This window comes from Rattus rattus, chromosome 1 (assembly GCF_011064425.1).
Source record: "Rattus rattus isolate New Zealand chromosome 1, Rrattus_CSIRO_v1, whole genome shotgun sequence".
Classification (NCBI taxonomy): domain Eukaryota; kingdom Metazoa; phylum Chordata; class Mammalia; order Rodentia; family Muridae; genus Rattus; species Rattus rattus.
This window is the reverse complement of record NC_046154.1, coordinates 31,997,009-32,065,877: the sequence shown is the minus strand read 5'-3', so window position 1 is coordinate 32,065,877 and position 68,869 is coordinate 31,997,009. Positions and strand designations below refer to the sequence as shown.

General features: G+C 50.4%; 2 protein-coding genes across 8 annotated transcripts; one reads left to right on the top strand and one right to left on the bottom strand.

Annotated features, from left to right (window-relative positions):
- Positions 1-8,457: 8,457 nt before the first annotated feature.
- Positions 8,458-33,151, bottom strand: Map7d1 (MAP7 domain containing 1). 6 transcript variants are annotated; one of them, XM_032898009.1, is made up of 18 exons: positions 32,839-33,150; positions 19,041-19,391; positions 18,808-18,876; positions 17,939-18,102; positions 17,166-17,280; positions 15,662-15,772; positions 14,283-14,405; positions 14,023-14,186; positions 13,755-13,894; positions 11,742-12,070; positions 11,260-11,464; positions 11,037-11,175; positions 10,832-10,936; positions 10,550-10,603; positions 10,329-10,371; positions 10,140-10,230; positions 9,833-10,026; positions 8,458-9,726 (listed from the first exon to the last, which is right to left on the bottom strand). In XM_032898009.1, the coding sequence occupies exons 1-18, from the start codon at positions 32,882-32,884 to the stop codon at positions 9,716-9,718; spliced, it is 2,454 nt and encodes an 817-aa protein (XP_032753900.1). In that variant the 5' UTR covers positions 32,885-33,150; the 3' UTR covers positions 8,458-9,715. The 6 variants fall into 6 exon arrangements, with proteins under 6 accessions (XP_032753900.1, XP_032753881.1, XP_032753889.1 ...); XM_032897990.1 differs by having other exon boundaries at positions 14,023-14,405; positions 32,839-33,151; XM_032897998.1 differs by having other exon boundaries at positions 14,023-14,405; positions 17,175-17,280; positions 32,839-33,151.
- A 6,430-nt stretch (positions 33,152-39,581) lies between these two features.
- On the top strand, positions 39,582-53,919 carry Trappc3 (trafficking protein particle complex 3). Of its 2 annotated transcripts, none has more exons than XM_032897969.1 (5): positions 39,582-39,762; positions 51,277-51,374; positions 51,585-51,684; positions 52,452-52,634; positions 53,179-53,919. In XM_032897969.1, the coding sequence occupies exons 1-5, from the start codon at positions 39,721-39,723 to the stop codon at positions 53,296-53,298; spliced, it is 543 nt and encodes a 180-aa protein (XP_032753860.1). In that variant the 5' UTR covers positions 39,582-39,720; the 3' UTR covers positions 53,299-53,919. The 2 variants fall into 2 exon arrangements, with proteins under 2 accessions (XP_032753860.1, XP_032753869.1); XM_032897978.1 differs by lacking the exon at positions 39,582-39,762 and adding an exon at positions 39,781-39,860.
- The last annotated feature ends 14,950 nt before the right edge of the window (positions 53,920-68,869 follow it).

Below are 68,869 nucleotides of genomic sequence, written 5' to 3'. Positions count from 1 at the left end.
ATTTAGCTCAGTGGTAGAGCGCTTGCCTAGCAAGTGCAAGGCCCTGGGTTCTGTCCCCAGTTCCGAAAAAAAGAAAAAAAATATAAATTAAAAAAACCCGTCATAATTAATTAATTAATTCAACAAAGACACTACTGTCCATCTATTTATAGACAAGTTATTCTCTTTTTTTTTCTTGGTCACAGTTGTTTTTAGTTTTGTTTTTTGAGACAGGGTTTCTCTGTGTAGCCCTGGCTATCCTGGAACTTGCTCTGTAGACCAGGCTGGCCTCAAACTCACAGAGATCTGCCTGCCTCTGCCTCCCGAGTGCTGGGACTGAAGGTGTGCACCACCACCACCTGACTCAGACAAGTCTTACTCAGCCCAGGCTGGCCTCGGATTTACTACATGGCAGAGGGTGAGCTCAAGTGCTGAGATTATGGGCTTGTATTAATTACCATGCACCGTTTCTGTGGTAGCAAGGGAGGATCAAACCTAGGGCTTCCCCAGCTCCACCCAATATCAAGACGGTCACACTCTGATGCAGACAATGTAATATACAGAGCTTAATAAATGTTCCAGTTGGGGAATATGGGAAGGTTGGGTGGTGGTGGTGGTGGTGGTTGCACATTCAATGCCACTGAATGTACATTTAAAAATCGTGCAGATGAGACAAACTTGATGGTGCAGACCTTTGATTCCAGCAATTGGGAAGGACAGGCAAACAGACCTCTGTGAGCTTGAAGCCAGCCTGGTATACACGGTGATTTTCAGGACAGCCAGGAGTTCATAAAGAGACCCTATCTTAAAACACAAAAATAAACCCAACCAAACAAAAACCCGAGGGGTAGTGGCACATACATGGTGTTCAGTCATCAGAGGCAGAAGTGAGGAACTCCAGCCAGCCTGAACGCGGCGAACACAGCTCTGGCAGGCCTTACCCTTCTCCCCAGTCCCCTCCGCCTTGCTAAAAACCGTTAGATTACATTCCTAAAGCTGGCCTCCAAGGTCTATTCCCTTATTTAGCCACTTCCTCACCCGAGGCTGACCACCAAGGTCCGGTTATCCAAGTATTGAAGTCCAGCAATCAAAAGCCTCCTTGACTCACCTAATTAACCTGCTAATTAAAATTAAACACCTCGTCCTAACAGGGGCTTTCCCCATTGCCTTTATAAACTGCCATTTTCCTATGTGCCAACATCTGTCTTCTCTCTGTTTAGAGGCAGTCCTTTGTCTGTCAGTTCCCTGCCCGACTCCTCCCCCCAATGTCTTTTCCCTCTTCCCTCAAGATCTCCTGTCTTTATCCTTTATCCCTGTCCTCTGTCCCTCTGGGAACTTGGCCTTAGGGTGCCTTGAGTTGACTTCTGGGTTCCCTACAAGAAGAATCAGAGGTTAGAGGTCATTCCTGGCTGTACAATGAGTTCAAACCTAATCTGGTCTACAGGAGAGCCTTCTGAAACAAACAAAACATCCATAAGTGTTTGCATAACCCCATTTAATAAAACAAAACCAAACGAACTGAGTGTAGTGATTCATGCCTGTAATCCAAGCACTTAGGAGGCAGAGGCAGGAGGATTGTGAGTTTTTTTTTTAAATGAATTTTTTTTAGATTCATTTATTATATATAAGTACACTGTACCTATCTTCAGACACACCAGAAGAGGGCATCAGATCCCATTACAGATGGTTGTGAGCCACCATGTGGTTGCTGGGGTTTGAACTCAGGACCTCTGGAAGAGCAGTCAGTGCTCTTAACCACTGAGCCATCTCTCCAGCCCCTAAAGACATATTAAATTTCTTTTTTTTTCGGGGCTGGGGATCGAACCCAGGACCTTGAGCTTCCTAGGCAAGCACTCTACCACTGAGCCAAATCCCCAACGAGGATTGTGAGTTTGAGGCCAGCCCGGTCTACAGTATATCAAGATTCTATCCTAAAATGGGGGGAGGGGATAAAATGGTAAAATTAATATTATTTACATTTTTTTTTTGCATTTGAAGTGCTAGAAGTGATACCCAGAACCTCATGCTAGGAAAATACAGCTAATCTGCATGCTAGCATGCTAGCCTGGTAACTTAACCTTTTTCCTTTTTTTTTTTTTTTTTTTTTTTTTGGTTTAGGTTTGTAGTCCAGGCTGGCCTTGAACTCACACTTGTGTCTCAAATCCCTGGGTGCTGGGATTACAAATGTGAACCACTGTAGCATAGAACATTATTAAAATGTAAAGACTAAAAGATGGACTGGAGAGATGGTTCAGTGGTTAAGAGCACTGACTGCTCTTCCAGAGGTCCTGAGTTCAATCCCAGCAACAACATGGTGACTCACAACCATCTGTAATGAGATCTAACGTCCTTTTCTGGTGTCTGAAAACTCATATACATAAAATGAGTAAGTAACTCTTTTTTTAAAAAAAGGCCTAAAGAACCTAACTAAGATTTAAAGACTAAAGGATATAGCTAAATTTTAAAGATGTTATATGGGAAAAATAGGTGTTATTCGGCTCAAGACTTGGGAAACAGAGGTAGGACAATTTCAAAATCCCATAGTCATCAGATTCTGTTTCAAACAAAACAGCCAAGGGCTTGGGATGCAGCTCACTTGTAGAACATCTGCCTGCCTGCCTGCCTGCCTGCTGCCTGTCTGCCTGTCTGTCTGTCTGTCTGTCTAGTGTTCACAAGACCCTGGATGCCACTTTGATTCAAGCCAGACATCTGGGATCAGTTCCTGGGACACACATGGTGGCAGGGGAGACCTGACTCTCCAAAGTTGTTCTCTGGCTTCCACTGGAAAACCGTGGGTGATATGCTCACTCTAAAGCATACCTACTTAAAAAGAAATGGGATTTTTGCTTTGCGGGTTTTTTGTTTATTTTTGTTTTTGTTTTGTTTTGTTTTCTTGACACAGGGTCTAACTGTGGATTTAGCTCTGGCTGGCCCAGAACTTGCTGTGTAGACCAGGCTGGCCTCAAACTCACATATGCTTGCCTGCTTCTGCCTCCTTACTGCTGGCATTTAGGGTGTGTACCACCACACTCTGCTTAAATAAGTACTTTTTTTTTTTTTTCCCGGAGCTGGGGACCGAACCCAGTGCCTTGCGGTTGCTAGGCAAGCGCTCTACCGCTGAGCCAAATCCCCAACCCCTTAAATAAGTACTTTTAAAAATGATATTCATCACAGCGTGTGAATGGCGTAGCTCAGTGAGAGAGCTTCTTCATATAAAAAACTCTGAATTTGATCCCTTGCATCAAAAAGAAAATAAGTTTGTACTTCCAAACAAAAAAATATCTCACCTTACACTTCCTACTCTCTCTCTATTTTTATATTTTGACTAAAAATAAATTTATTCTAGTGTATTGGTGTTTTGCATATATATATACACACACATACATTTATTATATATATATATATTGAACTCAGGGCCTCTGGAGGAAGAGCAGCTAAAACTTTTGGTTTTGATTTATTTTTGAGTTAGGACTTGAGACAGGATTTCTCTTTGTATCCCTGGTTCTTCTAGAACTTGCTAGGCTGGCCTCATACTCGGAGACCTATGTGCCTCTGCCTCCTGCATGCTGGGATTAACGGCATGAGCCACCACACCTGGCCTGAAACTTTTATAGAAAATACGTTACTGTCGAACTGCAGTCCACAGAAGTAAGTTGCAAACTAATGCGAGTGTTACCTAGACATGTAGAATGAAAACAGGCTGGCTCATGCTGCCCCTTGTTCACTCCGAACGGAACTTATCTTGTCACAGAGGTGGAAAGGTTAGGTGATCTCACAGAGCTCGGATGACTCGGAACTACCATGGAATTATGTTTAAAGCCTAGCGATAGGCTGGGGAAGATGACTCAAGTAGCTATGGGTGTTTGCTGTATGAGCCTGGGGGCCTGCGTTCATCTCAGCTCCCTGCAAAAAGCCAGGTATAGCAGTGCTTACTAGTTACTCCAGCGCGGAGAGGCGGGGAAGCAGAGATTCAGAGAGACTTCTGACCACTCACTTTAGCCAAAGGCAAGCTCCACATTTAAGAGACCCAGTTCCTGGGGCTGGGGATTTAGCTCAGTGGTTAGAGCGCTTGCCTAGGGAAGCGCAAGGCCCTGGGTTCGGTCCCCAGCTCCGAAAAAAAAAAGAACCAAAAAAAAAAAAAAAAAAAAAAAAAAAAGAGACCCAGTTCCTGGCTTTGAACTCACTAGAGCAGCAAAGGCTCATCTTGCATCCTCGGTCCTACCGCCTTTACTTCCCAAATTTCGAGGTTGTAGGCGTGTACCATCGCACCCAGACTGACTGCCAAGATTTCTGTATGTTAGCTTAGGGATGGCTTCACTCCATCACAAGCCCCAATCTGCAGGTGAGGAAATAGAAGCTGACATCAGGGTACCAGTCTAAAATATCCCGGCAGAAAGCCGGGTGGCCAAAATGCCAATTCTTCCATCTGCACACGCTCATCTGACCACCAGGGGGAGCCAGATGCCCGTTAATAGAGAGACCAGAGTCTCTGCCAAGGGGTTAGTTACAGTGAATGTTCTTTTGAGAATGTCCCAGGGGACTAGCGAGCCTGGGATATCTTGGTACAAAAAGAGTGTGTAGGGGTTGAGGGAGGTGTTGTAAGAGAGACAGGGTTCAGGAACGTGGGTGGCTGGAGGAGGAGCCAAGAACGTTTTGTGGCCCTGTTGAGAAAAGCACAGTATTAGCGAAAAGGAGGTTTCTCTGAAGGGGTGGGCCCCTGCCTTCGCCTCCCATCTCCTCAGTGACTCTCCGAGCCTGGAATAGACCGGACATTCCTAAGTTTTTTGGTAAGGAAACCAGGAAATCAGATCCCGAGCCAGCCTCCTTTCAGGTCCAGCCAGTTCATTCGAAGCAGTCTTTGCCCCAGGACTTCCCGGAAAAGGCCCGCTGTGCCAGGGGAGCCACCCTCAGGCTCCTGCCGCAGCTCCCTCTAAGATGTACCGCTGCGCTGTCCTTTCTCCCTGGCTATGGGTCAGACCCATCTCCTGAGCTTGGGTCCTGGGCAGCGAAGGAATGGTTCTCCGTGCGACACTTCTGTGGGTCTCCTTAAGTCTTCTTCCAGATGAATGCCAGTGTCTGTGGGGTTGGACCTGGAATGTTTGGAATTGTCGTTGATCCTTTATTTCCCATGACCAATGAGCTTTTCCACTTCCTCTGTCCATCTCTTGGTTTCCACCATGCACTGGGCCGTGTCCAGCATCTTTTCACTAGGACCCATTTTTACTCAAAGCTCCACTGTCACAAACTCCACTGCTCCTCTTTCTTCAATACCTTTTCCAGGTGACAGTCTTGATAACCTGCTTATGTCCCCTACCTGCTGAACCTGCCCCAGGAGCTCCCCTACTGCTCTTTTTATTAAAGAATAAGTTATTGTTATTTGTGTTGGGGGTGGGGGACATGGCGAGGTCAGTGGCGATTTTGTAGAGTGTTATTTCCTTATACCTTTAGATGGGTTCCTGGGATCAAACTCATTAAGCTTACATAGCAAGTGGTTCACCAATGAGTCATCCTGCTGTCCTCACCCCCTGGGGTTTTGTTTATTACTCTTTTTGGTTCTTTGAAACAGAGTCTCACTAAGTAGCCAGGGTTGGACTCAAGTTCGTGATTCTTATGCCTGACTGCCCAGTGCGGGGATTGTGTGCTGGGACTGTGGGATCATGGATATGAACCACTGCACGGTGCTTCCGGTGTGCTTGCAATAAACATTAGACTCCTCCATGGCAGGTTTCCTGAAATGAGCTGGTCCTTCCCATCTCTGTGAGGCTGGATTCCCCTTATTTTCCACGGTTCATCTACCCTGGCCTTTGCGGGGTTGCCTCTACCTGGAACCCCAAACCTTTGCACTGGGAACCCTTGGGGGATCTCAGCTCCAGGACCCCTTTCTCAGCGACGCCCTGCTTCATCTCCATGACTGGGGTCAGATCCCTCACTTGGTTTTCTAATGCCACATACTTAGCTGTTTATGGGCTATCAGGACTGTAATTACGGATCTGTTTGTAACATTCTTAGTTATTAATGGACCTCTGTTAAGCTAAGGACTACATCAAGTTTTGCCCACTTCAAAACAATCTCCAGGGCATGTGAGGTGACTGGGTAGGTAAAATGCTGGGGCACAAACTTGGGGCCTTATCAACATGTTCCCAGTTTAGTGTATCTGGTTTGTTTGGTTTGGTTTTTCCAGACAGGGTTTCTCTGTGCCTTGGCTGTCCTAGAACCCGATCTGTAGACCATGCTGGCCTGAACTCCCTATGTAGCCCAGGCTAGTCCTGAACTCAGAGGACCACCTGCCTCTGCCTCTTTGTGCTGGGATTAAAGGTGTGCACCACACCGGTCCAATAACTTGTTCCTTTGACAACTGACTACATTGGTTGCCCACTTTCTCCTTATCTCCAGGGTACGCCTGTGGCACTTTTTTTGTCTGAACCTTGATGACCCCTTCTTGCCTCCTGGTATATAATTCACCCGTTGATCAGTTCCCTCCTCAGAAGTCAAGAGTATTTTAATGAATCTCTAATTTTATGTCACCATTCTTACTCAACAGTGGGTCCTTGGGGTCCTGGGTATAAAACCTAAGGCCTTCCAAGGCCTGACCTGTATGGTTCCCCTCACAGCAGCTCCTTCTTTTTTTAATTTACTTATTTACTATATATAAGTACACTGTAGCTGTCTTCAGCCACACCAGAAGAGGGCATTGGATCCAATTACAGATGGTTGTGAGCCACCATGTGTTTGCTGGGATTTGAACTCAGGACCTCTGGAAGAGCAGTCAGTGCTCTTAACCACTGAGCCCACAGCAGCTCCTTCTTAAGGATCTTGTCTAACTCAACAAATAGAGTGCCTGCTCTGCTGGGCACTGGGTACTGCTTTCATGGGAAAACCCCTGACCCCACTATCATATTTATCCCCAGTCACATGGATACAGGCATGCAGCCACTTCCCACCCAGCCCTTATGCTTGCCTTGCCTAGAAAGCTCATCTTTCTCCTTTCTACCTCCCTGGCCTTGCCAGTCAACACCCAGTCCCCCAGGTGAAATCCACCAGGCTTACTGGCCTGCTGGACCCCTGGGACACACCCTGCTGCTCTGAGTTCTCACAGCACTGACCACACACTTTACTCTTTCATTTGTGTGTGTGCTTGTCTGATTAATGTCTGCCTCCCCTTTCAGGAAGCTTAGGAGCGTCTGGGCCTGGTTTCTGCTTAACCACCGTATCTCTCTGGCACTTACCAGGTGCTCTGCCATTTACTGACTGAACAAATGAATAAATGCTTTCCTAAGAGTACTCAGAGGGCACTGCCTTTCAGGGAGATGTGAGCTGCTCTGCCTCGGCTGGGAAGAACTTCCATTGTGGCCCAGAATGGCTAACCGCTTCCTGGTGTCCGTGTCCCCCCCATCCCCCCATGTCATGCCTGTGACTTGCACCTTGCAGCCTGCCCATCTCCTCAGCACTTTGTAGCTACTCTCTGGAGCATTGTTCACAGCTCTCACCGAGCCAGCTCCTGCAGGCACCCGCGGAGCATCCCACATGCTGACTCCTGCTTCCTAGGCAGGCTGTGCCAGCTCTGACCTTTGAAGCCTCCTTCCTCAGCTTCCTAAGTGCTAGGATTAAGGCCAGGCCAACATGCCCGCAATTCCTTAGTTTCTTAAAAGGGAAGGAAACTCACATATTTGTTTATTTTATGTGTCCCCAGATGAGTTAGAAGCTGAACCACATAGAAATTCACTTTGCATTGGCTTAAACGGTGAGGGAAATCATTTAGAGATAGGTGTGCTTTAACAGCAATTTTTGGCTTTGAATTTATTATTGTGTGCATGATGTATGTGTGGGCACAGGGAGGTTAGAGGACAACTCCGTGGAGAGAGGCCCCCTTTACCTGTTGTGGTTGGTTAATTCAGTGGTTGGTGTTCAAAGACTTAGGTTTCTGGGGCTGCAGCTCAGCGTTAGATTTGCCTGACATGTATGCAAGACACCCCAGATCCAGTCCCCAGCACTAAACACAAAGGAATAGAAAGAACGCCCTCCCAGCACTCATCGGCTTCGGCTCTGAACACCGTCGTCTTTGCTATGGGCTAAATCTTTGCTATGGGCTGATTTCAGGCTGGTTAGTGGGGTGTGAACCACTCTTCAGCCTCACAGCGAGATTTTACATCACAGAAGCAGGGCGTCTCTCCTTATGGTGCTACTGTACCATGGCAAACAACCACAGAACAGCAGTTTAAATCGCCTCACGTATTGAGGTGGCTGAACTAGCTGTTTCCAGCTGTGGTGTTCTATAAGGAGATGGTCACACTGTCGTTGGCCAGGCCTAAGGTCATCTGAAGGCTGGACTGAGGTTGAAGCATCCGTTTCCAAGTGCAGTCTCATAATCACTGGCAGGGGCTTCAGTTTCTGGGTGTACAGGGCTCTTAGAAGGGCTCTTACTTTAACCCAGCCTAAGTGACCCGAGAGCAGGAAGGCAACCGAGACAGAGGCCTGGGCTGAGCAAAACACCATGCTTGCTGCTGTATTCCATTGGCTACGTAGGCCAACCCAGTTACAGCTCGGGAGGAGACTACAAGAGTGTGAACACGGGGGATGCTGGGAGGTCACCTCAAAACTATCTGCCACACAGGGTTCCTTTACAAGTCTTCAGGAGACAGACTTCCCTTTATGCCTGCTTGCCAGAACTGTCACATGCATACATGCAAGCTAACCAATTACCCACAGGACCATCATTTTTGGATCACCACACCATGATTCACTGCCCAGAGGTGGGCTGGGGGCCCACCATTGCTGAAGTGAGTTAGTGCTATAGAAGACCCTGGCTACCTGCAGAGTTCAGGGTTGTAGTGGACAAGAAGAAGGGGCAATGGAGGGATACCGAGCAGAAAGCCCACAGTATCTGTGACGCTCACTGTTTGAGTAGAAACTCCACAAACACACAGGCTGTGCCTTTTCCTACTACTGTACATCCAGGTTATGTATAGCAATTAATATCTATGGAGAAATAAATGAAGGAATTCATAACTAAACTAGAAAAACATAGGGCAAGGGAGGCTAAAACTGCTACCACCAATTAAGGGTAGACAGCCCCAAGCCCTAGGCCCCTAAGGTCTCAGAACTTAGGTCACCTACCTGTTCCTTCCCCCTGACTCCCCGTCCCCCGGACACACAGGTTTGGCAGAATTATTCTCACTTTATTTCTGGAGACGCTTGATCAGATGTAGTAACACTGATTCCAGGCCAGGACAGAGGGTATTGCCCCTGAAGCAACCAGTATTCTGTGGCCCGAGGTGCCCCTCCGTTCCCAGACCTGAGTTCCCGTCGTTTAGTTAAATAGAGGAGGATCTTCCCAGGGAGTCTTGGGAGGAGGGTCCGCGTCCTGTACCCGCCTCGTCCACGTAGAGGTGTCTGAGCACAAGCTATTTACAGTATTCACATCCACTGTACCCCACCAAACCAAGGCAAATACTACAAGTGGTCCTTCCCCGTGGGGGGAGGCCAGCGAGGCTATGAGTGTATGTGTGTACGGGGAAGGTGGGTGTCCGAGCGTGTGAGCACATGAATGTGCTGAGGGACAGGACCTGCTTTCAGCCAAAGACATCATCAGTCTGTAAGGTGCAGATTGAAAACAAAGAGGAGCTCTGCCTCCAGGAGCCCAGGCTGCGTCCATCTTTGTTCTGTCTCTTTCTCTTCTAGACACCCATGAGCCGACATGGAGGAACCTTCACAGCTGCACCCGGGTCCAAGGCAATGCTTAAAGAACTTCTACAGAAAAGAAAGGAGAGGTGGTAGAAGTCAAGGCTGGGGAGTCCCAGGTAGGGATGGGTGGGATGCAGCTGGGTCCAAGAGCCAGGGTCCCTACAGTCCCCACCTGTGACTTGTGGAGGCTGCACCACCGCTTTCTTGAGAAACGCATCTGCCTCTGCGAATGGGAGGAGTCCCTCGGCTGCTCGACCCAGACTCTTGTCCCCAGCAGTTCCCTTTGGGGGGAAGCCGTTCTCCTGGTGCGCTGGGAGAGGCTGCAGGCCATTTACCAGGGACCCTGGCATCTCCTTGCTTGGCAGGCTGTAGATGTAGGGGTTCAGGGTTAGCACCTCACCTCCCTGAGAAGCCCCGAGGGGTCCAAAGCTCCAGGCTGCAGCTGCCTGCCTGGAGTCCCTGGGGTTGGGAGCTGGTACCTCCACTGTGGCTCCTGGGGGGCCAGCTCCTCTTTCTGCATAGAATCCTTCTGTAGCCCAGAGGGCCGAGTTTCTACAGCTTTCACAGGGTCTATCACAGCAAAGAAATGACCATCAGTTAGGGGCTGGTGAAGGGTGGGACTGGAGCGCAGGGGTGACCAGGGAACAGGACGTGAGTGGTGGCTTTACCTGGGCCAGAATTGTTAGCCGTGGTCTCCTTTCCATCCTGCTTCTGCTTTGAAAAGGAAGAGCCATCAGGTGCCAGCTATGTGGACCGGTTTACCTCGGTACTGAATTCCCTCTTGGCCCAGACACAGAAAAGCCCCCGCACTGCATTCTTCCTCGGCTCTGGAGGCTTTTCTTCAGCCTTTCTTCCCCCATCTCCCCCTCCCCAACCTGAGAATCCTGACCTTGGTTTCTGCGGCTTCTGACTTCCGAGTCCTCTTCATTATCTCCTCCAGCCGCTGTGTGGAGGAGGCCCCACGTCAGTTAGGCCCAAACCCAGCCCTAATTCTCAACTTCCCACCCGCTGGCCCTATTCTCGAGCTCAGTTCCCGACCCACACCAGTCCTTCCTTATCTTATCTTCTACAAATCCAAGCCTGGGCCCACTGGTTCACTGATACGATCTGCAGGAACTTGAACTGGAGCCAGGGCCAGGCCCCGCCCCCTGGCCCCGTCTGCCCTGCACACCTTTCTTCGCTCTTGTCTCTCCTGTTCCTCCTTCTGAAAGTGCTTTTCCCGCTCCAGGCGCTGGCGCTCAGCTTCTTCCCGGGACCGAGCTTCGGCTTCCTCTTTCTGTCAAAGACCTCCATGAGTTTTGGGCTCTCTGCTTCAGCCTTCCCTCCCTGCCGAACCCACCTAGAGCCAGTCAAGCTCTGCCCGCCTGCCCCGGCACCTGCTTCTGCAGCCGCTCCTGCTCCTCCTGCTCAGCCTGCGCCTTCTCTCGAGCCTCTTGCTCCTCCCTTCTCCGGGCCTCAGCCTCACGTTCAGCCCGGGCTTCTGCCTCCCGGGCCAGCTGCTCCTCCCGCATTCGCCTGGAGGACCCAGGAAACTCAAGTTTGATCTGTGTCTCTTCTTCAGGCACTGCAGGGGCCCTCGGTTCCTGAGGTCACACTTACTTGTCCCTTTCAGCCTGCAGCTTCCGCTCCTGTTCTTCCCGTTCCCTCTGTTCCCGAGCCTGGCGCCGCTTCTCTGCCAGGAGCCGAGTGGCTTCTTCTCGGTCTGTGGTGCCGGCCATGGGTTTGCTAGGGGTCACCGAGGGAGCAGCGGTAGGAGGGGCAGTCGGGACAGTAGGGACAGTGGGGACAGCTGGGACAGCGGTGTCTGGAGAAAGATCCAAGACCAGGAGTTAGCGCATACCAGTCCGGGCCCTTCCATCAGCCCTGCACCCCCCCCCCCGCCCCCCACCCCCGCCCCCTGCCCCCCCCCCCCCCCCCCCCACCCCGTCACGCTTTCAGGACTTCCGCGATCCACTCATTCATTCAATTGTTGCCATTCCGGCCTCGGGAGACTTGGGCAGGAGATCCCTCTTCTATTGCTCCACTTCCCAGACACAGGAAAAGACGGCCCTTCTGCCTGCCCACTCTCACTTTCTGTGTACCTGGAGGGATCTGTGTGGAGGACTGCTCCTTCTGAGGCTGGGCTGGGGTGGGTGAGGGCACTGGGGAGGGCGCCGGTGAAGCTGGGGCAGCTGGCTCCTTCTCCTCAGCGGTTCTGCTCTTGCTATGGTTCTTGTCCTCTGGTCCCGATGGGCTGGGGCTCTCTTTTGCCTCCTCCTTCCTCCGAATCCGCCCCTTGGGTGATGCAGTGGTGCCTCGGGGAGATGGTGGTTTTGGAGGAAGGGTATGGCCTGGTCCTGGGCTGGGGCAGGGGGAGGCAGGTCTGTGCCAGGTTGTAGAGGGAGAGGATGGCCGGGCCTTGGACTTAGGGCTAAGAGAGAAGAAAAGGGTTAGAATGGAAGGCAGAGCACCTGGGCAGGCACTCCCCTCACCCAACATGTTACTCCTTTGGGGAAGTGTTCCCTAGGGGGGAAAAAAAGGCTATCTGTTATTTTATTTTTTTTTCTTTCTTTCTTTCTTTTTTTTTTTTTTTTTTTTTTTTTGGAGCTGGGGACCGAACCCAGGCCTCTACCACTGAGCTAAATCCCCAACCCGCTATCTGTTATTGTGTGGTGTGTACATGTGTGAGCGTGCATGTGGAAGCAACTTTGTGGAAGTGGTTCTTTCTTTCCATCTTTCCATGGACTCCAGGGACCTAACTCAGGCCGTACTGTGTGCAACGCATGGCGAGCACAGCCAAGGCCTTTCTTTGCTCACTGAGCCTCTCACCAGCCTCAGCATCCCTCCACACGCTGCCTTCTGCAGGCTGGGTGGGAGCCCACCTGCTCACTCAGTGTTACCACTTCCTCTTGGTGCATATATCCCGGTTTGCAATTACAAACTCATCACTGAGAGATTCTGATTAACAGCCGCCTCCCCCTCGGCATGTACACTTGGTAGAGCAAACACCAGGCCTGCTTTGGCCCACCAAAGTATTCGCAGCACCTAGCAGACCACCCGGTGAGTTGTTCACTTATGTACTGAGTCTTAGGTGTTACTGTTTCAGGAGCTGGGGGCTTCCATTACCTTTAAAATGAAAGGGAAAGGGGGGGTGGAGGATGAGAAAGAGAAGTAAAAAGAAGTGAAAGCTAGGGGTTTGTGGCTAGCCCAGGCAGTACAATTAGTTCCAGGGCATCCTGGCCTACATAAGGAGATCTTGCTTCCTAATAGCAAAAAACCAACAAAACAGGAGGTTCTGTTGACATGTTTTTGTAGAATGTTTCTCAGTTGGTAGCATGTTTGCTGGGCAGACACACAGGCCCCTAATGCCAGCACTTGGGAGGTCGAGGCAGAAGGATCATAAATTCAAGCTCATCATTGGCTACAGAGCTAATTAAAAGCCAGTCTAGGATGTTAAGATATTCCTACTCAACAAAAAAGGACCAGTGAGATGGCTCAGCGAGGACAGGCGCTTGTTACCAAGCCTGACAACCTAAGTTCAATCTCTGGACCTACACGGCGGAATGAGAGCTGATTCCTCTCACCTATGCATGCACACACACACTCTGAGAAAGAATGGTAGTGTAGGTCTGTTGTAACCCCAGCTACCTTAGGAGAATCACAGATTCAAGGCTGGGCAACTTAGTGAAAAGGGGGGAAGAGAGGGTGGCACAGGACTCTAATACCAGCGCTTGGGAGGCAGGGGCAGTCACATCTCGTGAGTTCCAGGCTAGCCTGGTCCACAGCAGAGTTCAAGGGCAGCCAAGGGTACACAGAAAAACCCTGTCTTGAAAAAACAAACAAACCCAAAATACAAAAGGACTGGGTACATCGCTCAGTGATGTGGGTGCTTGCCTAGCACGCAGGAGACCGCAGAATCTATTTCTAGTACTGAGCTCATGTAAGTAAGAATATGGTGGAGGCTCAAGAGTTGGAGACCATCTCAATGGGAAAAAAAATTTAAAAAATGAGAACCGAGGAGACAAGAAAACAGAAAAACCTGCCCTCCAGTAACTCAAAAATATCCGGGAATGATTGATGAGTGAATGTCGGGTGAAGCGCGAAGCCCCGCCCACCTGAGCTCAGCGCCTGTGGAGATCCGAGGTCTGATGGATGCTGGCAACGACTGGCGCTTCTTGAGGTTCCGTTCACGGGCCAGGGCGCTCTTTTCCTTCTCGTTTTCCCGGTCCTTGTCCTTCTTCTCCTTTTTCTGCACCTAGAGGGAAAGGATGGGAGGAGGGAGGAGGGAGGAGGAGGAGGGAGGAGGAGGAGGAGGAGGAGGTTAGCAGCGCCTGCACTCCAGCCTAGAAGCAACCTCTTCCCATCCGAGCTGTGGTCACTCACCGGCGTGGCTTCCAGCCGGCGGCGCGCCAGTGCGGGGCTGCCACCGGCGCCAGGCTTGCGCCGCTCTGGGCGCTCCCCGGACGGGGTGCAGCGGTGCGCGCTCCGAGGGGCGCTACAAGGCGTCAGGGGGCTGGCAGAGGCCGAGCGGGGGCACACTGGCACGGCTGCAGAGGGATGAGTGCGGTCGGGGTGTGGCCCGGGCGCGAGGCTGGCCCCTGCCCGGGCCCTTGTGGGGCGTCTCCCAGGGCCGCTGCCCCTACCCTGGTCCCGGCCGTTGCGGGGCAGTGTGACCGCGCTGCGACTCCGAGCCAGGAAGGAGAGGGTGGGCGTCATCAGACGATCCACAATGCTGCTCTCCCATGCGCTCAGCTGCAGGCTGCGATCTGGGGGGAGAACACCAGACAGAGCAGGTCAACGCAAGCAGGGGCACAGGTGGAGGAGACTAGGCACTGAACCCCACGATGTGCCCAAGGACTCTCAAGAGGACTGTTACCCCCACCCCAAGTCACGCGGGGTCACGCTTATTTTTTCCTAAGATCTGGTGCTCCTTTTGCAGACACAGGCGACAACACACTGCGCAAGGGACTGGGACTATATCTCAGAGGTAGAGCGCTTGGCTGTCATGCAAGAGGCCCTAGGTTCAATTCCCAATACCAAAAAAATAAAAACCCTAGGCCAACACCCTACTGCATTTACTTTAGGAGTGCCTCCTACCAGTGTCCCCCACCCCGTGAGAGGGCTCAAAATTCTGAGCAAAGGAAAGAGCTGTAATAGGATCTAAGGAAGACCCGACTGCCCTCTCCCAGGTCCCACAGTAGGGCCTGCCTCTCCTGTTTTCATCATGCTGTCCTGGGGGAGGCATGCTTCTTGGATTTGGGGCAGTGAGGTCCTTTTGCTCCTCCAACCAGCCGTTAGGAGTGTGAGACAGAGACAGCTAGAGGGCCTGGCTGCCCGAGGCCACCCTGCTCTGTCCCTTCAGCTGCTGGGTTATTTTTAAGCTTCAGTCAGGTGGGGTTGGTACAGCAGCTGATTTGGTTGCTAGGCAACAGAGCAACCAAATAAAAGCTAGAGAAACTTTATAAATAACTTTAACCATGGTTCTTTCATATGTAAGCACCAGGGCATGGTGGGAACGCAGGAGCTGTGCCACCTTGGTTGGTCCCAACTTCGGACCCAGCCAAGGCCAAAGCAGGTGCTCTAAGGGCAGAGATGGCAGGGTTGCATGGCCCTCCAGGGTGGAGCCAGAATACCCACGCCCTAGGATCCAGGCTTGCCTGACACATGGGGGCACAGCCACCTGTCTAAGGTTGGCTCAAGCCAGCTAGCTGTGGTTGGAGAGAAAGCGGATTGCCTGATGACGCCCCAGCCCCGAGCCTAACCTTCTCTTGAGGTCCCTGCCAGGCTTTCTGTCCTCTAGGCCACTGTCCCTGTCTCTGTTCTGTCCTACAGGACACTACTATGCCCTGGAGGTCCAGACCCAAATGCTGGCTCCCCGAAAGGGCACAGAGCCCTGGGTGGAATAGAGCAGGGCTGGACCTGGAGTACTGTGGAAGGGCTCCACGGATGAGTATTTTTGCTGAGCTCTGGAGGGGGCTGGTTACGAGGGGCTCTGGAGGGGGAAGGCTGAGCCTTCTCTTACTTCTACTGGGGGAGTTCCAGAGCGTGGCAGAGGACTTTGAGAGCCGCTTGTTGATTATAGAGTCCACGTGTTTGGGCAGGTTTACTGCCGACACGGAGCACCTGCTCCCACCTGGAGGGGAAAAGACACGGCATTAGGGCCGGGCCAGACGGGAGCCAGGGGGGGCACTGAGGCCTTCCATGCAGGATGCTCTGAGGGCGGGGTGGGAGAGGAAGGAGCGGGCAGGCTAGGATGGGGAAGAGGCTTGATTTGGCCCTGGGAGAGGGAAGGGGACAAGGGAGATGATCAGAAACAACCTTGATTGAGGGAGCCAATGGAAAAGGAGCAGAGGGAGGAAATGGTGGAAAACTAGAACTACAGCCTTCTTGGCCAGACCAAAGGAAGCCATTGCCTAGAGCTGGGTGCTGCAACCCCTCCCCACAACCACCCAACACTGGCACTTGCTGACACTGCCCAGCCAAGGCGCTATGGATACAACACCTACATACTGGGACAATGCAAAAAAAACGCTCCTAAACAGAAGACCCACACAGTTCACAGTTGCTTGCACAAATCCACATACCCACGTATTTATCCAGACACACAGAGACAAAGACATGCACACACAGGCATTCACAGTGATGGAGACTTATGCATGCACACATGTATGTAGACATGCACAGACAAACAGGTAATATGCACCCAGGCAGGAAACATGAAGTAACCTAACATGACAGTTGATGACAGCTTACCATGGGCCAGGCACTGTGCTGGGCACCACATACATGTCACCTCACTTGATCCTCCAAACATCTACCTACAACCTTGGGGGCAAGCAGTGCTGTGATCCCCATTTTACACATGAAGAAAGTGAGGTTTGAGAAGTTAAAGGTCACACAAGGTCAGAGTTTGAACCTAAGTCTGACTTAGGAGTGAGTCCTCACTGAGGTATGCAAATTCCAAAACACAGCCTCACAGAGGGGACTACGCGACACATCTATGAGCACACACAGCAGGCAAGATACATGAAATACAGAACCTTGTCATTGTAGAAAGACAGCCAAGCACAGTGGTATATACATGCCAGCAAGGAAGCAGACCAAAATCCAGAATGTGCCTATTAAGAAAACTCAGACAAAAAAAAAAACTACCTTCCAAAACAGAGGGCAGCAATTCTCTTTAAGTATCCAGGTCTGCTGGGCATTAAAGTCATATATACAGATATATGACTTTACATATCATATATATTTATATATATATATATATATCATCAACAAACAGTAACCAACAGGAGCAAAGCATTTAGCAATTCCTAAGACAACAGGTTTGAGGAGCAAACCGAGTTGAGAGAAAATCCATTTCTGGTTCGATAGTGGAGGTCCTTAGGACAGGATGAGTTGGCTTACAGACCATTCCAGAAGATACAAGTCACACGAAGCAAGACACACCTGCTGCGAACGCCTTGTGTACAGTGTTCCTTTCCCAGCCCTGCCCGCCCACCCGCCAGCACTGCCAGCCCACTCACTGGTCTTACGTCCAGGGGAGTTGTGGTGCAGGGCCCCTGCCCAGGACCAGCGCTGTTGCCGGATCTCAGCCCATGTCTTCTTCACTGACCGCTGGATTGCTGCTTCATAGCGTTCCTGGGGGCCAATGAGGAAAAGGTCTGGGCTCAGGATCAGCCACCATACCTGGAGAAAGTCCTCCCTAACTAATCCCAAGCTCTTTCTGACTCACTACAGGCAACCAAAGTCACTGACTTGGCTGTGATTCAAGCCCATGTGTGATAGATCCCTATCCACATTTTTGGAGACTTTTTTCCCCCCATGGGTTGAGTCACTTCCTGGGTGTATGAGCTGCTTCTCTGATGACAGATGGGACTCTCCTTGCCTGGGATTCCTGGGCATGGTCATGTCTCCCTAGTACTGATGGTCCTGATCTTGGGGCTTTTTCTTCTTGGCTGAGGCTACCAGACGGGACGAGGCTATCATGTCTTTCAAAGCCTCAACAATGCTCAAGCTAGGGTCTACATGTGATAGATGTAGGGATGCTCACACACACACATCTACACACATAGAACAGACTCTGGGAACTGTCACAGGCACGCGTGGGAGCAAATGCATCTGTACGGACACTGTCACACAGGGACCTCTGTGGAAAATGCAGAGGAAAATGCAGTTGGGGTTGTCTAGAACACGTGGGGACATGTGTGGGCATGGATGTGCACTTCACTGCTGCACAGTCGCTGGGCACAGTGCAGGTGGACCTGTGGGAACTCTGTTGAGATTGCTAGGACCATACCTTGTTTTTCTCAAGCTTCTGTCTCTGCCGCTCCTCCAGGGCAGCCCGGCGCTGTTCCGCTTTAAGCCTCTGCTCCTCCAGCCGTCGGCGACGCTCCTGGAGTTGCTTTTCCCGGAGCGCCTTTGCCTTCTCCTCCTTCTCCAGCCACACTGCTTTCTTGGCGGCTAAGGTGGGGATGAAGGGGCATGACCTGAGAGGTTCTGCGGCAGGCCTGGGCCTGGGCCTGAAGCCACTCCCAGCAGTGGTGTGCTACCTCAGGCCTGGGCCATCCCTCCCCTGCCTGTCTCTGTGAAGCCTCCACTCTCAAGATGCCCCATTCATATTTCAGGGCTTCGGTGGAGATGGGCCTAGGGAAATCTCTCCGCCATTGGCTGGAGGATAAATGAGTTCATCAGCGTGACACCCCACCCCTCCACAGGATTTGGAAGCCAACTGGACAGATTTCAATACATGGTTAAAAGAATAGTGTGGCTTTCAACTTTCCCAAGGCTGCGACACCTCTTGTTGTGGTGACTCCCTGACCATAAAATTATTTCATTGCTACTTCAAAATTATACTTTTGCTACTCTCATGAATCATAACGTGAAATATCTGATATACAGGATATCCAATATGTGACCCCCCCAGGTTGAAAGCCATGAGCACAATGCATGGGTCTGAGGTAAGATACAGGGTCTGGGTCTGAATCTCAGCTGTTCACCAGCTCTTAGGCAAATGATGTCATCTTTTCCAACCCGATTCTTCCTCAAAATGTGCTGAGTGGATTAAGTGAGATCAGCGCACACATGGTATTCCAGAAGGGTCTGTACTATTTACCCACAGGAGGCTGGGGAACGTTGAGCCGATAACATTGCTACACAAACACTCACCCAGGTACTTGGCCCGCTCTTCTCGGCGCTCTTTGGCAAGCTTGTGTCTCTCTCCTGCCTTCTTTACGTCTAAGTAGAGGGTAGAAGAGAGTCAAAAGGTTTCCATGGGGCAACTGGCTTCAGGCTTCCTTTTCAGGCCTCACCCCCACCCCACCTTCTTGTCCTCACCCTTCACGGCAAGGAAGACTCAAAGTGAGCAACCAGCATGGTCTGACCCTGGGGACGTCACCTACCTTGCTTGGCAGAAGGGCTGTCAGAGGCTGGCACTGCTGTTGGGGATGGTTGGCTGCTCCTTTGAGAAGGCTTGGCATCCCGTGGTCCTGTGGCTGTGGGGGTGGGTCCCCTGCTCTTTGCTTCTGAGGATGGGCATTCATCCTGTTGGGGGGCTGGCTGAGGTGAGACCTGCCCAGTGGGACTCACTGGTTCCAGGGGGAGCTGCTGAGGGGTAGAGGCATTCTTCATGGCAGGAGGGGTGTCCGGGGGAGTGTCAGGAACCAAGGCTGACATCGGTGTTGGTGGCGGTGGAGGGGAAGGGTCACCTTCTGGAGAGGGTCTTGGCTCTTGGGGGATCCTGGCTAACACAGCTGAAAGATCAGAACAAGAGAGGAGGGAAGGTCAGAGTTTACACATGCACTATCAGTTTACACAGCAATCTGCCCTGTCAGTGGACTCATTCACTCACTCATTCACTCATTCATTCATTCATTCATTCATTCATTCATTCACGGATATTCTATCCATGTGCCAGGTCTAGTGTATTCCAGATATTAAAGGCGTAATGGTAGGCGGCAGTCAGGATTCCTGCCTCCAGGGAGCTCAGCCTCTAGGAGGGCAGACACAGGGCAGCAGAGAGGCAGAACACACAGCCTCTCACATGGTTAACCCGAACACTGACAAGTTTCAGCTAAGCTATGATCTGAAGGTGAGCTGGGGCTGGCAGAGCAAGGAAGACGCCTGGCAGAGAAGAGCTGTTGCGAAGGGACAGACGGAGCATGGTGTGTTGGAAAAATAGACAGCGAGTTTACAGCACTAAGTGGACCTCTCTTTCTCTTCCCTTTTAAAACAAAATGACATTTATTCATTTATGTGTCTGTGGGTGTGGGTATGTATGAGGAGACATGCCACGGCGTGTGTGGAGGTGGGAGAACTTGGGAGAGTTGGCTCTCTCCTTCCGCTGTGTGGATCCTGGGCACGGAACTCAGGTCACCAGGCTCTGAGACTGGTGCTCTACCCACTGAGCCATCTTGTTGCCCATCCATTCTCTGCCTCCAGTCACACTCTCTGGTTCACATGGGGCCAGTCACAAGGAAAGGCAAAGGCGTGGTCCTGTGGGATATTTGCACTGCCAAAGTCATCGGTGGGGTAGACAGCCAGCTATAAATGTCTGTCTGTCTGCACCCTTCTCTCCCTACTCACCCTTAGATTTAGTCTTTAAAGATAGGAATATTTGAGGCTGGAGAGATGGCTCAGTGGTTAAGAGCACTTGCTGCTCTTGCAGAGGACCTACCAGAACGCACATAGTAGCTCACAGCCGTCTCTAATGCAGCAGTCGCAGGGTATCTGATACTCTGGTCTCCACAGCCACCAGGCACCCATGTAGTATACATTGATAGACAAAATACTCATACACACAAAAAAATAAATCTTAAAAAAAGAGAAATGAATAAGGTATGAATATCGGAGCTGGGCGGTGGGCAGTGGTGGCGAACACCTTTAATCCCAGTACTCAGGAGGCAGAGGCAGGTGGATGTCTGTGAGTTTGAGGCCAGCCTGATTTACAGAGCAATTTCCAGGACAGCCAGGACTACACAGAGAAACCCTGTCTCCAAAACAAAACAAAACAAACAAACAAAAAAAACCCACATATGAATATTGCTAAACAATGCGGTGGCACACACCTTTAATATTAGGAAAGCTAAGACAGGAGGACTGCTGTGAGTTCAAGGCCAGCTTGACTACATAATGAGTTTGAAGTAAGCCTGTGTTAAATTCACACACCCATGCATGGTGGCATAGAATTATAACTCCGGCACTTGGAAGGCTGAGGGAGAAGTGTTGCAAACAGGTCAGCCTAGCTACACAATGAGCTGCAGACCAGCCTGTCACAGGAAGAGGACTTGTTAAACGTTACACCAAGGGATAGGTTAAAAACGTGTTAACCCTGTTCTAATTTTTGCTGTCTCAAGACAGAGGGGTAAGCTATTCACACTCCAAGCCTCTGTTTTCCCATGTGTGAAGTGGGTCCAAGGAAGCCAGGAAGGTCAAGGCTACTTCTGTCTCTTTGTAGGTTATGTCACCTCCAGCCTTCCCAGAGAGAATTCTCTTCAGGTTGAGCCCTTAGGTCATCTGCAGGGACCCTTTGGCTACTTGGGGAGTTAGTGAAGACACAGTACTGACAGATGGGGAACTTTTTTATTCTTCCTGGGGACCCCTGCCACACTAAGTCCTCTGTTCTAGGAACTCTGGCTCTCATAAACTCACACGTAAACTCCTTATCCCTGGGACAAATGTTCACAGGGAGGAGACACCCCAGGGAGCTGCCTTCAGGATTCTAGAGATCCTCATCTAAGAGGCAGGCATTTAACCTTTGGGCTCAAAGCCAGATACAAACAGGGATCCTGGCTCTCCTGAGGACTGAGTGACTGAATTGTTGCAAACCTGCTGTGTGCTACAGCTGCTCTTCCACAAACCAAGGGTACTACATACATCACAGCATTGTGAGATTAGCCACCAAGATTCACACATGCATGAAAATATGTACACACACACACACACACACACTGAGAACAGGTCTCTATGCAGCCTGGCTGTTCTGGAACTTGCTAGCTATGTAGACCAGGCTGGCCCCAAACGTACAGAGATCCTCCTGCCTCTGCCTCCAAAGTGCTAAGACTAAAAACACAGACCATCAAGGATCTTTTTTATTTTTTTTTTAAGATTTATTTATTTTATTTATAAGAGTACACTGTAGCTGTCTTCAGACACACCAGAACCAGAAGAGGGCATCAGCCTCCATTATAGATGGTTGTGAGCCATCACGTAGATGCTGGGATTTGAACTCAGGACCTCTGGAAGAGCAATCAGTGCTCTTAACCACTGAGCCATCTCTCCAGCCCATACACCACCATCAATATTCATTAATATTCCTGTTTTACTGAGTGCTTCCTACATGTAAAGCTGTACTCTCTTTACATGCCCTGGTTCTAACCTCGTTGTTTATGAAGGCATTAACATCTCTTTCACAAAGACAGAGAAAATAAAGCCCAGATTGGGAAGAGTCCTTTTAGTTTCCTTTGAGACAGGGTCTCACTATGAGGTCTAGCCTGGTCTAATGAGAACTGCTGTCCTCTAGCCTCCTGTTTTTCAGTGCTGGGATTCCAAACATATGCTAACACATCCAACTTTGATATCACGTGGCTAGTAAGGGACTCAATATGGATTTGAACCCAGTAGTATCACTGGCAGAGTCTAGGCCAGCAGTTCTCAAACTATGGGTTGTGACGCCCATAGGGGTCACATATCAGATATTTACATTACGATTCATAACTAGCACAATTATAGTTATGAAGTAGCAATGAAATAATCTTATTATTAATAAAATAATTATTAATTATAATGGGGGGTACTACAACATGAAGAACTGTTAAAAGGTCCCAGCGTTAGGAAGGGTGAGAAGTGCTGGTCTTGGCCCTTCTGCACAGACCTCTCGCATCAGTGTAAAACAGTATGAGGAATGGATGTTAGGCACATGCTACCACCCCAGTTTCTACTTTCCTTACTCTTTCCTCTCCCCCTTCCTGGGCTGCAGGCAAGAGCCCTAGCTCAAGCAATGTCTTCCCTCATAACCTTCAATCCTGCCAGCCCCACGGCAGGTGACCCAGCTCTTCGTACCAGCCCGAGATGTGCCTGGTCACTTCCTAGGCAGCTGCAAATCTCTTAACTAACTTCACCACACAGGACTAGTGGCATCCACTCAGGGAAGCCGTGCTGCTCATTCTATGAGGCAAGCAAAGGTCCTCCCATGAAAGGATTTGCTCAGGGCTGTAAAAGTCATATTTGCGGGGAGGAGGGGGAGGAGGATTTGAACCCGGGGCTGTCTGAGGCCAAAGCTTGGGTGGGTGAGTCTAGGCTTAAAGGCCGAGGGTGAGGCTTATGTAGTAGCCTTCCTCAGGCACCTGGATGTGCTAACAGGTGTTGCAAGGACATTGGTAGGCAGGCGTTTTGTCTACACCCAGGCAGATCACATCCACAGGTAGGACTGTGAGGATCAAAGTGGGGCCCAAATCCTGAGAGGCAGAGAAGCCGGGAGGAGCGGGGCATCAGCTGCAGTCAAGGTTTCTGGCTGCAGAGTCGACAGGCTAACTGATCCCTTTGTGTGGGAACTCTGAACCTATCTGAGCCTCTGTGTCCTCACTGAGTTTCTGGTACAAATGCTAACTGCGGACACCATCTCTGCCTCCTCAAGCAGCACCTGTCCTGAAGAACTTCCCCTCTGCCAGCCCTCCTCCAGGTCAGGCTTCACCCAGGGCCTTGACCCTGTTCTCTGAGAGGTCAGCGGCCACCTCCAGGACATTAAGTCACTGGTTACTTGTCTCATTCTTACTTGCCACAGACACAGCAGGGTTGGGCTTTCCTACTGCTTTGCTGGCTGGGACTTGTGTCTCTGTCTGGCCCCTCCCTGACTTCCTAACCTTTCCATGCTGCTGTGTGCCCCAGGGCTGTCAGGAGCTTACCTTTTCTGTCCCCACACTCTGAGGTGATGTCATCCCACATCATCCCTGTGCTGACAGCAACCAAATTTGTTTCTCCAGCCCAGACTTCTCCCCAGAGGACCAGTTTCAGTCCTGTAACTCCCTACCTGACACCCTGGATGTTTCATAGATGCCCCACATTTAACCACGTCAGTTCTTCCCAGCTCAGCTACTGAAGCTTCTCAGATCTGGAAGTCATTTCAGACCGTCTAATCCCAGCAAATCTTTTGGGCTTTTATTTTCAACATGTACCCCAAATTCAATCACTTATCACAGCCTCGTTCCATTCCTTGCCCCACCCCCTTGCTCTTGTCTCAACACAGCAGCAAGAGAGATCGATTAACAGTAAATCAGATCACATCACACCTTCCCTGAAATCCCCGAACACACCCCATCTGGTGAAAATGAGAACCCCACGTAGCCGCTCCAGTTTGTGGCCGCTCCAGTTTATGGCGCTCTAGGACGACACCCCCCCCAGCCTGTTACTTCTTAGCCACCATCCCCTTTCCCCTTTTCCTGAAGTTCAGTCCCTCTGGCCACAGTCCCTTATGCCCCTCTGCCTTGGGGCTGCAACTTGCAAGCCCTCTGTAGCAGAGTCTTTGCCCCCAGATGCAACCAGGCTCATTCCGTACCCATCTCCATGTCTCATGTGTTAGTGAGATATGCCTTGATTTAAAACTACAAATGGAGGGCCAGTGGGATAGCTCAGTGGGTAAATACACTTGCTGAGCAAACCTGGTAGGTAACCTGGGTTTCGTCCCTGGATCCCACAGAATGCTATGTCAGTGCACACACAAGTGAGCGAGCGCATGCGCGCGCACACGCACACAATAGTAATAATAATAATAATAATAATAATAATAATAATAGTGTTCTACGTAAGCATTAAGTGCAGTTTTGTTTGTCTTTCAGTTCTGGGTTTGGACCCAGAGCCTCTGACACACTGAGCAAGTACTCTATTACTGCACTCTCTTCGGATTTTTGTGACTTTATCTTGAGACAGAGTCTCACTAGCTTGCCCAGCCTGACTTTTGAACTCACTCTAGAGCCCAGACGGGCCTTGAGATTTTGAGAGGTCTGCTCCAGACAGATGAGTAACTGGCGTTCCAAGCCTGTGGCATCGAGAGAGAGAGAGAGAGAGAGAGAGAGAGAGAGAGAGAGAGAGAGAGAGAGAGAGAAGGAGAGGAGAGGAGAGGGAGACATATCCACATAGGCCATAAGAACGCACTGGAGCTCCTGGAGCTAGAGTTCCTGGCAGTTGGGTGCCAGCTGACAAGGGTGCTGGGACCAAACTCTGGTCCTCTAGGAGAGCAGCCAGGAGAATTTTCCACTGAGCCATCTCTCCAGTCCTGTTTCCTTTCTTTATATCTGTCTGTTATTTTGTGGTAAAGTCATTTATTCCGAGGCATGAAGGTGGGAAGGAGCAGAGGTCAGTGAGATCTGACGTCCCTGGCAAACAGGATTTTCTAGAACTGGTCACCACAGAAAGACTTTCTTAGATACAGGGCCCTGATGGGTTGCCTGGGCTGGTGTCACCCTTGGCGGTTCCAGCCACCCTCGTGCCTTAGCCTCCTGACCACCTGGGACAACAGGTGAGCGCCAGTGCATTTGACGCACAGACGGCATTTTAACAATATCCCCACTGCCACCTATGAGCCTCAGGGGGACAACTGTCTAATCTCCAGCACCAACAGAGCTGGGGACCTAAATGCTCAATAAACACTTAGGAAGTGAAGGAGACCCACCCTGGCAGACAGCGTCGCCATTTCTTACCTGGAGGAGGAGCTCAGAGTCCCGCTCTACCTCACCCATCCCTGCCCTATTCCCCACTGAACATTTGCAACTTCAGTGGTGTCCTACTGCTCTGAAGACACAGGTGAGATGCTGAGGCTGATCCCCCAAGTCTGAAGTCTGAAAACCAGCTCCCTCTCGGCCATCCCTTTAAATCTCTACCTTCCCCACCCCTGCTTGTCCGCTGAACTCTGCCTACAGCCCTCTCTTTAAAGTCTGGTAACTATCCAAGCTCCTTCTGGCCACAGGCGTTTGAGCCTGTGCTCTTTCCCTTCTTTTCATTGTTAACCCTTCTCTCTCCTCGGGTTGAATCGCCATTCCCTCCGAGAGGCGCTCCCTGGCTTCTCTCATCGGTACAAATTCCTTTATTACGCACAGCTGTGGCTTCATGGCTTCCCTTCGGAGCGCTGTCAGTCAGGCTTTGCTGTGTGGTTCTGCCCTCCTAGCCTGTGAGGAGCCACATCTGCTTTGCATCGGCAGCAGCTACAACAATGCCACGTTCAAGGAGACAGTCACAAGTGTGCTTTGAATGACAATGAAATGCCACACCAGGCAGCCACCCTAGCCTAGAGCAGGTGCACATGAAGGAAACATGTTTCTCTCACAAAGAACAGATCTGCTGGATGTGGTAGCATCTGCCTGCCTTTCCTCTTAGCACTCCGGAGGATCTCTGCGAGTTCAAGGCCAGACTGGTCTACATAGCAAATTCCAGGATAGCCAGGAGAACTACATAGCAAGTTCACGACAGCCAGAGCTATAGAATAGAGAGGCCCAGACAAAAGAAAGAGAAGAAAACAAACAAAAACCAAACAAAAGCCAAACAGACCCGTGGCTATGTATTTTGAAATGATAAACGTTGAAAGGACCCCCACCATAACAGAGTTTGGCCAGCTACCTGGACAGAGGCACTCAGGTAGACTTTTACAAAAATAATGAATGTTTACTCCAGCAGCTGAACAAGAAAAACTTCTCAAGAGGCAAACAGGACACTTGGAACTACTTTCGTGACCTGGCAGGCTACTAACCCTGAATACAAATATTCCCTCAGAATTCTGCCAACTCTGACAAAATGTCACCAGGATGGCATTATCTGGACCGACTTGTGGTAGGCCAAATTAATTCCCGGGTTAATTATCTATACAATATAGTCGATTCTTTTCCGATTATTCACCTCAATCAAATATGATCTTAGGTTACTTAACTTTATCTTGCTTTTGGACCGTGCCAGGCTGGGAGGTTTCAGCCACTGCCAGTTTTCTTCTGCTATGTTGATAGCCACCAGAAGTATTTGCTAAGAACTGGATAAGCAGTAGATAATTTGTATTTATTTCTTGGCACACAGAATATTTGCAGGGCAAAGGTGCAAGACCTGGTTTTGTGGCGATGTCAGAAGGTCCTTCTTTCCAGGAGCCCCTAAGAGACCCTCTGACACCATGGGGGTCGGCTGAGAGGTGGAGGTGGAGTCCCCAGTGGGCCTGCACATGTGTGAGGTGCTACCTACTCACAGCCCTTTCGAAGAGGTTTCTCTCTCACTGGTCCTTCACAGCTCTCGTATCTCAGCTTCATTTGCCTGCCTGCCTGCCCTCTCCACCCTGTCAGTGGAAAAACTCACTCACAGGCTGAGCCTTAGTTCTTTCTGTAGGACATACAGGACATGCCCGACATAGAGTAGGAACCCTGGGTCTGACCAATGAACACCATGGATGGACAGACAGACAGATGGAAGGATGGATGGACACACACATAGGAAACTACATGTACAGTGTATAGTCAAGCCAGGCAGAGTAGCACATGCCTATAGTCCCAGTACTTGGTAGGTGAAGGCAGGTGACTCAAGTGTTCAAAACCAGCCTCAGCTCCAAGAGACCCTGTCTTAAAAAATAAAGCAAATGCAGAGCGGTGGTGGCGCACACCTTTGATCCCAGCACTCAGGAGGCAGAAGCAAGGGGATCTCTGAGTTCAAGGCCAGCCTGGTCTACAGAATGATTTCCAGGACAGCCAGGGCTACACAGAGAACCACTGACTCTAAAAACAAAACAATAACAACAGAAACCCAACCAACCAACATCTCAAGCAGACAGACAAACGAAAAGCAAAAAGGAGAGTAGACAGTAAGACCTCCGAGGTACTTCCAGGCATAGATGTTTCTCTAAATCCTACATGTCATGGTTGTTTCAAGGCCCTGCTGTCCTCTGCCAAGTCCTAAGCCATGTTCTCTTATGTCACTCAATTCTCGTAACTATCCTAAAGGGAAAGTGCGAAATATTCCTCCTTCCTTCACAGGTAAGTTAACTGTTAGTCATACTAAATAGTGTGTCCGTGTCAGGGGCAGGGTTTGAACCCCGTGTTGCCTGATGACAAAATCTTATGTCATGCTGTTCCTGCCCTGTGTCGTGACATCCTTTCCTCGGGCTCCTGTCTATTCCCTAAGAAGGAAGTGACTCTGCTGGCTCCCCCAGGGAGGTTCCCCCACAAAAGTGAAGGGTGCAGGTGGGGCATGCGGGCCCTGAGCTAAGAGCTCAGGAATGCAGGGTAGGCAGGCTCCTGCCCAGGCTGGCCAACAGGAGGCAGGGAGTGAGGCCCCAGACCAAGGAGTGGAAGGGAGGTCCATCTCCATGGCGGAGCAGTTTGTCAGGTGAGAGCTGAGGGAAGCAGCTAGATCCTGGGAGGGGAACAGCAGGGAGGCGGGAGCGTGATGCAGACAAAGGAGACAGGATAGACAGCTAAGTACCTCCAGGTCTTGCAATGGCTTCTGAGGTGTCAGCATGAGACCTGACAGATGAGGACAGGAGGACAGGCAGGGAGAGAGCAAAGACAAACAGGGAAGGACATATATACACATCAGAGAGAGACAGACAGACAGAGAGAGGCAGAGAGACAGAGACAGAGAGAACCCAAGAGAGAAAGTGACAACACAAACAAGGGTACACACAGTGATGGTCAGGACACACTTGTGTCTCCCTCAGGTAAGAGACTTGGGATTCAGAACTTCACACACACAGAAACATACACAAGGCTGTGTCACGTCCAGCTATGTATAGAACTTCATTAGTTCATTCTAGCTTTGTTTCCATCCTGGGGGGAGGGTACACTATTACCCCGCTTTACAAACCAGAAAAGCAGATTATGAGAGTTGAGACACTTGCTAAAGCCACACGGCTGGTGAAGGGTAAAAGGAGGGGTTTGCACAGTCAGATTAACTGTCCCCAGCTACCCTCCCTGCTATGGGGGACAGGAGGGAGAGTGTACCAGGTTTCTACTCCTGGAGAGATCTGGGCTGGGAGAACAGGATGCTAGGAAGTACAAAGCCTGAAGGGTGTCTGGCTGCTGGGCTAGGCCAGGTGTTTAAGAGCAGTATTAGCTTGGACTGGAGGAACTAGGCAGTTGTAAGCAGTACACTGGGAAAGGCCAGCCTCCCCCAGAGGTAGGAGGCAGGGGCCTGAAGCTAGGCTGAAGCTTCTGTAGCTTTAGTGAGACAGGCTCTGAAGGAGCTCTCTGGCAGGACTGGCGGCCATTGTTTTCTAGCCTCCAATCAGGAGCACCCACTTCCTGTTATTTTAGGCGGCAGGAAATGACCCCATCCAGCAGCCCGGGGCTCCACCATGTCCCTTCCTCAGTCCCGGCTCACGGCCTGGAGAACTGAGTCTTTTAGCTCATTCCCCAACTTGAGACCAATTTGCTCAGTCTCCAACCTGACAGGATTCACAGGGAACCCATGAGCTACCAGTGTCTGCAAGAGAAAATGACCAGGGGTGCCGTGGGCCACAAGGCCCACAGAAGTATGTTTTGGAAAAGAAGTGGGCCAGGCCCTCTCACTGGCTTGCTTGGTCCTGATAATTCGGTAGAGATTTGGTGCTGAAACTTCAAATCCTGCGGCTCCAAGTTCCTAGCTATGTGGCTTTGGGCAAGCGACCTTACATATCTGGGTCTCATCTATAAAATGGAAATAAAATTAGTCCCTCCTCACTGGATTTTCGTGAGGAACAAGTGAGAGAGGACACTGCCTGGCACAGAGAAGGTCATGAACAAAAGGTGGGTGATGGGTCAGGAACAAGAAATGGGAGTTTGGAGATCCGAGGAATCACCTCCTTCCCTAGGTCCACGTCTCCCCTGACAACTGGGGAGGAACAGCAATATCATGCTCCCTACTCCGACCTCCCCATCTCCCTTGGGGAAGAGCTGCAGCTGAGCAGTGATGGAGGAAACACTGGAGGCTGTGCCCCGGGGTGCCAAGCAGAGCTACCACCGCCAACAAAGCTACATTATCTAAGCCTGCCTCTCTGACTCCCTCCCTGGCCCAGAGGGGACCCAAGGACATGATTCCTAGCTGCTTATGGCCTCTGCTCAGCTCAGTCGAACTTGAGACCTGCACTAACCACTCTGAGTGCCTCCACTCTGGTCTGGGGCCCTGCTCCCAGCTTCCCGTTCCTCTGCTCACCTCTGCCCCCATTAATAGCCAGTGGCCATCTTTAGGGGGAAAAGGGCTAAGCTGGCCTAGTGCCCTTATTCCTCATTTGCATATGCGTGACTGCACATTAGAGGCTCATTAAAGACCTCATTACCGAGCCCACCAGTCCAGTGAGAGGGACTGTCCGGCAGTGGGAGGTGTCAACCATGGTTGGCTGTCGCATGGAAATCTGTGGTCATTGGGCTGGTCGTCTACCGGGTCTGCTGCAAACAAAGCCCACACTCTGCAGTACTGACTAAGCTGGCAGACAACTGCAGTGTTTGTCCTTCAGAGAACACATCTGCTCCCCTACTAAGTCAGAGTAGGTACCGACTGAGTTCACCACCTCAGCACAACCAGCACCCTGCTGTCACATCGTGGGGCCACAGGGCAGTGTGTGAGACCCGACCAGTTTTCTCGCCTCCTGCCATGGCCCTACATTGGGTACAGCAGCCCCTCTCCTGTCCAGCAGCCTCTCTCCTGTCCAGATGCCCTCCAGCTCCTCACATCAGTCTAGATGTCCCTCCCCTGGTATTCTGCCCTATTTATATTGTCTCTTGCCTCTGATTCTAATGATGGCCCATCTCTGGTGATATCAATAAAACACAACCTAGGCTGGCATTTATTGAGTACTAACTGTGTGTCGGGAGCTAAGTTAAAGAGCCTGGTGCCTCTGAGGGGTCATTTCTAGTATTATTTTTACTTTATACATGGGAAAACTTGAGGCTCGGGTTATGAACACACACACACCACTGCCCCCCAAAATGCACATCATACAGTGGAGGTTAGTATGTGGAACTCATAGATTCTAGCATCTACACTCTAAAAGGATTCCCGGTTCCCACCCTCCCCTCCCCCACAGTTCACGCCTCCCTGCTGGCACCAGTTGTAATGAGTCTAACCACAATAATGGTAATCACACTTTACCGAGGGTGTCTGGTGCCTGCATGCCAGCTTCCCTTAGGTTCATCATCTCCCGCCGCCGACCACAAGAGGCTCATAGCACAAACCCTACTCCCTGTTTTCCCAGGGGCGGAATGCCTGGGTCCGGTGCAGTAGCCAGGAAACAGCTGTCTGGGATTTCCATCCAGGCTTCTGACTCTAAAGTGGGTGCCATCCTTGTCCCCTACCCCATGCTGTCTGTTACAGCTCACTGTACAACTAAGCATCCAAAGAGAGGAGGGTTATGTCACCAACACTCAGAGACTCAGACCATTGCCCCATACTCCCCTGGCACATGCTATGGGCCTGTCCTTTATCCCCAGGAAGCCGTTGCTTCGGTCACTTTCAGATTCTCAATGTGTAGGGACAAGCCGTGATCCTGACCCAGCTTCTCGTGTAACTCCACCTAGATCCCTGTGTACAGAAGAGTCTTCTCATCCCAGGCCTCTGCATCCCACTCAGCTAGGCCCTTAGAGTCAAGCCTCTCATCCCTGCCCTCATACTCAGTCTGGGCCACCCACCCAAGTGCCCTAATTATAATCCAGCCACGGATAAGGCTGTGTCTCTGCCCTCATTCAGGCTCCTGTGCACACCCCAGTGCCAAGGACTCTCAGGTGCAAAGTACCAGTAAGCAGATGGCTAGACCAGGCTGAGCCTCCCTAGGTGTCCCCTCTCAGGCTCCGTAGAGCCAAGACAAACCCAACCACCCTCATTGCCAACACAGTCGCCAAACCTCCAGAAGTCTGCCACGCTTCTGTGTCCTCTTACAAGTCATAGGTCCCCTCCAAGCACCCACACTGGCACAGGGAGGAGCCCACCCACAGCCAAGCAGCCCCACCTCATCCTGGGTGCTCTCCACACCTATAGATACTCTTTTATTCTGGGCCCCACACCCCAGGGGGCAGGGAGGTGACAGGATTAGGCTGGGGACTCTCTGGGGGTGTGGGGATGACTGTGTCAGTGGATCAGGACTTGGGTCCTCATAATCATGCTTTTCCCTCCCCTTCCAGGAAGAAAGAGTCCTCCCTCCAACACCAGGCCCAACCAGAATTCTGTCCCCACCCCCTCATCAGCTGCTCCCAGATCGAATGGGATTTGCAGAAGTCCAGGACACTGGTGGTTGGTGGGGTGAGGGGTAGAAAGGAGAGCTTTGGTGGTCTAGCGCATTGAGACAGTTTGTGTGTGTGTGTGTGTGTGTGTGTGTGTGTGTGTGTGTGTGTGTGTGTGTGTTTGTGTAAGCATCCAAAAACCTCAGTCTGGGGGAATGATGTGGCACGTCGGGGGTGCCATCCTTGAGCGTTCACCTCATTCTACAGACTCCAGCCCGGAAAAGTGACGTGGTGCCGGCAGGACCTCTGTCACTCCTGTCCCAAATCAGACTGGGTGGGCTCTGAAGTAGGCCTGGCTTTTGGGAAGGCGGCCCACTCCCCAGCTCCCGCCCGCGCCCCAAACAATACCGCCTCCCCCTCCCCCTCGCCTTTATCCGGCGGGTTACTTGGCAGCCACCGCTAGAGACCTCCCCCTCGTCTCCCTCCCCTCCGGGTCGGCCCGCAACTGCAACAGGCCCTTTGCGCGGCAGCTGGACGGATGGGGTGGGGGCGAGGTCTGGGCCAGGGCCTGGGCGTGGGGGTACGAGGGCCTAGCTTCGGTATGCATGGTTCTAGACCTGAGAATCTGGTCCCCTAACACACAGTAAGGCTAAGGTCACACGTGCACACGGAGGATGGAGAAGACAGCAGTTCCAGCTCAGTAAAAGAGGATCTTCAGTCTGGGGTGGATCTCGAAGGAGAGTGGGGGTGGGGAAGAGAGGATGGCACTGGGCTGCGGCAGAAGGGTCACCCCATCGATTCCCTAGCCGGTTCCCACGGATCCCGATGGCCCGTGCGTCCCGGCGCGGAGGATGGGGGGAGGAGGCAGCTGTCAGAAGATGCGTCCGTGGCCCCGAGCCTCGGCGGCCGCCGCAGCCTTTATTTTTAAACTTCTAAGTGGTCAGAGGGCGCGGCGGGGGAGGGGTCCCCGCCCAGCCGCCAGCCTCATCCTTGGCCGCCCCGCGGCTACTCGGCCTCCCTCGGGTTCTCTCTTGTGTGGTTCCCGGCTTACCTGCGGGTGCGCCCGGGCCGGGCTCCACACGCGGGCCACTCTCCATGGCTGCGGCGTCACAGGAGGTTTTGGGGGAGGGGGGGTCTCAGCCGCGGCGGCGGCGACGGCCGGAGGCCAGGACCGGGGTCCCGCGGCGCATCCCGCCCGGCCCGCCCTGCGGGCAACGACTCAGAGGCGGCTGCGCTCGGAGTGGGAGAGGTCCAGGCCGGTAGCTAGTAAAGCTCAGAGTAGGCGGCTACCCGGGGTCGGTCCTCCGCGACCGCGATTCTGCTGCTTTGCCCCGCGCCGGCCGAGTCCTCGTCGCGGCCCAACCCTATTGTACCGCCCGGGCTGGGCCTGGCCTCTCCGAATGTACCAAGTGCGCGGGGGACGACCGCCCCCGCAGTTATGGAGTACGGAGCCACCGCGGGCAGCACCAGAGGGCTCCGACTCCGCCCTGCGATGCAGCACGGAGAACCTCCGGACGCTCCTTCTGTGGTCGCCGCAGGGCAGACGCCGAGCTGGGGGCACGCTGCCGGCCACGCTGCCTCCCCCTGCGGCCGCGCGTTGGTACGTGCCGCGCGCCTGAAGACTATGTAGGGAGCTCTCGGGTGACTCACCCGCCGCTGGGACTGGGGGAGTGGGGAGCTGGGTTGGGATCCCCCATTCTCTGGATGCTGGAGGCTTCAGCGTCAAGTCTAAATTCTCTCCCAAGCCTTCCTCAGACAAAATCTTCCTGGGGGACGTTGCAACGCCTGAAGAACGGTCTCATGGAGACCCCTAAATGGGCTATCCTTTCTCTTTATTGGTGATAGCTGCAAAGGCGCTTTTCCTCTTGCACCCTAGGGTTGGTGTCTTCTCTGTTTCTCTGGGAGTAATTACAACCCTGTAAGGCTCTTTTACTCAGGTCTCTAATCTGTTGGGGCCCTCCCTGCTCCAAACTGGGTGGTCCTAGCCTTGAACCTCCCTTACCTTCATCAGAAGACCCCACCCCACCCCCATATCTCCCCAGAAGGATTTTCTTTCCAATGGCACGTCGCGATAAACAGTAGAGAGCCTGTCGCCTTCCTCCCCCAAAATATTACAGCTCTGTGCTCTGGAGTGGGCTCTCCTATCTCCTGGTTCTATGCCCGCTGAGGTGAGGGCCTCGAGCCAAGTCACTGGGACAGGGTGGGGGAGCTTGCTGGGAAAGTGGATCGATAGTGGAGGTGCTGGTGCAGAGAGGACCAGACTGGAGGGAGGGAGGAGGGGCCGCTGGGCTTTGCCTATCCTGGCTCTGCTCTTTGTCCTGACCCGGAGGTCAGTTCTCTCGTTGTCCACAGATTAGGGCCAGTGAGGCACTGTCTTCCTGCCCCTCCTTCCCCTTCCAAACTACTGGACCCGCCTTCCTTAGAGCACCTCCACAGAACAGTCATTCAAAGGGAGAGGGCAGGGAGTAAGATGGGAGAGGTTTCAGGCAACCTAGAAGCGGTCTCTATCCTAAGAAGTGTAGTAGGTAACTGGAGCATTGAACCCTGTGGGAGTTGGGAAGCTTGGACAGGACTGGAGGCCGAGTGACTTTAGAAAAGGGTGGGGCTAAAAGGCCCGCAACAAGCGCTAACGGGTGACAAATCTCCTGAAACGCTAAAGTTGATAAAATAAGAGGAGTGGGGCTGGGGGGTGGAGTTCGGTCCACAGGAGTGGGGCTGGGGGGTGGAGTTCGGTCCACAGTGCCTGCCTAACATGCATAAGCCCTGGGCTTGATTTGCAGCGCCACATCAAGCAGGCATGATGGCACAGGCAGGCCTGCAATCCCTGCACTTGGAAGGCGGAGGCAGGAGGAGCAGAAGTTCAAGAGACGCTTCAGGGAAATGGCTTGTTGGGTAAAGGTGCTTTCAGCCAAACCCGATGATCTGAATTGGATTCCTGGGGCCCACGCGGTAGAAGAGAACGAATTTCTGCAAGTTATTCTCTAATCTCTGCACTCGTATTAGAATTAAGAATATAGTACATCTCGGGACGCAGAGGTAGGCAGATCTTTGAGTTCGAGGCTAACCTGGTCTACAGATGGAGTTCCAAGACAGCCAGGGCTACACAGAGAAACCCCGTCTTGAAAAACAAAACAAACAAAAGAAAAAAAATATATTTAGACAGGATAGTCCCGGCTGGCCTGGCACTCATTCTGTAGACCAGGCTGGCCTTGAATTCACAGAGTTCTGCCTGTCTTTGCCTCCCAAGTGCTGGGATTAAAGGCATGCTCCACCATTGCCAGACAATGCCTCCAGTTTTTAGAAGTAAAGAATATAAGAAAGAAAATCCCTTGAAATAGTACTATAATAAATAAAAATCCCTGGTTATGAGGCAATTATGAGGGCAACTGGGATGTATGAGATGTGCTTTACAATAAATAAATAGTGCCAGAAAATATTTTGAGGGTCGTTGTAAAGACCAAGTAAGACAATGCAAATGGAGTACCTAGCATAGAGCCTGGTATACAGGAAGTGCTGTGTAAGATGATGATGATGATGATGATGATGATGATGATGATGATGATGATGATGATGATGATGATGATGACGACGACGACGACGGTTTTGATGACGAGGGGAATTCATATATAAAAGAGGATTAAGATGACCTTCCATATTTGCTGTTAGTCATCCCATCTGCAGGATGAGGTGTTCATATGGATGCTAGAGTCTGTGACCGTCCTTTGTGAAGCCAGTGGTCTAAGGCCTGCATTGCCCAGAGCTGGACATAGGTTCATGCTGACAGTTTATATTGAGTACTTCCAGAGCAGGACCCTGCAAGGGGCCAGCCCTCTGGGGTGGTTCTTCTCCTACCTCCCAGTCCTGGGATGAAGATGGGAGCCATAAGAGTCCCACAGGGGCGAGAGTTCAGGAATAAAGAAGGACAGTGGATTTAAATGGGTCGAAGTCCAAGAGGTTCCAAGCTGGGGAAGATATGAGAACTGGAAATGTGCGCTTGTATCTGATCATCTAGGATTGAGTTCTCTGAACCGGGCAGGGGTAGCTCAGGTGTGTGGTGCTAGGCTTCATCAACGGTCCTCCACCAGTCACCTCTGCATTCACACAGACACTCTGAAAGGCATCTGTCAGTGTTTAAGGACACTTTGATTGTTACAGCTGAGGGCGCTGTTGGCATCCAGGGAATGCAAGACAAGACTTAAAAATCCCACAGCACTGTCACAACAAAAAAAATCCACGGGCACAGAACGTTTGAGGTGGCAAAGTTGAGCCCTCGCCTCCTGAACTTCTTCGCAACCTTTAGTACTGCAGACTAGCTGGGCATCTGAGAGTTAGCCAATGGGAGGGTAGGTTTCCTGGCCAGCAACAGCTAGAGAGTTCTGGCACAGCTGAAGGGCTTATAAGGACCCTGGGAGGATGCCTTGGGGAGCCAGGGCAGTGTTACAGCCTATGATGAGTTTCGGGTAGGCAGGTGGAGTAAACACTTCTCTTTTCGTTTTTCCCTGTAACTGACCAGCACCCCAAGCCCAGCAATTGAGAATTAACAGATTTACGAGGGTTGGAGAGATGGCTCAGTGGTCAAGAGCACTGACTGCTCTTCCAGAGGTCCTGAGTTCAATTCCCAGCAACCACATGGTGGCTCACAACCATCTGTACCTCTTCTGGTGTGCATGAAGACAGCATAAATAAAACAAACAAAAATAAGAGAATTAACAGATTATTCGTCTGCTTATTTAGAAAAGACTGGTACCGTTATGTTTGGGGTTATGTGGGGGCTCCACATGCCTTCTCACAGAAAGTGCAATCATGGGTATGTGTAACATCTGGGTCTGAAGCCCCAAGAGGATATCCTGCTCGGTCCTCGTGAGGCAGGGAACTTTGTCGCCTCAGCTGCCCAGGGCAGTCTCCTCCCCCTCCACGGAAATAGACAAGAGCGAGTGAATCTTTAGTATCTCCACGAGGCTGGGCTGGGGCTGGGGCAAATCCCTGATTGGAAGATCAGGACGATGTCCCCTTGCAATCATCCTAGGAGGAAGGCTGGAGCAAAAGCGCTCCCAATCGCCTAGGTTTGATGGGGCAGAGCCCAGGGTGAACCCACCCACCCAGCACTGAAGAAAACGGCCCGGAGATGTGACTCAGATACAAATCTCAGGACTAGGGCCTGGGACGCTGCCTCCACCCCCACAAAGTAGGAAGTGGGAGGAGCCTTTTGGGGGGCAGCGGAAAGTACAGCAACCAGATTCTCACTCCCGCTCCACCCCCACCGCACAGCACAAAGAAGAGGAGGGGCTGTGACTTAGCCTCTCCTAAGGAGCCTTAGCCTCCAGGGCCCACCGCTTGAGACTGGGACTGGGAAAAGTCCTTCAGGGTAGTGGTGACCAGCTGCCTCCCTCCAGCTCTTGAGGAGGAGGAAGGGAAAGGCAGCGGTTTAGAGACAGGAGGAACTAAACTTCAGCACTACAGAGGTCAAGCCTTGGGTCCCTTAGAGGAAGTCTGTTTAAGGTCCTACCAGGGATAAGACACTAACTACTCTTGGAGTCTCTTCTTCGTCTCTTCTCTCTTCTTTTTTTTTCCTTTTCTCTTCTCTTTTTTTTTATTTTATTTATTTATTTATTTATTTATTTATTTTTATTTTTTTTGTGGATACAGGGCCTCTCGTAGCCCAGGCTGGACTTTTACATGATGTGTGGCTGAGGATGACCTTAAGTTTCTTCCATTCCACCCCTATTGCCTTCTTTTCTAGGGAACAGGAGATGAGGGTAGGGAGGGGTATCTGGTTTCCTAAATGTCTTAACTCCCTACAGGTGGTAGAGAGGGAGGGATTGGAGTTCAAAACTGACGGGAGGAGTACTGAGTTCTTGGGACCTGCTGTGTAGGGAGTTCTGTTTTGTTTGTGCTGGAGATGAAACCCAGGGCCTTGCCCATACCAAGCACGCACTCTACTCCTGAGCCTTAACAGGCAACCCAAGGAGTTCTTAGGTTTCAGTCTGAGCAAGGATGAGAACTTATAGATCAATACATGTGCCCCACCCCTACCCTTAATTCAAAACTGATGACTCTGAGAAGAACAGTCCCAAAGAGAAGGCTAGGCCAAGTTTGGGAATCACAGGCAGAGAGGGGAATAATCAGGCTGTGAGAAGGCAAAGAGAGGCTCCACCTCCAGTCTGTCCAGAACCGCCCTGCCTGACAGCAGGCTGGGTGGGGTCAAGCAGCAGGCTGTGACTGTGACTCAGGTTTCTGTGGGCAGCCAAGGCAGCCGGCAGGGAGGAGCCCAGACCCAGAGACTGGCTGGCCAACTGCTGTTTTCACCTCAGCTGTCCCTTCTCCTGGGAATGTAGGAGGCTCTTGACTAGCCTCATGCTCTCCCAAGGCTACAGACCTCTGTTTTCCTCTACTCCCTTTTACAGACCCTCATTGCAGTCTCCTGAGGTCATGCCACAGGATGGAGAATCAGCGATCTCTGCCTCTAGGGAGGCCTCAGAATGTCCATGCTACAGGGAGAAGACTATAAGAATGGTTGGTGCTATTATACCCTCAGGGAGAGACTGGAAGAAATCCTTGGCCCCTCCAGCCTTCTCCCAGCCTAGCTGGCTCAATATCTGGACAGACCAGTTGTCATGGTGAAGGCGGGGTGGTACACTGTAGTTCATAGTAGCTGTAGAATCAGGCAAGCAGGCCGAAGTGAGAAGACCTTAATTCCAAGCACAGTGCCCACAGGGCTGACCACTAAGGAGAGACAGACGGCGGGAGCCAAATCCAAAAGGCTGTGGTCAGTGATGACAGGGCTTTGCCTCGGTTGATGGGTAAGAAGGGATTGGTCAGCTAGCACATTCCTCAACGATTGTTGGGCTGTGTTTTGATTTGTTGAGCTGTCTTGATAATGTAGCTCGAAGGGAATCACATTTACTCTGTGCCCAGTGTCTCGTTAATATTTACAGCCACTGAAAGGACTCTAGCACCTGGCCTCAGATGACAAGCCTGGGATTAGAACCTGGTACTGACTGCCACCACACCTGGCATCTTTGTTTTTCTGGGAACTAGGCAGTATAGCTGTTCTGGGGGAGGGAGGGTAAGAGAGTGACAAGTGACTTGGATTTGTTTAAAAGGCCCGGTGGTAGGATGCAGGGCCTGGCTGTGTTTGGGGTTTGGCAGTTGGGAGAGAAAGCAGTTAACTAGCCTGACACAGAGTATGTGGTCATTCAGACTTTTTATAATAAACTTTAGACCTCTATGTGAGCCATTGCTAGTTTTCCAGGACATCCAACGAGCTTCTGGAGCTGAGCTGCAGTAACAGAAGACAGATCAAAAGAGGGACTTTCAGGCTGGAGAGATGGCTCAGTGGTTAAGAACACTGACTGCTCTTCCAGAGGTCCTGAGTTCAATTCCAAGCAACCACATGATGGTTCACAACCATCTGTAATGAGATCCGATGCCCTCTCTGGTATGTCTAAGTCCGAAAACAGCTACAATGTACTCATAAATAAAATTTAAAAAATTAATATTTTTTTAAAAAGTTTTTTTTTAAATGGGGATTTTCCATACCAATCCGGGAGAGAAGAATTTCACAGAGCATCACAGGTCGTGGGGGAGGAAAATAAGGACAGTCTGTGGACAATATAGAACTACCACAAGGTGCGGATGCCACCTAGCGGCCAGAATGGTGAAAGCTGCCTGGCGCTCGAAGCACTCCGGACCTGCAGCTCTCGCTGAACAACGGGTGGGACTTCCGGTGGAACAACCGGATGCTGTAGTCTGATTTTGGTCGGCGGAACCACAAGACCCGTGGTCCTTCGCGCCACACCGCGCAGGCGCAGCGAGGTGGGGCCGGTCAGTCCTAGACTCTGTGGGGCCGCGGCTGGGTTGAATCGGCTTCTCCCGGGGTCTGGGATCTGGGTTGTGAGGAGGTGAGGTGAGGCAGCACTGAGCGGTGGGCACCATGTCGAGGCAGGCGAACCGTGGCACCGAGAGCAAGAAAATGGTAACTGAGCGCGTGACCCGGCGGGCCGGGCGGAATTGAAGCTTCCTGGGAAGGGGCCTGGTGCTGACGCTCCAAGTGATTGTCAAAAGAGTCCTGCTGTGAGCTGTGGGATGGGGAAGTCCCAGAAGTGGGTCAGTCCCTAGACGTCCGGCGCTGGGGCAGGTTGAGGGACCCCTGAGTTGCCTCCCCCGCCCCACTACGCCCGGGTCTCTCGAGGTCAAGTGCATCTCTGTGCTAGACCAATAATAGTGACGGTAGTCAGTAATAGTAACAACCATTTACTGATCTCTTACTGTGTTTGTACTAAGCTATTGCTTCCGTTATGTCATTATTAGAAGGTGGATACTGTTTTGGCATTTTACAGCTCAGCGAAGCTTATGTGATCCAGATTTACACTTAGGAAGAGTTAGGATTTGAACCCATGCCTCTCTCCATTTCCAGAATGAATATTTCAGACAAGTGACTATTGTGAGTATTGTGAGACTAACTTGGATAGTGGTCCTGTTAGAAGGAACTTGCCATCTAACATTAAGGAGTGAGCCTGCCTAAGTACTCAGTTGCCCTTATAATAGTTGAGAGGGTAACTGTGGTTCCTTTCCTTACCTGGGAGTAGTCGGTCTGGAGAGTCAGATCGATGTCAGTTTTCTCCAAATCCCAAGGAAAGAGGCTTTCTTGTCAGGTGTTTCTTCTTTGTTGTTTGGTTTTTTTGTTTGTTTGTTTGTTTTGTTTTTGTTTTTTTGTTTTGTTTTTTCCTTTAGTATATTCTTTTGCAGAATACCCATGCTTTATGCCTTTGTTTAGAAACTTAAAACTGAACATCTGGAGTGGAGATGTAGCTCAGGTTGGTAGAGTGTCTGCCTAGCATGCACAGGACCCTGAGTTTAATTCCCAGTACCATATAAACTAGGTCATGCACGCCTGTAATCCCAGCCCTTGGTGGTAGAGAAGAAGGGTCAGGAATTAATGTTTGTCCTTGGCTCGTGATTAAATAGAGGCCAACCTGGGCTACTTGAAACAATTTTTAACACAGAGAGTGTGTGGGGTGGGGTGGGGTGGGGGGTGGCTGTGCCTCAGGTTGGGGATGTCACTCAGTGGCAGAACGCGTATGCAGAATACTCTGAATTCAGACGTGACCAAACACCAAGCGGACCAATCTGAGGTTGGGCTCTGACTAGATCTGGAAACCTATGTACTCGACTCTGGACAGGATGATAAGACTTTCCTCACCTTTGTGTCTTATACCAGGAAGAGGCAGCATAAATGGAAACCCTGTTGTTCCAGGCTAGTTCTTTTTTCTTTTTTTTTTTTTTTTTTTTTTCAGAGCTGGGGACCAAACCCAGGGCCTTGCGCTTGCTAGGCAAGCGCTCTACCACTGAGCTAAATCCCCAACCCCTCCAGGCTAGTTCTTAATAATCCTTTTCTCTCAGACTACTTTTAAGACACTGATGACAGCAATGATTCATCTCTACACAAATATTAAAATACACAAACACAAACTCACAAACTTAGTAACCAAAGTTGGGTTTGATCCAGCACCACAAACACAAAATGCAAAATACCTACATCATACACATACATCGGTTTGCATTTTCCAGGGATTTGTGGGCCTCAACATACTCTGGGGATGACAGGAACTACTTTTGGGGGACTGGAGATGTGACTGAGACATGCATAGTACACACCACACACACACACACACACACACACACACACACACACACACACACACACACACACACACACACACACCCATACCCATGATGGGGGAGATTTCTGGAAGAAATAACAATAGTTGAGAATGTTGTGCTAGAAAACGTTATCTAGAAGAAAATACATGCTCCTTGGCATTTTCAAGTGATTATAAGTTTCTTTAGCTACGAAATGGGGGCAGTGGTACCCAAGATTAGAGGAAAGAGTGTTAACTTTAAGGGGATGGTGTTTCCTTGGTGATAGGAGTAGACACCTATTCCTTAGGCTTTGTTTCCTATTATCAGTATTTGTTTGATTTCTCCTGGAATCAGTATTGATGTTGTTTGTGTGAGCCAAGGTCTCTCTACATTGCCCTGACTGACCTTGCTCTGTAGACCAGGCTAACCTGGAAACCAGAGATCCCCCTGTCTCTGCCTCCCAAGTGCTGGGATGAAAGCAGTGCACCGGGGTTGGGGATTTAGCTCAGCGGTAGAGCGCTTGCCTAGTAAGCACAAGGCCCTGGGTTCGGTCCCCAGCTCCGAGAAAAAAAAGAAAAAGAAAGAAAGCAGTGCACCATCATACCTGGCCGTTTTGAAGTATTATATTTTGTTTGTTCTTGTCTAAGATGTATTAGTGTGTGTGTGCGTGCTTGTGTGCGTGTGTGTGTGCGCGCGCGCGCATGAATTTATGTACATCACGTGAGTGCAGGTGCCCTTGGGGCCAAGGATGTATTGGATCCCCTTCCATGACAGGAACTTATGAGTCGCCTGATGGCGGTGCTGGGAACCAAACCTGGGTTCTCTGCAAGAGCAGTAAGGATTCTTAACTTCTGAACCATCTATCTAGCGCCAGTATTGAAGTCTGTAGCATCCCTTGGGTATGAACCTGCAGTCACCCCTTCTAGTATTCTTGTGTGGTAACTAGGAAGGCCAGAAGCTCCTGCTCTCAGAGCTACAGCCGCTGCTGTCTCTGACTGGAAGAGCCTTCCCCTAGGTCCTCATGCAGTGCACGCCTTCATTCACACGTGCTCAGATCTTACGCCCTGCGAGAGGCCTTCCCTGGACAACTGACTGGTTCTGCATATCACTGTCTTCTTCATTTTTTTTTTCTTTTTCTTTTTTTTTTGGAGCTGGGGACCGAACCCAGGGCCTTGCGCTCGCTAGGCAAGCGCTCTACTGCTGAGCTAAATCCCCAACCCCTGTCTTCTTCATTTTATTTATTTATTTTCTTTTTTTCGGAGCTGGGGATCGAACCCAGGGCCTTGCGCTTGCTAGGCAAGCGCTCTACCACTGAGCTAAATCCCCAACCCCTGTCTTCTTCATTTTATTTATTTATTTTCTTTTTTTCGGAGCTGGGGATCGAACCCAGGGCCTTGCGCTTGCTAGGCAAGCGCTCTACCACTGAGCTAAATCCCCAACCCCTGTCTTCTTCATTTTAAATACCTCATTATAAATTATGTGTTTCCTTTTGAATGGGGGAGGGCTCCAGTTTTCAAGACAGGGTTTCTCTGTGTAACCCTGACCGTATAGACCAGGCAGGCCTTGAACTCAGAGATCCACCTGTCTCTACCCCAAATCTTAGACTAAGGGCATGCTCCCCACAACTCCCAAGCTAATTTTGTTTAGTCAGCCCTATGAGAATGGAACTCATGCGGGGCGAGGGTTTGTCCCTTCCAGCCCTCCAGTCCTAGCGTCTAGAACAATGCCTGCCACCGGACAGTCTGTCTGTTGAGTGAATGAAATTAGGGGCTGCATTTCTTACTCAGTTCCTGCTGACACTACTCTGGGCTTGCCATATCGTTCTCCCTGTGGTCACCTCTGTGTGTTTGAGACAAGGTTTTTCTAATTATCCGAGGCTCACTTCCAACTCCTATTTCTCCTCTGTTTCCCCAGTGCTGGGGTTACAGGCATGCCCAGCTATTACCTTTTCTCCTTACATAGATTTACTTATTTATTGGGGTGAGATATCTTAGTTAGGTTACTGTTGCTGTGATGAGACACCATGACCAAAAGCAACTTGGGGAGGACAGGTTTATTTCATTCTCAGTTCATCATCAAAAGAACTGTGGGCAGGAACTCCAGCAGGACAGGGACCCGGAAGCAGGTACTGATACAGAGGTCATGGAGGGATGCTACTTACTGGCTTGCTCATCGTGTCTTGCAAAGCCTGCATCTTATAGAACCGGCCGAGGACTGGCATCCCCTACAACGGGCTGGGCCCTCCACCAGTCATTAGTCAAGAAAATGCCCTACAGTCTTATGGAGCCATTTTCCCAACTAAGATTCCTTCCTTTAAGAAGACCCCAGCTTGTATCAAGTTGATAGAAAACTAGCTAGTACAGGGAAGATACACCACAGTATTTGTGGAAGTCAGAGGACAACTTGGAGGGGTCCGTTCACTCTTCCCACCATGTGGGTCCTGGGATCTAACCTAGGTTATCAAGCATAGCAACATGGGCACCTCTGCCTCCTGAGCCAGTGCCTGCTCTGACGTGTCCCCTTCCGCTGTTTGGGAACAATGCCCTCTAGTGGCCCTCTTCCAGGTAGCCCAGCCTTGAGCACACAATTACTGCATTTCACATAAACCTTCCAAGACCTAAAGGGTCAATGCACCCAGGTTATCTGATGCCTATTTTTTTTAGTTCCTGCCAATCTAAGCAGTCCATCTGTCCAACACACTCTACCTGAGCCCCAGCTATGTGCAGAGCTCCCTGGAGTTCTAGCCTATATGCTGTGGTAAACGCAGAGATGGAGTCCTTGACTGTACCTGTTCCCAACAACAGGGATATTGTACTGACTGGGACTGGGGCCTGTTTTATTGCTTCTTTGCTGACACCCTTCCTCCCCTCATTGCTGGGGATTGAACTTAGGGCCTAGGCACGTGCTGGGCTAGTGGCTACCACCGAGCCCCATCTTCAGTTTCTCCATTGTTCCAAACACCAGCCAGCCTCAGCATCTGTTGAAATTTTCTTGACCTTAGTAAGGTAGTGGCAGTAGATATGACATTGTAGGGCTGTGGAGGAGTAATTGAAAATGTATGTCAAGCTGGCAGCGTACTGGTAACACTGTCAGCCGGCCTCCTTAGGAGCATTATTAATCTTTCCCTACATTCAGGTACAATATCAGTGAGCCTTCCTGACATTTGTTCTTTGTTTTTCCTACCTCATAGCTCCACTTTTATTTATTTCATGTGTGTGTGAGTGTTTTGCCAGCATGTTTGTCTGCATACTGTGTGTGTATCTGGAGGAGGCCAGAAGAGGGCATTGGAACCCTGGGACTGGAGTTACAGACAGTTGTAAGCCTTCAAGCCTTCATGTGGGAATCGAACCCAGGGCCTCTGGAATAGCCGCCAGTGTTCTTAACCACTGAACCATCTCTCCAGCCACACACTAATTCTGTTTTAAAAGTATGAAGACTTTTAAGTTATATATTCAAATTGTTCTAAAGAGGCTGGGTTCACAACAGGCTGGAGACAGTCTTGTGTATTAATAGAACATGTGGAGAACCTGAGTCAGGAACCCCATTCCCAGGTTCCAGGCATGTCTGTTTTGTGGCACTGAGCACAGTTGTCCAGGACCCTGCCTTTTCTTACTGGTGCCCTGGGGGCTGCACGTGCAAGGAGCTGCTAACATTGTGATTTGCATATAATTTGGCAGTCATGTGGGCGGAAGCTCCTGGAATCTTCATCCAAGGACTCATTAATAATGGAAGGAAAACTCTCCTGACTTAACGCTCTCGTGCCAGCTTCCCCGACTGGTAACTGCTGGATTGTCTCCATCCATTCATGCTCAGGCCGTTCCAGTGCCAAACCCCTGACTTTACTAAAGAATGGTTCCCTCCTTAATAGCCTCCTTTCAGTTGGCGTATCTGGCAAATGGTCTCTTGGAGATACCCAGGTCTGACTGTTTTAGTTGCGTTCAGAGAGCTTCCTGCTCCCAGCATTGATTTTCTTTGACTCTAGTGCAGCGAAGATTTGTTTTAATTGAGGGGGCTTATTAATATTGCAGTTGTGGGGTAGAGTGGACACGCTGAGCATTGCCTGGGAAACATTTGGGTTTTGTCCCCCCCAGAGTACTTTTTCAGGTCTTAGTTGTTTAACCTTGAGCTGATCACTCCTCAATCCAGTCTTAGTGTCTCTTCTGGATTGATGCCTGCCTGTGGTTTACTGAGTTCTTATGGGCTACGAAATGAGATAAAGAAGCGTCCTGTTCTGGTGAGGCATGGTGGGGGATCCTTTTAATCCTAGCACTTAGGAGGCAGAAGAGGTGGCTCTCTGTGACTTCATGGCGTGTCTGATCTACAGAACAAATTTCAGGTCAGCCAGGATTGCACAATGAGACCATCTAGGAAAAAAAAAGAAAGAAAGAAAAAGAGAGCATTGTTCTTGCAGTGACCCCACCACAAGGCATGTGATGTGGGAGAACACAGGGTTGTAAGGTCCTAGGCCTTAATGCTTTAGTTTTTTTGTTTTTTTTTTTTTCTTGGAAATCTTGCACAAGCCTCTATTCAATGGCAGGGAGTAGAGGGAGTAGCTCCAAGGCAGTCTTTTTTTTTTTTTTTTTTTTAGGAGCTGGGGACCGAACCCAGGGCCTCGCGCTTGCGAGGCAAGCGCTCTATCACTGAGCTAAATCCCCAACCCCTCCAAGGCAGTCTTGATCCATGACTCACAACACCTGTAACTCCAGCTCCAGGGGAATCCAAGACCTCTGGCCTCCTTGGGCACCTACACTCAACTCACATAGACATATCCACCAAAGACAGACACACATACACATAATTTAGGGAGGGAGGGGGAGAGAGAGAATATCCTGCCAGGACTGGGTACTTTACTGCAGTCCATAGAGTACTGAGTTTGTTCCATAGCAACACATGCACACACAATAAAAATAGAAAAATGGGGTCAGCAAGATGGCCCAGAGGGTAAACACCCTTGCCAATAAGCCCGATGATCTGGGTTTGATCCTTTGGCTCCACATGATGGAGGGAGAGAATGAATCCTGCAAACTATATTCTGACTCTCACAACAGGCACCATGGCACATGCGTGTGCACATAAACTAAATAAATAAACAAATAAATGTAAAACACACACACACTCACACACTCTGCAGTTACATGAAACAGAAGTGAAAGAAACTGCAGGTACTAAGACCAAGAATAAAAATACCAAGTCTGTGGCAGTAGAAAAGACGCCACTGGAGTTAGACTGAGGAATGTTTTCTGGTGCTGAGGATCAAACCCAGGGCGCTGGGCACGCCAGGTGGGTTCTCTGCCACTGAGGTACATCCCCAGCCCTCAGAGACAAACATGTTAACAGCACATTCAGTCCAGTGGATTCCCTCAGAAATGGCCCATTTTAGCTTCTGAATAGAGACAAAGAGACCTGTCCTTTTTTGTTTTTTGTTTTTTGTTTTTCCCTGGAGCTGGGGACCAAACCCAGGGCCTTGAGCTTGCTAGGCAAGCGCTCTACTTCACTGAGCTAAATCCCCAACCCCTGAGACCTGTCGTTTTTATTAACAAGCTGCAAGCACTAAGCTGGACAGGTCTGAGCTGTTCTAAGTCTGTAAGGCTGCCCCTTTCCCAGCCGTGTGGTCCTTTCTCTTCAACCCGAGTCTTGCCCTGGCTCAGTCTGGTCCATGTGTGTCCCCGTGGCTGCTCTCTCATTGTGATCTCGTGGGGAATCCTGGTCCCCTCACACGGTCTCTCCACACCTCCTTCTCGTGGTCTTTCTCTACTTCTGTGGTCTCTCTGGAACCCCCTCACTGGAATTGGAAGTCTGTTCTTTTCTTTTCTGCTCAGCTAATTGGCTGATCAGCTCTTTAGTAAACCAACTGGGAGAGAGAAGAATTTGTATATAACTCTGAGACAGGCGCTGCTAAATAACAATGTCAGAGTCTGCCCTGTCCTCAGGCTCCATCCAGAAAGCAGCTTTTGGATAATGCACAGACCGCCTTTACACGGTGCACAAACCATCCCCAACACATCCTCCTTTTAATCCAATGATCTCTTATACTGATCAACTATATACAATAGTAACAATCATGAAAACCTGTCGAGTAAAATTACATTCAGAACGTCTAGTCCATTTGTATTTGGTAACCTTAGAAAGAGTACTCGAGGGTTGGGGATTTAGCTCAGTGGTAGAGCGCTTGCCTAGGAAGCGCAAGGCCCTGGGTTCGGTCCCCAGCTCCGGAAAAAAGAACCAAAAAAAAAAAAAAAAAAAAAAAAAAAAGAAAGAGTACTCGATTATCTATCCTATCTTGGTGAGCTTAGAGTTCTGAACTTAAAACATTTTCTATCAAAACTTGTATGTATAAATCTAAGAATAGCTTCTTAGACCTTAAAACATTTTCTCAAATCCAAAACAATTTAAGGCTAATTGTGAGACTATAACTACTATAACTGTCTAGTCTTCAACTCCATCAGAGACCTGAGAAAGAGTAACTATTCCCTGAGTACGCAGGAAGTACAGGCAAGCAGCTTATAAACTACAGAAATGACAGGGGAGCTGGCTGCCTGGACAGTCACCTACTTTTTTTTGTCATTGGAGCATCTATCTTCGGCCTTCTGGCCCGGAATATAAAAGACTTTTTTGTGAAGCAGGAATATTGAAGGATTTGCCCACCTTGTCCTTGCAAAGTTCAGCAGCCAGCTTCCCTGCACTCTGTTTGTCCAGTTTGGACAGCATTCTGTGTGCAGTTGAAGCAAGGGCAGTCTTGCTCAGTGGCTAGCAAACTCATAAGGAGGTTCTTCAATGCTCCTCATCTTCTTAGAAGTAGTGTCGGGGTACTGCCAGGGGCAGACGTCACTGTCATGAAAAGCCTTTTATTAAAACATCTTTAAATGCTATATTCTGTAGGTCTCTGAGGCTTTGGAAGAACATCTATCTGTCTGTGATATGTCTGAATTGTTTGTTTCTAACCAGCTGGTTAAGTTTGAAAACATCTATTGCAAGTTAAATGATGCTAGTTTCTGTAATTAACTAAACTAGTACCTAACATGACCATAAGTTTGATTGACTTGCATTTCTTATTTATGTTAAACAGTTTGTAAAGTAGCTTTCAAAAGGATTAGAATTTAACATTGCATTTTTTTTCATTTTTTTTTTTTCGGAGCTGGGGACCGAACCCAGGGCCTTTATGCTTCCTAGGCAAGCGCTCTACCACTGAGCTAAATCCCAACCCCTTAACATTTGCATTTTTAAGAAATAGGTAAATTCCCAAAACAAGAGTGGAAACATATATAAACAGTGTGTTGTAACAAGATATAACCTTAAATCTGTATCAATATACAAAGTCTATACCAAGTGTAAAATATTTGGCTTATTAGTGTTTTTTGGTCTAGGAGTAGATTCAGTAATTTACCCTTTAACTAAGTCTGTCCTGCATCCACTCTTCCGGTCCAGAAAGCAGCATTTGGATAATACAAAGACAGCCTTTACACAGCACAAACCCATCCCCCAACAAACCTCTGTGGTTTCTAACATGGTCGGTCTGTCACAGTGGGGCCTGACTCCCACAGCTAACTCACTGTTCTGACGTGATGAAGACCCTCAGTAAATGAGTTTGGGGAGGAAATGGTCTGTTTGGCTTGCGTGATCCAATCACAGTCCAACATTGAGGGTAGTAAGAGAAGGAACATGGAGGCAGGAACTGAGGCACAGACCAAGGAGGAGCAAATGCTGTTTCCTGGCTTGCTCTTCCAATACAGCCCAGGGCCTCCTCAGTGTCACCACTGACAGTAGGCTAGCCTCTCCCTCATCAATCATTAATCATCGCTGGAGAGAGAGCTCAGTGTGACCTGGGTTCTACTTTTAGCTCCCACAGTGGCCCACAGCCATCCCTAACTCCAGTTCCAGGGTTAGCGTTTGCCCTCTTTTGCCCCCATTGGCATCAGGTATGCACATGGCATCACATGCTACTCGTACATATAAATGCTCTTAAAGATTTTATTTCTTTATTATATATAAGTACACTGTAGCTGTCTTCACACACACCAGAAGAGGGCATCGGATCTCATTACAGATGGTTGTGCGCCACCATGTGGTTGCTGGGAATTGAACTCAGGACCTCTGGAAGAGTAGTCGGGTGCTCTTAACCACTGAGCCATCTCTCCAGCCCATAAATGCTCTTAAAAGGTTAAAAGTCATCGGTCAAGAAAACATCCCCACAGGCTTACCTACAGACAGTCTGAGGGAGGCACTTTCTCAGTCGAGGCTCTCCTCAGTTGACCCTACTGTGTGAGCAGCACAGTAATAGAAACCAGTTTGCATCCTTGTGTTCCAGGTATATGAAATCCATGTTCTTGGCTACTAAGATGGATTAGTGGGTAGAGGCCCTTGCTGCTAAGTCTGACAGCTTGAGTTTGATCTCTGGGACCCACATAGTAGAAGGCAAGAACTTACTTTCAAAGGTTGTCTTCTGGGGCTGGGGAGATGGCTCAGTGGTTAAGAGCACTGACTGCTCTTCCAGAGGCCCTGAGTTCAAATCCCAGCAACCACATGGTGGCTCACAACCATCTGTGATGGGATCTGATGCCCTCTTCTGGTGTGTCTGAAAACAGTGACAGTGTACTTAAACATGATAAATAAATCTTAAAAAAAAAAAAGTTGTCAGGGTTGGGGATTTAGCTCAGTGGTAGAGCGCTTGCCTAGCAAGCACAAGTCCCCAGCTCTGGGAAAAAAAAAGTTGTCTTCTGACCTCCATACACAACCCTGGCACACATGTCCTCATGGACATGTGTGTGCACACACACAAATGTGATTAAATTTTTTAATTTTTATTATTTTTACCTTTTTTTAGTTTTCCAAGACAGTTTCTCTTTGTAGTCTTGGCTGCCCTGGAATTTGCTCTGCAGACCAGATAGACCTCAGACTGCCTGCCTCTGCCTCCCAAGTGCTGGGATTAAAGCCTGCGCCACCACCGTCCATCTTTATTGCTTTATTTTTGAAGAGTATGTGTTGCTGTCCTGTGTAAGGTCTGCATGAGTCTGTGTACCATGTGTCTACAGGCGCCTGCTGAGGCCAGGGGCTCGTTAACTCCCTGGAAATTCTAGGAACTAAACTCAGGTGCTCTGGAAAAGCAGTAAGAACCCTTAACCAATGAACTATCCTGCCCCCAATATTGTATTCTTAGATTTACCCATTTTTTTTTTCAGACAAATACCAATGTGTCAAAAGGATCATTAATTCTTTTCCCCCATATTGTTGACGTTGAAGAGAAGTTGCCCTTAGGGTAATGGGCTCTCTGGATCTTCTTTCTCTGCCAACCCAGGTTCTCCCACAGTTGATAGCTCCTCCCATGAGCAACAGAGATCCTAGGCCTTGGGAGTACAGCCTAAGTCCATGTCAGGCCCCTCTGTGAGGTTAGGGGAAGCCACTGATCACAGCTGCCCTGAAGCAGAAGCTGGCACGACTGACCCCAGTGAGTGGCTGTTCCTCCCACTCCAAGTGCAGGACCCAAGCTGGCAGCTGTGGCAGTGACTGGGTAGGCAGAGGCCGCTGCTGTCTTTCGCAGACATCTTTAGATGACTTCAAGGTGCCTGATGTGCCTTCTATGACCAATTCACAGTGGGTGTGGCTGCAGTCCTGCCTGCCTGCCGCTCCACAGGGGGTGAGGTGGCCTTCCTGGAATCCCAGGGGTTGTAGCCAGGCTGATCCAGACCTGCCCTGAACCTTTTTTTTTTTCTTTTTTTTCTTCCAGAGCTGGGGACCGAACCCAGGGCCTTGCGGTTGCTAGGCAAGCGCTCTACCACTGAGCTAAATCCCCAACCCCTGCCCTGAACCTTTTGTGCTGCTTGGTCCTAATTGCCTTCTGCCTCTCTTTCAGAGTTCGGAGCTGTTCACGCTGACCTATGGGGCACTTGTCACCCAGCTGTGCAAGGACTATGAAAATGACGAGGACGTGAATAAGCAGCTGGACAGAATGTGAGTGAGCTCCTCTCTCACAAGAGGCAGCAGGAGCAGCAGGCTCCCAGCACACTGCATCTGTGCGGTTCTGTGAAGCTGACATTTGGGGTACACTTAGGAGGCTATGGGGGTATTGTCCCCATCTCCTCCTTTAGCTGACAACAACCTCATGTTTAGATATGAGATGTTTTGACCTTGTAATGGCCTCTTCTCTGGTTTCTTTCCAAGGGGCTATAACATTGGAGTCCGACTGATTGAAGATTTTTTGGCGAGGTCAAATGTTGGAAGATGTCATGACTTTCGGGAAACTGCTGATGTCATTGCTAAGGTCATTTACCTGGGCACCTGATCCCCTGAAGTTTGTAATTGCTGACCAATTTCACTGTCTGCCTTAATCTCCCCAAAGACAGATTAGGCAGCTCTTTGGACCAAAGCAACCTTCTCGGTGGTTTGGGAGTAACCCCCAGGCAAGAGTGGCTGGGCTCGCTCTTGTGTGTTAGGGTCTCGCTGTAGCTGAGTGTAATGGCGTGTGCTGCAGTCCCCACACTTGGGAGGCAAACTGCAGAGTCCCAGCAAGTCTGTGGTCAGTCTAGTCTATTTGTGAATTCTAGTCAGCCATGGCTACATAGCAAGGTCCTACCTACAGACAGACAAAGCTAGCGGGCGTGTCTGCCCCAGTGAAAGTAAAGCCCAATTTCGTCCCCCTTGAACGTGTAGCAGAGTGCTGTAGCAGAGGTTTGAGAGTTCGCATTTTGGGCAGTCGAGGCTCAGACCTACAATTCCAGCACTCGGAAGACAGTGGTAGGACAGTTGCTGTAATGTCACGGCCAGTGCAGGCAGCCCGAGCTTCAGAAAAAAGTAAAGCAAAAATAACCCTCCTGGGTCAGACTTAGTTCAAGGCAGCTGCCCTCCAGTGGGGCAGGCAGGCAGTGAGTTAGTGCTTAGTTGTGTGGTGCCTGAAGGAGAAAGAGGAGTCCTCATGGGTGCTCTTTCCCAGATCTCTAAAGATCTGGAGGCCACAGTTTTGTCCTCTGAGCCCTTCGCAATGGCATAGTTCTCACTGATCTCCATAGCACTGTTGTGTGTCCCCGACAGGTGGCGTTCAAGATGTACCTGGGCATCACTCCAAGCATCACCAACTGGAGCCCAGCTGGAGATGAGTTCTCCCTCATCTTGGAAAATAACCCCTTGGTGGACTTTGTGGAGCTCCCCGATAACCACTCAGCCCTCATTTACTCCAATCTCCTGTGTGGGGTGTTGCGGGGAGCCCTGGAGATGGTGAGTAGAGCTTTCTGCCTCCCACGGCATCTGAGCTCGCTGGCAGTGTGGTAAATGTGTGGCTGAATGGAGGAGAGAAAAGGGCTTTGGCTCACCCAGCCTCTTACTGTCCAAGGGAATCCTGCTGCTGAGACAAGATCCAAGTCAGACTCCTCTGCCTAGTCACAGTCCCTCCTTCCTGACATGTCTGAGACAGTGCTGCTCCCTGTGAACAGTGGACAGCAGCCCGTCCTACACTGGTTACCTGGACCACAGTCTAAGTGGATTGAGGCCCTCTCTCTCTCTCTCTCTCTCTCTCTCTCTCTCTCTCTCTCTCTCTCTCTCTCTCTCTCCCTCCCTCCCTCCCTCCCTCCCTCCCCCTCTCCCTCCCTCTTTCTCTCCCTCCCTCCCCCTCCCTCCCTCTCCCCCCCTCCCTCTCCCTCTCCTTCTTTCCCTCTCCCTCCCCCCTGCTCCCCTCTCTCTCTCCCCGTGGGCATTTCTGATCTAGCCCATGGAGGGGTTCCCCAGAGGCTGTGGTTTGGCATCTGTCCATTCTATTCCTCAGGTCCAGATGGCTGTGGAGGCCAAGTTTGTCCAGGACACTCTGAAGGGAGATGGTGTGACAGAAATCAGGATGAGGTTCATCAGGCGGATTGAAGACAATCTCCCAGCTGGAGAAGAGTAAGCATCTCTAGGACTTGGGCAGCCAAGAGGAGCGCCTGCAGGGATGAGAGCAGCAGGCGCTCGCCTCCTCTGCCCCGGAGCTCAGTGACTTTTAAACTGGTGTTATATATTCTTCTAGCCGTATTTCCATCCTCCACGCTAATAAAGAGCAGGCTGACAGTCTGTTTGCCCCACAAGTATGTACCTCAGAGGGGGGTTCTTTGTTCCGTTCCCCTTCAGAAGGCAGGATCACTTGCCCTTGGTTGGACTAAAAGAGCTCAAATCATTTTACATTCCTGTGAATTTTCCAAAGCAAAACCAACCCACTTTGACCCCATTAAGGGACAAGTCCGATACATCTGTTCCTGCGCCTTCGTGACGCCATTGGCAAATGGCTGCAGGGAGTCTTGGGTTGTGGAGGGGAGGGAGAGCGCTGGGAAGGGGTGGAGAAGAATTGTTGGCTGTAGTGACACACTGTAGTCTTGCCAGGCCACGGAAGCCAGTCATGCCGGAAACACCGGCTTCTGGGAAGCCGCCCAGGTCTCATTCCTCCCTGCTGTTTGGAGGCAGCATCTCCTCTTTTTATGGAGGGCCCGTCCTTTTTTCTTACAAATTCTTCAATAAAGACACATTCTTGAGTGAAGTCCCAGTCCTGTCATGTTTTCCTTCTGCTCAGCATGTGAAGTTTGACTAGAGCTGAGCGTGTGAGCCGTGGGGCCCAGTCCTGCTTACCGCACACAGCAGATGCTGGATTGAGTCTATCTGGTCGATGGTTCTGTTTTCATTGGAGAAAGCCAAGGTCCAGCCGCCTGAGGCCATGAAGCTGTCAAGTGGAGGAGACAGCAGGCTTTGAAAGACACACAGACCCCGGTTCTTAACTGAAGTTCTGAGGCTGACTAGCACCTAGGGTCACTCTCCAGCCTTGGGATAGCTTTGCCTTGGGAGCAGGGGATGAAGCGGAGGTCTCAAGCAGAGTAGGCAAGCGCTCTGCAGTGTGAACGCTTGAATTTGGCCACTCCCAGTTCCCCACACACCTTTGCTGGTCTCTCGAGCACACCTTTAGTCCCAGTACTTGGGAAGCAGATGCATGCAGATCTCTGAGTTCAAGGCCAGGTTGGTCTACAGAGTTGAGTTCCAGTACAGCCAGGATTGCACAGAAACCCTGTATTGAAAAAAACAACAAACAAAAAACTAAGAAACGGAACAACAAAAACTTTCATTTCTTTATAATAGGATTAAATTGTCTAGGCTGGCCTTGAACTTGAAATCTTGCTGAAGCTGGATATAGATCCTTTTCACAGATGGTTAAAATGATAGAGTGTGTGTGTGTGCGCGCGCGTGTGTGTGTGCGCGTGTGTGTGCGCGAGGGTGGGGTGGCTCTCGTATTCCCACATACTGTGGCCTGCTGACTCAGCCTCTGCCACCCCATGTGTTCTGAGGTCAAACTTGGGTAGTTAGGGGTGGTAGCAGGTGCCTTTACTCTAAGCCTTCTTGCTAGCCACAAGTAGGCTTTTAAAAAAATGTTCTAAAATTAATTTCTGTGTCTGCATGTGAGCTACTCTGGGTTCTGGGAATCAAACTGCAGGCCTCTGGAACAACACTCAGTTGTCCTAACCACTAAGCTATCTCTCCAGACTCCAGAGAGCTCTTAAAGGGAGGAGACAAAGGTTGTCTCAGGCCCATTCTTTAGGACAACCTAGGGCCTTGAATTTGGCCAAGTTCTTGGGAAACTGGACTGAGGTTTTCCCTGGTGAACACGCCTGAGAAGAGCTGGCTGCATCGTGCTGGAAACATGGCTTGATTCGTGAGGATGGGACCAGGGTTCCCAGGGCTCAGGAACATGGTGGTTTGCACAAGACTTCCCTCAGCTGTGGTAGACCACTGAGGAATAACGTCACATTTATTTCCCCAGGTAGAGGGAGGTGACCCTGTAGGATCCTATCCTTGGATCCTCTTTCCCTCTTCCTGCAGATACATTCTGGGGCTCCATGGAAGACACTTTGTTTTGGCCAACTGGAGTTGGGTTGGGACCCAGTATAATGCAGTTATCCTGTCATGCCAGATTTGAAGGAAGGAAGGAAGGAAGGAAGGAAGGGAATGAGGAGATGACTATTGGGACTCACAAGAAAAGCTCTGTGTAGTATGTGTGAACCCTGTCAAAAATCAACTGCACTTCACTGTAAGGGTTCTTCTTTTTTTTTTTTTTTTTAGTTCTTTTTTTTTTTTTTTTTTTTTTTGGTTTTTTTTTTCAGAGCTGGGGGCCGAACCCAGGGCCTTGCGCTTCCTTGGCAAGCGCTTTACCCCTGAGCTAAATCCCCAACCCCTGTAAGGGTTCTTCTTTCTCCCTCTCTGTGTACCACATTCTACTTCCCAGCAGCCATTTTGGCATGAGGTTTTTGAGATCTCCTTTCCCAGAAATGACTTTAAGCATCATGGGAGTTCCAAAACATGGAAACAAGACCTCCTTTGTTGTTTTTTTTTTCCCCACCTACAGCCCCACAATTGAGAGGTGTGCACATTGGGGGTACTAAAGGACAGAGAGTGGCTGCCCCAGCACCCTAGTTAGGTGCTATCTCTCCAGATCCTATCCCTCCCCACCTTGTGTTCACCCTCCCTGTACACCATAGTACATAGTAGTTAATGAAAGGTAGTCCAGGCACCCCTCAGCCCTTCCCCACCCTCCCTGTACACCATACACTCTGTTCCAGCAAGATGAAGCAGCATAGGCAATCTCTTACAGGAAATGCTGACGAGTGGGGAGCGATTCTGGGGACCCTGAGCCGGCGACTGAGTTCTGGGGCTAAAGGACAGCCTTTAGGTCAGGCTGGTTGGGCCGAGCTCTGGAGAAGTCACACTTTACAGCCTTTAGCCACCAGAGGTCTCCAGATCACCAGCAGATCATCCAGGAAAGTGACAGTTGGGACTTCAGTTTCTTTTTTTTTTTTTTTCTTTCTTTTTTTTTTTTTTTTTTTTTTTTTTTTTTTCCGGGCAACCCCCGGCCCTTTTTTTTTTTTCTTTTTTTTTTTTTTTTTTTTTTTTTTTTTTTTGTTGTTTTTTTTTTGTTTTTGTTTTTGTTTTTTAAATTTGCTCAAAGATGCACCTGATGAGGTAAATCTTAGAAGCTTGTCAAGGCATGGAGTATCCTCTAATTACCCCCACAAGATCCAACAGCAAAGCTCACACGGCCACCAGGCTCGGCATCTGCCTGTTACACTCAAGGCATTGGAAGAATCTATTGGCCAAGGCCGTCTGGCATCACACACTCCAAAGTGAGCCTGGCCTTCTGAGCTACACAAGCTAACTCTGAGCCCTCCCTTAACCAGTCCCCCTTCCTGAGTGGAGTCCAGAGCTCCAGCCCCAGGACTGGACCCTGATGTAACTGTCCTCTTCCTGCTCCAGACCCCACCTTAGTGAAGTCTCCATATTCAGACTACACCTCCTGGAAGGTTGGCCTCCCTTGATGGGCATCCTGGTCCAAGAAGTGACGGCAGCAGAGGCCTTAGGAGCTGAAATCGCATTAAGTGAAATTAAAATAGTCTCCTAACAAGTGGTTCATTGTGGCGGGTGAGAGGTGGGGGCTAGGAAAGCATCCTCCGTCCTCCGGGAGCTTAAGTGCTACCATGTGCTGTTCCTTGGAAGCCAGTGCTAGTGGGAGGGGAGGGTGGCGGCAGGCGGAGACACGTAGTTACTGCTGTTACCGCTCCTGAGCCTTTGATGTGAGGCCAGGCCTGACCCCAGGACAGCCGCTGGCCACTGCTAGGGGAGCTGTGGGGTTCAGCACATTCCTGGGGGCAATTTACACTCTGGCAGGAGTAGAGGAAAGTTTCTACTGTGGGGAAGGGAAGGGGGCGACAGCAGTAGAGGTTGGGGAGAAAGTGTTGTAAAGATCTGCAGAGGGAACCAAGGCACAAGGCTCCCTTGTACCTGGCTTGGGTGGAGGCCTCTGTTGGTGCTTAAAGCACCTTCTTACCACACTGGCTAGCCCACGTTAGCCCAGAGGATGCTGGGAACAGCTGTTCTTTCCTGATGGTTCTGGCTGGGAATGTCAGCTGAGCCAGCATCTCCAACTGAGCTGGGCCAGAGGAAGGGCCGGGAAGAGAGATGTGCAGGGTCGAGAGAGCACGTGTGAGCGCACACGTGGTCTGTAACAAGCACTAATATTTATGGCACAGCCGCTGTCAGCCGGTACTGGAGAAGCAGCTCCCCCTGAGCGTTACAACCTAATCACTACTCTATGTTGCAAAAGAGGGACTGAGGTACCTGGGTAGTACTGGGTACGTGCCGGATTTGAACCCGAGTAATCAAGATGTGAGCATTTCACTCTGTCTTGTACATGTTGTGGATGAGTTTGTGTTTCCTTGTGCTTGTTTGTGTGTAAACCTTTTGACATATTACCGTGGTGGGGTTTCATGTAGCCCAGGATGAATGAGCTCAGGCTTCAAACTCATCTTGTCGCAGAGGATGACCCTGAACTGATGCCTTTATCTCCCAAGTGCTGGGATTACAGGCATGTGCCACCAGAGTTTGAATATTTTCTTTAATAAAAAGTGTAAGCCGGGCAGTGGTGGCACATACTGTTAATTCTAGTACTCAGGAGGCAGAGGCAGGCAGATAAGGCTGAGTTTGAGGCTAGCCTGGTCTACAGTGTGAGTTCCAGGATAGCCAGGGCTACACAGAGAAGCCCTGGAGACACACACACACACACACACACACACACACACACACACACACACACACACACACGAGAGAAAGAGACAGAGAGAGACAGAGAGACAGAGACAGAGACAGACAGAAGGACGGAGACAGAGACACAGAGACAGAAAGACAGAGACAGAGAGACAGAGAGACTGAGAAAATATGTACTTGGGCCTGCAAAGTAACTCAGTATGCAAAGGCAGGAGTTACCAAGTCTGATAACCTGAGTTTGACTCCTAGAACTTACACGCTAGGAGAGAATCAATTCCCGAAAGTTGTTCTCTGACCTCCACACATGCACTGTTGCATACAAGAGTTCATACCCGGGTTGGAGAGATGGCTCAGTGGTTAAGAACACTGACTGCCTTTCCAGAGGTCCTGAGTTCAATTCCCAGCAACCACATGGTGGCTCACAACCATCTGTAAAGAGATCCGATGCCCTCTTCTGGTGTGTCTGAAGACAGCTACAGTGTACTTATATATAATAAATGAATAAATCTTAAAAAAAAAAAGAGTTCATACCCACATGATTAAGAAATGTAAAAAGCAGAGGGCTGGAGAGATGGTTCAGTGCTATAGAGCAGTGGCTGCTCTCCGGATCATCCTCACAGCAGCTCACAATGGGCTGTAACTCCTTTTCCAAGGAGACAGAAGCCCTCTTCTGGCATGCACAGGCACCAAATGTGCACACAGGACACAGATTTATATGCACGCAAAACAACCATACACATTAGAAGAGAATACATTTTAGCGGGGCAGTGGTGGCTCCCATTTTTAATTCCAACACTTCCGAGGCAGAGGCAGGTCGATTTCTGAGGTTGAAGCCAGCTTGGTCTACAGAGCTAGTTCCAGGATAGCCAGGGAACCCTGTCTCAAAACAAACAAACAAACAATAGACCTATGTTAGCTGGCCTAGGTTCCATCGTATGTGCCAGGAGTTTCTGCCCATTGCTAAAAGCAGTGTAAGGGGAGGAGAGGCTGAAGGTGAGAGGCGAGTGGTCCCAGCTCTGCCCTCAGTGGCTGCTGGACATCTGTTGTGGATGCTGAGCCTGAGTTTTTAGGGAAAGCAATTTCAAAAACACTTGCTGATTGAAAGGTGCAATAAAAGGTCAGTATGTCGACTTCTTAGCGTAGACAGAGTATTCCCTAATTGGCAGCTATAATTAATGTGGCTGTTACCGGGGAACTGTCTCGCAAAGCCACTGTATGGATATATGAGTGTGTGAGGGTTGTGGCAGGGTAGTCTTGTGAGGGTGTCATATCTGTGGTACTCATCAATGTCTCCCTAAGCACCTAGCATAGCTTTTCAGTGCAACAAGGAATGTGTTCTGTAAATGTTCACTGAGTGCTGACTGTGTCAGAGGTGGGAAGGCTCTTAGGAAGAGGAGGATGCAGGTAGGTCCCCAGGACCCCATGCACAGTAATCAGAAGACTCAGTACAAAATGGAAATGTGGAGCCAGGGGCATGCAGCAGTAGGTAAGGTTCTCAGGTTTTCGTGGAGACTCCACACGAATCCAGACATAGTGGCACAGGCCTGATAGTCTGATAGTCTGATGTAGGTTATGGCAAACAGGAGAGCCTGCCTGAAACAAGATGGAAGGCAAGGGCTGACACCAGAGGTTAGCATTGGACTTCCTCACCGTGGCGTATGCATAGCCAAGTATACACAGACAGGGGGGCGGAGGACAGACAGAGACACAGAATCCTTAGAGAGAGAGGGAGGGAGGGAGGGAGAGAGAGAGAGAGAGAGAGAGAGAGAGAGAGAGAAAGAGAGAGACAGAGAGAGACAGAGACAGAGACAGAGAGAGACAGAGAGAGACACAGAGAGAGAGACAGATGAGACACAGAATTTTTAGAGACAGACAGACAGACAGAAACAATCCTTAGAGAGACAGACAGACAGACAGAGACACAGAAACCTTTGTTTAGAAATTGTTTTGAGGGGTTGGGGATTTAGCTCAGTGGTAGAGCGCTTGCCTAGCAAGTGCAAGGCCCTAAGTTCGGGTCCCCAGCTCCGAAAAAAAAGAAAAGTAAAAAAAAAAAAAAAAAAAAAAAAAGAAATTGTTTTGAATTTAAAAGGTGACTAGCAGGGCTCCATGCCCACATTAGTGGGGAGCCCTGGGGGAACCCCCATAGTGTTCTCTGACTCCACCTGTCTGTAGCACATCATTATTCCTGGCTCTTCCCCTGGAATGATTGCCAACTTGCTGAGAGTAGAGGGCCCACCCCAGGGAGCATGAAGACAGGAAGGCTGCTCAGTGTGGGCAGGTCAGCAGACAGCAGAAGACAGATCCAGTGGCCTTTAGATTCGTACCCCCCACACCCCCTCCCAGCCCCTGCCAGGAAGCCCCTCCAAAGCCAGGCTCATGCCTGAGGGCCTCTTGCTGTCCTCTAGCCCCCCAGCACTCACCTCCCACCGTCAAGCACACCACGGGGTGGTCTGGGCACATGTGGTCACATTTAGATGTTGATTGAAGCAAAATTGTTATAAGATTAGAACGGTTAAGGTAACTTTAATTTCCACTGCATTACTGGGATTTTTGAAGTTGGAGCTAAGAATCCCCTGGGGTGGAAGCTGTACAGGGAGGGTCTGCATTTTCCTCAGCTGTGGAGAAACAGGCCCTTGACAACCAACATGGCTGCAAGCAGGGCGCTAGAAGAGAGAAGAACTTCCTAGGAATCTCAGAACCAGGAGTCTGGTCCTCTAGCAGATGTAGGAGTTGGGGCGGGCCCTGGTGGCACAGGAATTTGCCAACACCACCCCCCTCCCAGACTATTTGCATGCCCCGGGCCACACATCTGTGCAAACATCCCTTCCCTCGGTTTGCCAGACAGAAGGGTGGCAAAGGGGGGTGTCTTATCCAGGGCCTCTACATGCTCCAATGGGAGTGGCTGGAGATGGAGGGCTTGGGGGTGTGCTCTCCACTGGTAAAACAAAACAAATTTAGAAGGAATGGATAACCACGGTAACTAACGGAAATGAGGGTTGCTAACATGAATTGTTATTAAATGTTGGTGCTAAAGATCCCTGACATTTATTATAATTCAATGCCTGGTGATTTCTGAGCCACTACTATTCACCAGACGTTTATTAAACCCTCTGCTATGATTCTCTCCACCTCTGGTTTGAACAGTGTTCACTTCTCACAGTTCTGAAGGTTGAAAGTCTGAAATTGGAATGCCAGAATGGTCAAATTCTTGGTGAGGCCTCCCAGGTTTATACTTAGACAGACTTTTGTGTCCTTAGGCAATTGGTACAGTTGCTGTCTTTTCGAAGAGACCCCCTGGCACAGGGAAAGCCCCTGGGGAAGCTAGTTCACTTCCTTCTTATCGGTGTGACCACCACGAATGAGTCAGTTAACCCCTCTGAGCCTCAGTTTCTCCATTTGACCTCAGACATTAACACCAATGACCTCAGAGATTGTTGTTAAGAATTTAAATGAGGGCTGGAGAGATGGCTCAGTGGTTAAGAGCACTGACTGCTCTTCCAGAGGTCCTGAGTTCAAATCCCAGCAACCACATGGTGGCTCACAACCATCTGTAATGAGATCTGGTGCCCTCTTCTGGCCTGCAGTCATATATGCAGGCAGAATGCTGTACATAAAATAAATAAATAAATCTTTAAAAAAAAAAGAATTTAAATGAGTTGATACAGGCAAAGTGTGCACTGAGTGTCACAGTCATTAGGGACTGTCCCCCATGGTACCCTCCTTTATAGAGGAGAAACTTGAGACTTTAAGAAATAAGGCGGCTTGCCCCCAATCACAGAGAGGTGGCACTGGACCACAAACCAAACCTGCTACCTGAATCAGGAGGCCCATACAAGTACTGCCAGAGGCTACATAAGGAAGGTTACCTACCTGGCCTGGTTCAGTTTAACCACCCAGGCATTTGGTACCTCTGCTCAGGACCACAGCAGTCTTTGAATCCTCACTGGCTAGCCTACAATCCTTTAAAAAAAATATTTAATTTATGTGTGTGGGTGTTTTTCCTGTGGGCGCAGATATATGTATCACATGTACCAGGCCTGTCTCCAGCCCCCAGCCTAAAGCTATTTGTGTGTGGGGTGTGTGTGTGTGTGTGTGTGTGTGTGTCTGTCTGTCTGTCTGTCTCTCTGTAGGTCAGGGGCACTGGTTTTCTCCCTCCACCTTGCTTTAAGGCAGAGTTTCTTGTGCTACTGTCTCAAGGGGGGGTTGGTATTCATCCAATTTTTGTTTTTTTTTTTTGGGGGGGAGGCAAGGTTCTTTGACTTGTTTTCGGAAAAATTTCCAGAAATGTTTATGCACTCAAAGCACACAACAACCTCCACTTTCCAGCAGTCGTGTCTGCTTGGTTAAAGTGGCTGCCAGTTGGCCCAGAGGATGGCTGAGGGACACTAGGACCTGCCTCTCCACCAACTTCAGTAGCTTTTTTTCTCCCCTTAAATGTGGGTTTCAGGACTTGGCCTTGGACCATCAGTCTTACAAGGGAAGACTTTTTTACCCACGGACCTATCTTGCCAATCCCAGTTTCTGTTTTCTTTCTTTTGTATACTTTAAAAAAATGTATTTAGGGCTGGAGAGATGGCTCAGTGGTTAAGAGCACCGACTGCTCTTCCAGAGGTCCTGAGTTCAAATCCCAGCAACCACATGGTGGCTCACAACCATCTGTAATGAGATCTGATGCCCTCTTCTGGTGTGTCTGAAGACAGCTGCAGTGTACTCACATATAATAAATAAATCTTTAAAAAATGTATTTATTTATGTATGTATTTTATGTATGTGAGCACTCTATTGTGTGTATACCTGCAGGACAGAAGTGGGAAGCAGACAGAAGAGGGCATTAGATCCCATTATATACAGTTGAGAGACGCCACGTGGGTTGCTGGGAATTGAACTCACCCAGTGCTCTTAACTACTGAGCCATCTCTTTGGAGACTCCCCCAGCTTTTGGGTTTAAGACAGGGTTTCCCTGTGTCCTGGCTGTCCTGGAACTCACTCTGTAGATTTAGAACTCACAGAGATCCAAGTGCCTCTGCCTCTCTAATGCTGGATTAAAGGCATTTTGCCACCACCTGGCAGTTTCTGATTCTTGTTTTTTTGTTTGTTTGTTTGTTTATTTTGTTTTGTTGTTTTTTGTTTGTTTGTTTGTTTGTTTGTTTTTCCAGAGCTGAGGACCGAGCCCAGGGCCTTGTGCTTGCTAGGCAAGTGCTCTACCACTGAGCTAAATCCCCAACCCCCAGTTTCTGATTCTTATAGTAGCTTCTAATTCAGAGAGGGTCATGGAGCAGATTGCCAGAGGCCAAGTTGACCACAGTTGTCCAATCACTACCAGAAGGAGCAAAAGTAGAAGCTTCTAGTCACTGAGCTGCATAGTCTGGTCAGGAGTTTGGCCTAGCCCAGAGGTGAGCCTGGGGACTGACTGTCCACTGCCTCTGGTTCATCCAGGACTTTTCTGGTCTTTCTGTTCTGAAAGGAGACCATAGCCATGAGGTCAGGGTGAGACTGTCTCAGTTTCTGGGCAGCAAACTGGGGTCAGGTAGCTACAGCCCACCAGGGATATGGGGCTCTTAATGCTTAGTGAGCCCTAGGTGTACAGGGCCTGGCCGTTCCTGAGCTGGTTGCAGTATACTGGGCAAGGAAGAAGAAAGGGCCCACTAGGAACGGTGCATGGCACTGTGACCAGGTCTGACGGGCTCGGGGGAAGTGGAGGGGGTATCAGGAGACTCAGGGTTGACATCTCAGTGCAGGGCCAGCTGGGTTTGCAGTTCAGTGCATGGGAGCCTCCTTCCCAGCCGCTTACCCCTTATCTGCCACATCACTCACACAACTGAGTGATCTACATGGATTAAGACACGAGACCCAACAGCTCGAGCTGTTGGAATGAGGAAACGGAGGCGCGAGAAGCCAAGGGGTTGGTTCAATGGTCCATAGCGATGTGGTGGCACTTGGATTTGAACCCAGGCAGGCTAACTCCAGAATCCATGGTATGGGTATCGTTCTCAATCCCTGCTGCTTAGTTAGCTCTGTCCCCTCTCCCGAGTGCTCAACCCCAGTCTGAGACCCATCTAGGGCTTGCTTTTCACACTAGTGATGGGGGAAGGCCCCTGCTTCCTCTCAGCTGCTCTGACGCCCTCAAGCAAGGCTTCCTCAAGCAAGGCTCCAGCTTGACTTTGCTGTACTTTCTCTGGGCTGGCTCAGGCCACAAAGCAAGACCCGAAGACCTCCCTGGTAGTCCCCCAGTTCGAGGGGTGGGAGAGAGTACGCCCAGGCTTGGGGCTGGGTGGGTGGGGGTGAGAGGCCCTGCTGAATAGTGGTGGGGTTGCTGTATACCTTGGCAGGGGGACAGCTGAGTGGGAGGCCCTTGGAGGGCAGGCAGGAGGGGGAAGGGGCGAGACGGAGACAGAGCCCTGGGCTCTCTCTGTTCCTTGTGTTGTCCTGTGAATCCCTCAGCTCCTTCCAGTGCAGAGACACAGCGACCCACACCCAAACCTCCACCCCCCTCGGTTCACCTAAAATCCTCCACTGCCTTTCTTGCCTTCACCTTTTTTTTTTTTTTTTTTTTTTTTTTTTTTCGGAGCTGGGGACTGAACCCAGGGCCTTGTGCTTGCTAGGCAAGCGCTCTACCACTGAGCTAAATCCCCAGCCCCTTGCCTTCACCTCTTTCCCTGGATACTCCTTTAGCTTCTGCAGCCTGGCTTCCAACCCTGTCCCTGACTCTAGCCACCTGCCTGTAGCTGAAAGGGCCACTTTTCTGTGAGACCTGCCTGGCCCCGTGGGCCTCTTCAGCAGTCTAGAAAAACACTGGCTTTGGAAATGCTGCTGCCCTGGCTCTTAGTTTCCCACCTCAGCCCCATCTCTCAGGGCTTTGCAGATCCCTCTTCAGTCTGGGTGGATGCACTTGACCTATGTTGTGTCCTGTGGGTGGGGATGGGGTTGCGTCCCCCCACTTCTGCACAGCCCATGGTCTCAAATGCTGGCAGCCCACAGGTCCTAGTTCCCTTCGGATCCTTCGAAGTGCCACAGACTCCCATCACCTCTCTTTTCCTGGGCCTTACCATTCCCAGGCCACGAACCAGAAACCCAGACACCTTTTCTTTTTGAGACAGGATGTCTTTTACAGTGATGAAACACCGTGACTTGAGAGAGGGATAATTTTCATTTATATTTCCAGGGGACGGCCCATCACTGAAAGAAGTCAAGGCAGAAACTAACTCAAACAAGGCAGGAATCCGGAGACAGGAGCCGAGGGCCCTGCTTACTGATTTGCTCCCTAAGGTTTGCTCAGGCTGGTTTTTTTTTTTTTTCTTCTTTCTTTCTTTTTCTTTTTTGTTTTGTTTGTTTGTTTTTGTTTTACTAGACAGGGTTTCTCTGTGTAGTCCTGGCTATCCTGGAACTCTGTTGGCCAGGCTGGCCTTAACTTCACAGAGATCTGCCTGCCCCAGCCTCCTGAGTGCTGAGATTAAAGGCACGCCAATGCCACGGTTTCAGCCTGCTTTCTTATAGAACCTAGGACCACCAGCCTGGGGACGGTCCCTACCACAATGGGCTGGACCCTCTACCAATCACTAATTAAGAAAATGCCTTACGGGGTTGGGATTTAGCTCAGTGGTAGGCGCTTGCCTAGGAAGCGCAAGGCCCTGGGTTCGGGTCCCCAGCTCCAAAAAAAAAAAAAAAAAAAAAAAAAGAAAAGAAAATGCCTTACGGGTTGGGGATTTAGCTCAGTGGTAGAGCACTTGCCTAGGAAGCGCAAGGCCCTGGGTTCGGTCCCCAGCTCCGGAAAAAAAAAAAAAAGAAAATGCATTACAGTTGGATTTTATGGAAGCATTTTGTCAATTAAGTTTCCTCCTGTCACATAACCCCAGCTTGTGTCAAGTCGGCATACAAAACTAGCCGGTAGTCTTAGCTTTCCTAGAACTCACCATGTAGACCATAATTGGTCTGGAACTCAGAGATCTGCCTGCCTCTGCCTCCTGAGTGCTGGGATGAAAGTCATGTCGTCGTCGTTCCCTTCCCCCCCCCATTCCCCTTTAAGACGCTTCTCCTCAACACCCAAATCCTCTCATTTCACAGCTGCAGCTCCTCTCAGAGATGACCCTCCCTCCAGATTGATTGCATCAATTTGGACCATCCCAGTACTCCCCGTGGGCCCGTCATCTGTGCAACAGCGACCTGGCTCTTTCAAGGCACAGATGTGCTCATTCCAGAATTTTCCACGACTCCCCACTTCCCTAAGGGTGACATCTAACGAACTTCAGTAAGTAAGTAACGGACTTGCCTGCCTCTGTAACTACACCGGCTCAGCTCCCCAGACCATCGGACCATCGAGACCTCCTCTCCTTCCCCTGAGTCCTCCTGGCTCAACCTAGGTCCCGTGATGGGGAGGGGAGCCTTGAGTCTTGAATGGATTCCTTACGAATGGTGCCACACAGAGCACTCCGTGCACCCCACCCTCTTTGCAGCGCCGGTGTTCCCTAGACCAGCAGCCGTCTAGGGCAGAGGTCTGCGGAGCTCCGAGGCTGCTAGCCCGCTGCGCTGCGGGCGGGGCGCACAACCTTGGCTGTGGCTGTGGAAAGAGCAGGGCGGAGGCCCCGCCCCACCGCGCCCCTCCTGCCGCCCGCCCACTCGGCCGGGGCGCCGGGCAGCGGGCAGAGCAACGCGGAGCTCTGGCGGCGCGGACCCCGACGACGTCCCAGCCCCGAGCCTGCGCCATCCGGGTCGCCTTCGAGCGCCGGAGCGCCGCCCGGAGGCCGCCCTGCAGGTAAAGGTGGGCAGCGTTGCTGGGTTTGGGCTGGGGGATCCCCCGAGGGCCGGATGCAGCCAGGTGTCCCGCTCCGACGGGGCGCGGTGTCTCAGGCCCCAGTGCAAGGACAGGAGCTAGAGGCGACTCGCACTGGGGGTTGGCCCAAGGATGAGGGGGTGCTCACCCGTCCCCTGGACGTAACGAAGATAGAGCCCCCGTTTCCTCCCTCTCCAACACTGGACAGTAACTCAGGGTGTGTCAGTTCACTTTACCTGTAAAACGGGAATAGCAAAACTGCCTTCGAGGTGAGGTTGAGGAGAGAGGGGGAGGTGAAGGAAGACTTAACGTCGACCTTACCTTCTCTCCCCATCTTTCTGCCATTTCTGATTCTCCGGTGACCTCCAAGTTACTTGGGTTTTCTGTCTCTCCCCCAAGTTCTTTCTATTTGGAGTAACCTGGCAAACTACACTGAAGACTGAGGCTCTGAGGAATGTCCTTGCCAGAGGCTCTGCACCCCCACTCCCATTGAGACTTGTAGGGATTGAGGGGGTTGTGTCTGACCAAAAGTGGCTGGGGTCCCAGGTCCTTAGAATAGCTTTCTGGTGTCTCTACCACACGGGTCCCCGGAGGCTCTGAGGGAGGGAACAGCCAGAAGACTTCTGGAATTGCACCCGGGGACAGACAGACTCCTCCGAGTTTGCTTGGAGTGTGTGTGTGTGTGTGTGTGTGTGTGTGTGTGTGTGTGTGTGTGTGTGTCTGCTAGAAACTTTGTCCGGGAGAAGAGCCTAGATTCCTCACACGGAAGTGCATCTGACCTTTCAGGGTACCGTGACAGCCCAGAAGTCTTCCTTCATTTGCCTGCCTTAGAAGCTGGGGGGAGGGGAGGACAGAGAAGCTGGAGAGTGTGCAGATGGGGTCTCTTGGTAGAGATAGAAGATCCTCACTGGCCTGGGCAAAGGGATGCACACACACACACACACACACACACACACACACACACACACACACACACACACACCTCACCCCCAGGGGAAGAGTCAGGGTCACAGAGAGCTGGCAGTCTTGGTGGGGAGTCTGACCTCCCCTTGATCTGATGAATACAGATGGAGACATGGATACACAGAAGCCTCTAAAAAGATGTGACACACAGCCACGCTCCCTCCCACCGAGACTCACACGCAATCACACACCACCGAATAAAAGACTCACTAGACACCCACGACCACACTCTTACCACAAATGCGAAAACAATGACACGCGGTCTCCAGCAGACACACAGCAATCCCCCTGTGGTCCAGCCAGACATACTTCCACGGGACATGGCAGAGTTGTACCCACACGCACCGGTTCACACTCTACGTGCTCACTAGGGTCTCTCCGGTTTCACTTCGCCTACCCCAGTGAACATGAGCGTTTCCACTTTGGCCCAGAGGAAGGGAAAGGAAGGAGGGAAGGAAATGTGTCTCTTAGCAAGAGGGAGGGAAAAGATACCAAACACGGCTGTCAGCCCAAGCCCCCAAACCCCACTGCTTCCCTGCGCTGGGCCCCAGCCAGACCAAAGGATATGAGCCCAACTTCCCTGCCCTGCTGGCCCGCAGCTTACTCCAGAGCGGCAGTGACAGGCCTGGGCCTCTTTGTAGGGAAGTAGGGCCTCAGATGAGCAGGTCCTGAGGCTCTTACAGAGTTGGGTGGATGAACCAGAGGCATCCACATCTCTCACGTGGAGCATGTCTGTGGGCTCTGGGTGCCTGTTGAGGTACATGAGGAGGGGAGGTGCAAGCCGGAATTCAGGGCTGAGAGTGGGGGAAGAAGGAACAGAGGGAACTCTGTGAGGCTTTCATGATAATGAGGGTTTTGTTACTTGGGTCACACAGTAGGGAGTTGAGGGACCATATGGGTTTAAAGTCAGGGTTCTTAATTATTATCTAGAGACCCAGGCATGACACGCTGCCTAGTGGTACAAACCAGGAGTGACTGGCAGTTCTGTGCTAAACATGAAAGGGACGCCTTCATCTTCCAGGCAGGGAGATCTTGGAGGAGGCCAGACAGTGTGAAGAGAACGGGATGACAGCTAAGTGAGTGGTTGCCATGAGGAAGAGAGGAGGGGTTGATGAAGATGTAGTCATCTTGAGGGGAGGGGCAGCGGTGGCGCACGCCTGTAATCCCAGCATTTGGG

Bases quoted from the DNA above. Each gene is read 5' to 3' on its own strand.
- Map7d1 (XM_032897990.1), bottom strand. From the start codon at position 32,884: ATGGAGAGTGGCCCGCGTGTGGAGCCCGGCCCGGGCGCACCCGCAG. The intron at 18,877-19,040 runs GTAGGTGACGTC...CCCTCTACTTAG, and splicing joins CAGCCCTTCTGCCAAGCAAG to ACGTAAAGAAGGCAGGAGAG. The intron at 14,406-15,661 runs GTAAGAGAAGGC...TTCTCCCCCCAG, and splicing joins CTGGAACTCCCCCAGTAGAA to ATCGCAGCCTGCAGCTGAGC.
- Trappc3 (XM_032897969.1), top strand. From the start codon at position 39,721: ATGTCGAGGCAGGCGAACCGTGGCACCGAGAGCAAGAAAATG. The intron at 39,763-51,276 runs GTAACTGAGCGC...CCTCTCTTTCAG, and splicing joins GCACCGAGAGCAAGAAAATG to AGTTCGGAGCTGTTCACGCT. The intron at 51,375-51,584 runs GTGAGTGAGCTC...TTTCTTTCCAAG, and splicing joins AATAAGCAGCTGGACAGAAT to GGGCTATAACATTGGAGTCC.